A 72089-nucleotide genomic window follows, 5' to 3' on the forward strand; every position below is an offset into this window, starting at 1 on the left:
TTTTGCCTTGGAATCAATACACAGTATTGGTTCTAAGATGGAAGGCAAGGATTTAAGAAAAGAAAAGACTCTTTATGAATTTTTAAGGCATTTTACCACCCGACTCCTTTCTACCCTTATGGCTATCTTACACATTATTTTCTTTTTTATATCATTAAAGAGATCTACTGTTCTTTTTTGCTGTTCTTTTAACAAGATACTACATATCCTAATTCTGTGACTTTACATTGACTGCCACCTATATCTGGAATATCCTGCCTTCTCAATTTGGTCTCATGGATTTTCTGTTTTCAGCTCAAATCCAGCCTTCCAAAGGAAGCCTTTCCTGATCCCTCCTCTGAATCCCAATGGCTAGATAGTGCTTTGCTTCTGAGATCATTATACTTCAGTCATGTCTGACTGAAGATTTTCTTCTCCATCTCATTTTATAGAAGAGGAAACTGAGGCAAATAGGGTTAAGTGACTTGCTCAGGGTCACATAGCTAGTACATGTCTGAGGCCAGATTTGAACTCACAAAGTTGAATCATCCTGACTTCGGGTTCAGCACTTATTTCCTGTCCCATCTAATTACCCCTTCCTTTAAAATTACCTTCCTTTACTATATTTATACTACACATTCACATGTGTATGCTATAAGGATGATATTAGAAATTAAATCTTGATATAGTAGTTTAGAGATAAGAAGTAGAGAAGCTGGCTTGAGAAAGAATTGGAGTTTGAAACAGATCTAAGACAAGAGTGTCAATTTCAAATGTTGACAGTGTGTGTGGGAGGTTTTAATGGTTTTACTGTGGCAGTTAGTTTCTGGGAGTGGCAGTTACTCTGAGGTAGTAGTAGTTACACTCTCTTGCAGTGCTGGGAAGAGATGACATCTTTTCTCTCTCTCCTCACTGTTTGAGTTAAAGGGAAAGGAGGGAAAAACCTGAAGGAGCTAAGTGATTTTCCTTTTCCAACTTGGGAAACACTAGTGACTGTCTATTGCTGTCTCATAAATTGTTTTTATATCTGAGAAGACCAAAGAAAGACTTGGTCTTTGGGTTGGATTCTGAGTCTGCTAAGGCTCAGAGTCCTAACTTGATTCTTGCTGAGGCTCAGCTAGCTAGCCTTTATTATTTTTAAAACTTGGATACAAAGTTAAGAATTGTAAGGATAAAAGTGTTTAGTTTATTGTAGAACAGTGAAAATTTGGGTTAATCAGATCAGGAAGGATCAGTGTAGCCTGTGGAAATAGGAGAAGCAATTCCTTGCGGAACCAGGGAGTTTTATTTGAGTGGTTAGAATCCCTTAGAGTTAGACATTTTTTTTATCCTTATAGTTTCATTTCTTTTCTTTTCTTCCCCTTTAAACCCTTACTTTCCATCTTGGAGTCAATAGACTCCAAGGCAGAAGAGTGGTAAGGGCTAGGCAATGGGGGTTAAGTGACTTGCCCAGGGTCACACAGCTGGGAAGTGTCTGAAGCCAAATTTGAACCTAGGACCTCCCATCTCTAGGCCTGACTCTTAATCCATTGAGTCACCCAGCTGCCCCCTTATATTTTCAATAAATAGTTGTGTGTGTGTGTGTGTGTGTGTGTGTGTGTGTGTGTGTGTGTGTGTGTGTGTTTATATAACCAGAATTACTTGCACCTGGACCTGAAGAGAAGTTCACTTATGAGCTTCACTTCTGATAAAAACTGAAGATACTTTATAAGCACAGTAAGCAGAGTATCTAATCAGTTTATAAATCATTAATCAATTCATTCATTCTACATTATTTTTATAGTTTTCTGGTTATTATTTTTACAACGCACACACACACACACACTTACATTCCTAGTGTCAGAGCAGTTTTAAGCTATTAAAGCTTATACAGTATATGTGCTTATATATGCCTAAAATGTTATAAATAATCTGTATAATTTTTTATAGCTTGTTTTCCCCATTGTAATGTGAGTACTTTCAGGGAAAAATCCATTTTTTTTGCCTTTTTTTGGGGGGGAGGATTTTCATTGCTTCCCACAGTGCCTGGTATATATTAAGTACTTAATAGAGACTTCTTGATTGACTCCTATTTCTCTCATTTTCTACACTTTATATTCAGTAACTTCAATAATGTAGTTCATAGAAGCGAAGAAACCTATCCAAATTCACATAGCAACTCAGTGGCCAGAAGTTCAATACAATGGACTTCCAATCTAGTGGTCTTTTCCTGGAGTTGCTCTTGCCTGCTACAATGCTTTTCAGGAATGGAAAATATATTGGGACAAGTCTTTTAGTGATTTAGCCTATATCAATCATTGGCATTAAGATATGATTATTATTCATTCATTTAGGAAATATACATTCAGGATAGCTATGAGTCTTATCATGAGAAGGAAGCAATATCTTTAAATATTATTCCATCTTCAGACTCTATGCTTTTTGCATGTGTTTTAATTATATTTATATGTATATATTATTTATGTATATATACATATATATGAAATTCTCAAATATACAAAATTCTGAAACATATAAAAATCAGAAAAAATACTTTCAAATCATGGGCATTCTGTACTTGAGAATGTAATTATATTTTAAAATTATATAAATACAATTTATATGTTGCATATAATTTATATAAATATAATTTATATATTATATAATTTGTTATGAATTAAATATGTAACATGATATAATTTAAAATATTACACACACATGCATACATACATACATACATACACACATACATACATACTCAAATTTGCAAATACAGGATGGAGGAGTCATAGTTAGAAAGTAATTTTTCGGATGGTTCTTTTTCAGACAAAAAATTTTTTTGATGGTCTAATAGGCTGAAAGTTCACTATGAGTTTTCAGTGATGAGACAGCCCACAAAACTAATGTGATCTAAGAGAGGCATAGTTTCTAGGAATAATAAAGTGATAATTCCTCTGTGGTCTACTTTGGTCAGACCACATTTGGAATAGCTTGTTTATCTCTGGTCTCTAAAGTTGAAGAAGCACATTAATTAGTTGGAGCAACTCTAGAGGAGGGCTATCAGAATGGTGAAGGGCCCTGAATCCATGTCAAAGAAGAATCAGTTGAAGGAAATGGAGATGTTTAGTTTGGAGAAGAAAAAGGACTGTAATAGCTATATTGAAGTTGGATTATGTTGAAGACAGATTAGATTTGTTCTATTTGGCCCAGAGAGAAGAATTAGGACCAATGGTCTAAGTTTTAAAGAGGCCAATTAGGATTTGATGTCAGGAAAAAACTTGATAACATTTCTAGCTATTCAAAAATGAAAAAGAATTCTCACACCCTACTTCATAAGATTTGGTTAAGACCATTCCCCTCTTTAAACAATGAAGGAACTTAGATCAGGAATGTGAGACTTCTACTTAGATCAGGAATGTGAAGACCTCTACTCCACCCCTACTTAAGCCTGCTTTAGGGGAAGAAACTCCTTGATGAACAATGAAAAATACTTAAACCTATACTTACTGAACAATGAAAAATACTTAAACCCATACTTATAGTAAGGCAAAAGTTCTTAAGCTGTGCCTATTTTTAGATCTAATACAAAAGGGTGATAAGTACCTATAAAGGTCAGGCAACTTGTGAATTTACAAGGAGCAAAGAGGTTTTTCAGGTGTGAACTTAATCAAAAGTTCAAGCCTTCTTAGGTGTGAATTAAGAATGGTATGTCCTTTGGAAAATGTCTACTGTGATTGGTAGATGTTATAACTTAAAGGAGGTGACATAGGAGAAAATTCCCTTTAAAAGGAGAGGAGAAACTGAGTCTCTCGGGACTCTCTCGCTGGAGCTCCCTCTGAGGAGACTTTCTCCCTCTGGACTCTCTCTCTCTCTCTCTCTCTCTCTCTCTCTCTCTCTCTCTCTCTCTCTCTCTCAGGAACTGTCTCAGAGATCTTGTGGTGAGTTGATAAAAGACTGATTGATCCCTCTCTTAGGGTTTTCAGCTTAGGCTGGCTCATGCTGGCCTAGGCTGGTATAGCTCTTTTCTCATTATTTCCTTATTCTCTCTCTCTCTTCCTTTCTTTAATTCCTCATTTGTATTAATTAAATCTCCATAAAACCCAGATGACTTGGGTATACTTAATAATTGGGAATTTTTCCCTGGTGACCACCTTATATTTGATTTAAAACCAGACACTGTCTTGAAACCATATTTTCTGTGGTCACAATTTAACAAACCACTCTTTTATCTGCCACAGTTTATGTCTTCCACTATTTTAATTATCACAGAAGGATGTACCCTCATTAAAAAACAGAGGCCTGATGACTCTTGGTAGAGTAAATGTCAATGGGATTTTTTTTTAGCTATAGATACTCATTGAGTTCCCTTCCAACTCTAAAAATTCTGGGATTTAAAAAATTAAATTAAATGCAATTATGTAGATCTCCATGAAGCCATGGCATACTATAGTATGCTTATGGTTCAAAATGTTTCTTTGACGTGAGAGGATGAAAATATATTCTGTGTTAGAATCTCCTGCTGGAAAGAGATGGTTTGCTAAAAGAAATTTTATTTATTTTGCAAGTTTCTTCATGCTTGCTTCTTCAAGAGTCAGAATAAATCACATTAGCTTTGATTAAACTAATGATAGTATGTAGTTTTCAGAAAACAAAAACATAAACAAAAAACTTCCCATGGGATCAGAAAACTGATCTGCAAATTCTAGCATAACATCATTGAGGAGCACCTGGAATCTAAGATTTTGAATGCTGAATTATAAATTATTTTGGATAATGTTGTTTAATCACTTCCAAATCTTTGTCATCTCATTTTGGGTTAGGTTACTGGAGTGATTTATCATTTCCTTCTCTAGCTCACTTTACAAATAAGAAATTTCAAATGAGAAAACAAATGAGGGTTAAGTTACTGAGGGCCACAAAGCTAGTATTGCAACCAGATTTGAATAAAGGAAGATGAGTCTTCCTCATTCCAAGCCTTGTTCTATCTATTGCACCACCATTTTATTTTTTATTTTGATTTTTAAAAAACCCTTACCTACCAAATTTAAGGCCAAGCAAGAGAACACTACAAAATATAAAATGAATTACTTTGATTATATCAAATTTAGAACAATTTTGTACAAATAAATCCAATGTAACCAAAATTAGAAGGAAAGTAACAAACAAAAAATATAACAAAAATCTCTGACAAAGGTTTAAATTCCCAAATATATTAGAAACTAAGTAAAATTTACAAAAAAATGAAGCATTCCCCAATTGACAAATGGTCAAGGGACATGGATAGGCAGTGTTCACATGAACAGTTCATAACTATCAATAAATACATGAAAAAAGTGTTTTAAATCCCTCTTGATTAGATAAATGCAAATTAAAACAACACTGAGGTACCACCTCAAACCTAACAGATTGGCCAATATGGCAGCAAAAGAAAGCAATCAATGTTGGAGGGGATGTGACAAAATTGGGATACTAATACACTCCTGGTGGAATTGTGAATTAATCCAACCATTCTGGAGGGCAATTTGGAATTAGGCCCAAAGGACTTTAAAAGAATGTTTGCCCTTTGTCCCAGCCATACCACTGCTAAGTTTGTACCCCAAAGAGATAATAAGGAAAAACACTTGTACAAAAATATTTATAGCTGAGCTCTTTGTGGTGGCAAAATATTAGAAAATGAGGGGGTGTCCATCGATTGGGGAATAGCTAAACAAATTGTGGTATATGTTGGTGATGGAATACTATTGTTCTCAAAGGAATAATGAACTAGAGGAATTCCATGTGAACTGGAACAACCTCAAGCAATTGATGCAGAGTAAAAGGAGCAGAACCAGGAGAACATTGTACATAGAGACTGATACACTGTGGCACAATCTAATGTAATAGACTTTTCAATTAGCAGCAATGCAATGATCCAGGACAATCCAGAAGAATTTAGGATAAAGAACACTATCCACATCCAGAAGAAGAACTGTGGGAGCAGAAACTCAGAAGAAAAACATATGATTGATCACATGGTTCAATGGGGATGTGATTGGGGCTTTGATGTTAAAAGATCACTCTACTACAAATATGAATAACATGGAAATAGATTTTGAACAAAGATACATGTATAACCCAGTGGAACTGCTTATCAGCTCTGGGAAGGGGGAGGAAAAGGCAGGGGGTGGGGGGAAGAACATGAATCCTGTAACCATGGGAAAATATTTAAAAAAAAGAAAAAAAAACCCACCTTCTGTCTTAGAATCAATGTTGAGTATTGGTTCCAAGGCAGAAGAGTGGAAAAGGCTAAGCAACAGAGGTTAAGTGACTTGCCCAAGGTCACACAGCTAGGAAGTGTCTGAGGTCAGATTTGAACCCAGGATATCCCATCTCTAGGCCTGGCTCTCAATCCACTGAGCCACCCAGCTACCCCCTGCACCACCATTTTAGGTAACTGTTAAAACTAATTTCCAATGAAACATTTATGGAATCAAAGGAGTGGAAACAACCTATAGTTTTAACTTCCTACTCTTTCCTCCCTGCCAGCACTAGGCTAACACAATTCAAGATGCTTACATATCTTTAGGGAAAACAATTCCCAAACTCCTAATATTGATGTGTTGAGACCTATGCTATCAGGAAGTTCTTTATAATATCTAGTAGTTACTTTCAATTTTAGCTCAAACTCACGTCCCCTTGTTTTGGTTATCAGTGACTTGCAGAGAACATTTTCAGTATGGCCTGGAACCTAGGCTTGGCCCTTTAGATTCCTGTGATAAATAATTTTTGTTGTGGTAAGTAATTCCTTTCCACCAATCATTCCCTATCTGTCTAATTTCTAAAGTTTAATCTTCCCTCATTATGTTTGGCAGTTTTGTCAGAAGACTCAAAGATAGAAGCATTTATTGAATATCGAGAATGCATTCTAGTCATGGGAGACAATGTGTGCAAAGACATAAAAATATATTGCTGAATTCTGGGATGAATATAAATAGGACCAAAGTGAAGCAGGCCTGGAAAGGGGAGTTAGAGTCAGATTGTGGATAGCTTTAAATGTCAGGCTGATGTGTTTGCTCTTTACCCTTCCTTGAGGGCATAGGAATCCACAGAAAATTTTTGATCAGGAAAGTGACATAGAGAGATACTTTAGGAAGATGATTTTGGCAGTTTTGTGAAGATTAGATTGGAGATGGAAGAGGCAGAATTCAAGGAGACCATTTAAAGGGCTTTTATAGTAATCTAGGTGAGAGGTGATGAGGACCAGAAATTGGATAAGTGTAGAAAAAGTAATAGCTAAGACTTGGAAACCAGATTGGCTAAAGGGTGGTAGTTAGGAAGAGGGAAGAGTTAAGGATGATTTATTTGTGTGCCTACCATTTCCTCCAAGTACTTGTTAACTCCTTACGAACGGGGACTGCATATGTCTTTGTATCCCAGTGCCCAGTATAATGCCTTGCTCAAGGGGCTCTTAGTAAATTTTATTTCTTGAATTGAATTGATGTGGCTGGGAACTGGATTTAACTAGATAACCTGTCATCTATAATAACTGTACTCAGCTGTAGTTCATATAGATGTTTAAGTAATCAAAGGCAATTGAGCAAGCTAGCTTCCTTTCCCAGGAAAAGGCAGAAAAGCTGAAAGAAAGAACATGAAAGGAAGAAAGAATGAAACAGAAATAGTATCCCTCATTAATTTCCATCTCTGAGCCCAGCAGACAGTTTGGCACTGCAATTTGTCATCAGAGTTGGCCACAAAAACTAAGAAGGACAAGCAGTAAATGTGATTCTTACTTCCAAGAAGTTGAGCAAAGGTAAGGCATTCTACTTACTCTTGGCCTCTTCTCCCAATTTGAGGGACAGGAGGACAGGACATATATAGAAAGAAACAGCCACAATGATCAGTGAATCCATAGGTGTTTCTGCCAAATACCCAAGTATTCAGGGAGGGATTATGCCATAGTTGGACACCCAACATTGTATGGTGGAAGGTTGAACTGGTTTGAAATGAAAAGCCCTGAATTTATGTTCCCACCATTCCCCACATTACCTCTGAAATTTTGGGTAAATTCCTTAAACTCTCTGAGACTTACTTGCTTCACTTATAAAAATGAGGGGATTGGACTAGATAACTTCTAAAATCCCTTTCATTCTAAAGTTATGATTTGTACCTACTGTACGAATAATACTAATTCATTTATGGAGCATAGGGGTTCTTATTTTCTATATAAAGGAAGCTAGGTAGTGCAGGAAAGTGAGTACAAATATAATAATCTAACCTCAAACACTAACTGTGTGATCCTGGACAAGTCATTTAACCTCAGTATCCCTCAGTTTCCTTATCTGTTGAGTGAGGATAATAAGAGCACCTAATTCCCATGTTCGTTATGAAGATAAGGGATAATATAGCACATTTCAAAATCTCAAAGTATTATACAAATTTCCTCCTCCTCCTTTCCATTATCTTTTTTCCTTTTTTTATTATATGATTTTCCTGATTACATGTCGATACAATTTTTAATAATTGTTTTCTGATATTTTACACTCCATGTACTCTCCTTCCCTCCCTCTTATTCATGGTCTCTAAGACGGCAGGTAATATAATATAGGTTAAACATGTGCTTTCATGCAATACACATTTGCATGTTTGTCATGTGAGAGAAGACACATATCATTTATACTAGAAAAAAACACACCAAGGAAATGATGTAAAAAGTGGTTTGCTTCAGTTTGCATTCAGACTTCAACTATTCCTTCTGTGGCAGTCAATAGCCTTTTGCATCATGAATTCCTTGGAGTTATCTTGAATCCTTGCATTGCTGATCGTTGTTAAACCATTCATAGTTGATCATCTTACTTTGCTGCTGTTATTGTGTACAACATTCCCCTGGTTCTGCTCACTTTGAAGCTTTTTTTTTTTTATGATCATCTTATTCATCATTCCTTATGGCAGAATAGTATTCCATTACAGTCATACAAAAACAGCTTCTTCAGCCATTCCCTATTTGTGCCTTCAGCTGCCTCCTTATATCTATTATTTATTTCCAAATAATCTGTAGTTCTTTTTCCTTTTCTTTTAAAAATGCATTTATTTGTTACATTAAAATAGCCAATTAACTTTCTCCCTCCCCTTCCCCTTTTGCCAAAGGCATCATTTGACAAAAATATATGTAGATCTATCTATCCACCAAATTATCTATCTATCTATCTATCTATCTATCTATCTATCTATCTATCTATCTATCTATCTATCTATGTATGTCCCCCTTTGGTTTCCAAATCTTTGCCATCACATAAAGAGCTGCTACAAATTTGTTTTATACAAGTACATCCTTTTATCCTATCTTCTTTTATTATCTTTATAAAGGGTTCTGGCTCATTGTATTTATGCTTAAGGACAGAACACTATAAGTGCCATGATTCAGGAGTCATTCTTGGCCAGTCTTGAGTTTGCCAGATCTAGTTACCTACCTTCTGCTGGGACTTCTTATGACATATCTTAAAATCAGGACTATATAGGCCCAGGTGGATCAGTCATAAGTCAGCCATGTTTTCATTAACAACACAGTATATTCACTTAAGCGAGTGTGAGCTTGACTTTAAACTCCAGGTAGAATAAAGGGGTTTTCAGTAACTAGGAAAGAAAGCATTGTGTTTATTTTCTGCCATGACCAAGTGTCTTATATCTATGGTCAAGGTGCAGGCCGGTGTCCTTTCTGATAGAGAAGGTAAAGGGACTCAGAGAAATGCCCTTCTACTTTCCAGCTTTTCCGGAGAATGAAGTATTCTTTTAAAAAATGAAAGACAGATTTCAAAGTAAAAATAAAGAAGAAAAGGTTCTGTAGGGAAGCAGAAGGAAATTTTGATATGCCAGCAGATTGCAATGTGCAAAAATGTGACACAAAAGAGAAAGGGAATGAGAGTTTATTTTGTCAAAAGCTTTTTCTACATCTGTTGACATAATCATATGATTTGTATTACTTTTTGTTGATGTAATCAGTTATGTTAATAGTTTTTTCCTATATCAAATCATTCCAGTATACCTATTATGAATTTTGTTTGTATATAATGGACAATCTTTGTGATATATTGTTATAATCTCCTGAAAGAACTGAAAAATAGAAATAAGTAAGACAGTTTCATATGTACATATATCTTTTTTGTCAAATGATGTCACCTTTAATGGGAAGGGGAGGAAGGGAGTTAAGTAGATATTTTAATGTAACAAACAAGTTAGTTTTTTTTAAAGAAAGGGAAAAAGGAATTCAGCATATTTGAAAATAAGTAATAGTTATGAGGCAGATAGTAGCACAATGGATAGGGTACTGGGCCTAGAGTCAAGATGACCTAAATTTAAATCCAGCCTCAGAAACACTTTTAACCTTCTTGGTCTCCATTTACTCATATGGTTATCATATCATATTATTGTAGTCATATCATACCACTCTACCATCCTACCAATAGTGGTTTTAATCTATTGAAACTCTAAGAACCAACTTCTTAAGTCTATATAATTTTGCATTGAAGCAAAGTCAAGCTCACTGGTCTCTAATGTGAATACTCTAGCCTCTTCCCTCCATTGCTTTTTGGGAAAATTTGGACTTTTGTGTCTACTCTAATTTTATAGTGTTTCCAGTTTTTCATAGTCTTTCAAGATTACTGACAAGAGTTCATCAATCACAATTAATTTTTTTAATAACCAAGAAGGTAGTTCATTTGACTAGGGGACTCTAACACATCAAGGAGTCATTAGGGATTATCTATAAGTGCTTGGGTTTTATTGCCCTGTGAATTGAATACTGTTAAGAGTTAATCACTGGAACTAACCTCTATAGATCAGTGAATTTAATGGTGCAGCCCATACTAGAAGAGATTGTAAGAGCTCATGTTCCCCAAAGGTTCTGTTTTTTGAGGGAGATGCTTTGGTCAGGAGATGCTTTGCCCAGGTCCGGGTCTCTCTGGTGTTAGGCGGTAGCTGCCACTCTTGTGTTTTCCCTGTTGCTATGGACTCTGAAGACTCTTTTAGCCAGTTTGTTGTTTTTCAGGAGTTTCAGGCATGTCTGACTCTTCATGACTCCATTTTGGGGTCTTCCTGTCAAAAAGACTAGAGTGGTTTGCCATTTCCTTCTGCAGCTAATTTTACAGTGTGAATCTTAAAAACTACTCAGACTATACTTTAGAAGATTTGATTTAGCTATTTCCTTATTGTAACAATGGAGATACTTGGTCTAACAGAATCAGGAATGTATTGGGAACCTTTAAAATTACTCCACCCTAACTAGACATACTTTAGGGGAAGATAAAGTTGTAAACTCCTAATTGAACAATGAAGGTACTTAACTCATACCTTATAGTGAAGCTAGAACTTTAAGCTGTCTATTTTTAGATCTAATACAAAAGGGTGTTAAGTCCCTATAAAGATTAAATTAATCACAAAAAGGTCAAGTAACTCACAAAAGGCAAGCTTAACAAAGAAATGTGAAGTACTCAAAAGATATAATCTAACCAGAGAAGGTGAGAACTAAAGAGTGGAGCGAACTAAAGAATGGGAGGTCCTGGGAAAAGCATCTACTGTGATTGGTAGACATAAAAATTTAGGGGAGGTGACATAAGAGAAAATTCTCTTTAAAAGGAGGCTAAAAGTCAATTCAGAATGGCCTGAACTCAGTTCAGGAGATTAAGTTCAGTGGAGGGCTGGAGTTTCCTTGGAGGAGGTCTCGTGGTGAGTGATAAGACTGACTCCCTTTCCTTTAGACTCAGGAAGGCCACTTTGGCCAAGGCCTTTAACTACTGCCTGGCTCAGCCTGAGCCAGAGCAGTTTAAATTAATTCTCTCTCTCTGTCTCTGTCTGTCTGTCTGTCTGTCTGTCTGTCTGTCTCTCTCTCTCTCTCTCTCTCTCTCTCTCTCTCTCTCTCTCTCTCTCTCTCTCTCTCTCTCTCTCTCTTTCCTTAATTCCTTCTCTCTATATTATTTAAAATCTCCATAATTCCCATCTGACTTGGGTATTTTATTATTTGGGAATCATCCGTGATGACCAATTATTTAGATTTTAAGTCAGAAAGCTAAAATTATCTAAACAACAGCTGAGTAAACAGACACAATCAGGATTAAATGCACCTCAGGTCATACAGCTAGTAAGTGTTGGAGGACAGATTTGCCAGGAATATGAGTCCCCCTGATTGTAAGCTCAGTGTCCTATCTATCCATTATTACCTTTAGCTACCTGCTTGCCTGTTAGTGTGATTAGCTCCCAATTAGCCCATTTTCTGATAGACCAATCATAGTCATTTTTGAGTCACTGAAACTTATGTAACCATTAACCTGTATAAAAAATTATTGGGATTGTAAGTGCACCTCTGGTCATTGAGGGGCCATTGACCTTTATTACTGGCAGCAACTAGTGTAACCATGAAAATGTGGGTTTCCAAGACTGTGAATTGCCAAAACTGTAAAGGTTTTGGCCAAAGTGTAAAAGATAATTTTTAGTGTCTTGTTTTAAATAAAAAAATAAGTGGTCGCCATGGGAAAATTCCCAAATATGAAAATACCCAAGTCAGCTGGGTTTTATGGGGATTTTAATTAATATAAATGAAGGAATTAAGGGAAGAGAGAGAGAGAGAGAGAGAGAGAGAGAGAGAGAGAGAGAGAGAGAGAGAGAGAGAGAGAGAGAGAGAAGAGAAAATAGTAGCAAGGCCTGAGCCTTAAGGGAGACTAATCAGTCTTTATCACTCACCACAAGATCGTCCCAAGCACACTCTAGTCCTTCACTGAAATCTTCAACTCCTGAACTGAGTTCAGAGACCCTCCTCTGAACTCCTGACCTCTTCCAATTCAGCTTCCAAACTGAACTTAAAAACTAACTGAACTGAATTCTCCTTTTAAAGAAATTTTCTCTTGTGTCACCTCCCCTAAATTTTCACATCTACCAATCACAATAGACACTTTTTTCCCAGGACTGCCCATTCTTAGTTCTCACCACTCTTTAGTTCTCACCTTCTCTGGGTAGACTAAAACTTCATACCTCTTTTGTTAAGCTTGCCTTTTGTAAGTTGCTTGACCTTTTAGTGATTAATTTAACCTTTATAGGTACTTAGCACCCTTTTGTATTAGATCTAAAAATAGACCACCTAGCTTAAGGTTTTTGCTTCACTATAAGTATAAGTTAGGGACTTTTCATTGTTCAATCAGGAATTTGCAACTTTATCTTCCCCTAAGGCACTGTCTGAGCAGGGTGGAGTAATTTTAAAAGTTCTCAATACAAAACTGATCAATTACCTCCATTGTTTAAAATGGGGAATAGCTTAACCAAATCTTCTGAAGTAGAGTCTGAGCACTTTTAAGATTCACACCAGCTTTGTTTATAAATAGATTAGACATGGAAATTTTGTGCCTCAGTTTCTCTTCATCAAAGACTTTTGTCAGGGCAGTCCCTCTTCTTGGATTTCATTTGCTGTCACAGTCTATATATGTATAGTGTTATTCCCTTCCCCCTCCATGATAGTTGTGGTTTCAGGCTTATTGAATATACATAACCAGAATATACATGGGACAGTTGTTGCTACACTTGATAGAGCACTACTGAGCCTGGAGTCAGGAAGGAGTGATCTTAAATCCAGTCTCAGACACTTAATAGCTATATGAAACTGAGTAAGGCACTTCACCTCTGCCTACCTCAGTTTCTTTAGCTGTAAAATAAGTGTAATAATAATAATAGTGTCTATTTTGTTGGGTTGTTATGAGTATCAAAGGAGATACTATTTGAAAAGCAGTGCTTAGCAAAGTGCCTGGCACATAGTAGGTCTTTTATTAATGTTTATTCTCCATTTCCCCTTTCCTGTTATACAAAAGTGATAGAAAATATCATAGGTAGGTCAGTCACATTATAGATTAAGAATGTCTTTCTGAGAATAGAGATAAAGAAGTATACTCAGTCAGGGAGTAACCTTTGAATCCACATTGGCCTTTTCAGAGTGCCTCCCCATTTTCTGCCTCCTTAGAAGCAATTTAAGTTGGAGTTTTGAGAGTTCTTCATCCTTTTATGGAACCACTTCCATGACAGCATTTGAGGCCATGGAATCCTACCCAATATTCTTTTATTCTACTGAAATCCAGTCACACATCCAGGCCTGGAAGGAACCTTAGTGAACAACTAGCCCAACATCCTCATTTTACAGATATGACTGTGATGGGCAACCTTTTGAGCTTGGTGTGTCAAAATTCACCATAAAACCAAGAATAACTTGGGTGACGTGTCACTTTGAGAAAAACTCCATAATTGTGCAATATTTATAGTTTAAATAACAAAAATGTATAATTATAATACATAACTGTATTTAATAAATCACAAACTAATTATTTAACTTACCTGCTTAGTGACTTTTTTATTCATTTGTCAGTCTGTTTCTTTTGTTGTTTTTGATATTATTTAACTCTGAGAATAAAATTTCACAAAAGTACAAAGAGGGAAAAATTATGAGTAAAGTCATTGCTATATTTTTCAGGGTGCTAAAAGTGTTTAGTAATCAGTTCTAGGCACTCCTCCTTTGCACAGGGCTGGGGCCAGAGCCCTGCCCAGTCTTCCACAGAGCCCTGCTCTGCCCTGCCCCTCCCCCTGGGCCTGGTCAGAGAATGGCCACAGTCATGGGTGCAGGTGAGTGGCTCTCCAGGCCAAACGGCTCCTGGGTCCCAAGGGTCACTGAGCCTGCATGTGGCCACATGTCATCAAAAATGGCTACGTGTGTCAGTGCTGACACATGTGTCATAGGTTCACCATAATGGGGATATGAAGTCCAAGGAGTTGTTATTCCTTGCTCAAGACAGTAAGAGTAAATAAGATCACTAGGGAAGATAATGTGGAGGGAGAAGAGGTCTAAAAACAGAATCTTCTGAGACAAATGTGTTTAGAGTTGGGAGAAAGATAAGGAGTGAGTAAAAGAGACAAAGAAGGAACAATTTTATTATGTGGCATAGTTCCTCTATTTTTATGAACATCAATAATTTTCCTTTATTATCTTATTTTAGAAAATTACCAGGAGAAGCAATTTTCAGTTTGCCTGGTGAATTATCAGTAATGTTTACACTGGCTCTATATATGTAGTAGGATTACAAATTATGTACTGTGCAAAAGGATGGAAATTTGAAGACCAATTATTGAAATGAGATGACAAAGCCTAAATCTTTAAGTCAAAATATCTGCTGTAGAGCCAGCACTATTCCACAAATTTTGACGCAGAAAAGAAAAAAAAAAACCTGGGGAATTAATTTCATATTAGCTTGTAAGAATAGCTAATTCAATGTATGAAGGTACTGGCAGACAAAAATACAGGGGCTGGTCCAAGTTCCTTCCAGTATGAAATCTTTGAACCTTTGACCATCTTGGTCTCCCATCTGTGGATACTACAAGCATATTAGTACCCTTCATTTAAAAAAAATGGTGCCTAGAATGGAAAGGAATAAATATTTATATAGAGCTTCCTGTATGCTAAGTGCTTTATAAATATTATCTCACTTAATCTTTATGACCATCCTGGAGGTAGGTACTTTTATCATCCCAATTTTATACCTGAGGAAACTAAGGCAGATATTGGTGAGTGACTTGTCCAGGGGTCACACAGTTAGCAAATATCTGAGGCTGGATTTAAATTCATATTTTCTTGACTTCAGATCCAAGACCCTGTCCACTGAGACACCTAAGGGCCTCTGGAATGGAACACAGCACTCCTGAGGAGATATTGAGAAGTTGAGAATTATCATCACTTGAGATGAATATCAAGACAAGCAGTGCTATTCAAGAGGGATAAGTACTGATTCTGGAGAAACAGGTCTTGGATCTGTCTCTGATGATTGCTACCTAGTTTATTTATGTGTCTGCATTAAGTCAGAAGACTAAGGTTAGCATTCTGGCTACTTTCTCCCTGAGTGACCTTAGGTAGGTCACTTTACTTTTCTGGGTCTCTATCTATAAAATAAGGGGATTAAACTTGATGACCTCTAAGGTCATTTCTAGCTCTAAATCTATTATACTTTCCATATTAGTAAATGTTTATTTCATAACAAATGCAGAGATATGTCATGCTATAGTGGGTCAGTTTGTTCATGAAGTTCAGGTCTGGTCTCTCATGGAATAGCCATATAACCATTTTTTGACCTGAAGAGATAGGCTCAAAGTCCTGGGGAAAACTCATTCCCAGAAGTTACTGTGTAACCTTGGACAAGTCACTTATAGCCTATTTGCCTTAGTTTCCTCTTTGGTAAAATGGGGATAATACCTGCCTCCCAGGTAAGAATCAAATGAGTAATAACTGCAAAATTTGCTTAGCACATTATAAAGGCTTTATAAGTGTTAGTTTTGATGATGGTGGTGGTGATGATATTACTGTGTAGCCCCTGTAACTCTACAGTGCCATAAACAATCTCTGAAATGATAAAATGCAGGTGAGTTGTTTTGCACCAGAGGAGGGGGTTTCCACAATGGAATTTCCCCCCCTCTGGTGAAATCACAGAACCCCAAACCAAAAATATTGAGTATCATTGATTAATAACAAGAGGGAAAGGCATATATCAAAGGTTCTCAAATTCCACCTAGATCAAACAATAAGCCACAGAAGTAAGAGGCTGGCAAAGTATATACCTGGTTTCCTCAGGCTGGGATGGAACCTCTGATGTGAGGGTTTGATTAATCAAAAACATCTTCAAAGCTCAAAGGGCCAGTCTTCTGAGGTTGGCATTTTATACAACATAGAGTAAGATTGTTTCTTTCCTTCAAGGGAGGCAGAATTTTCATTTATAAGGATAAGAAAAAATTAAATAAAAGTCAATGGATTTCATGATAGAGGAGCTGGGCATTAGGGGAGATGTATGGCAGGTCTGAAAAAAAGCTGGTCCCTGTTTGCTTTGTTTTAAAAGGGGAGCTCTTAAAAATGAATGTCTACTCATGAGGATGGTCATATTATCTTTACCTTTATCCAAATTATTGATAAAGACTGAGCAGAATAGGGCTGTGGGAGCAGAAATGCAGAAGAAAAACATCTGATGTTAGTGCACTGTCTTAGAGATTTACTCAAGGATGCCATTGCTCATTAATCACCACTCCTGATGCCAGCCTGTCCAATCAGTTCTTAATTCACTGAACTGTTATCTTCATGTTCACATCTCTTTATCTCTTCTCTAAGAATATGAATTCATTAAATACCTTGATGAAAATCCAAGTGTATTGTGTTTGTGGCATTCACTTTTAATATTTTGAGTCTAGTAATGTTATCAATAAAGTAATGAGATTCTTCTAGCATGATTTGATTTTGATGACCTTGTGCTAGCTCTTAAAAGTTTCTGCTGCTTGAGGAAGATCTGTAGGAGTAGAAACACAGAAGAAAAACAATCGCTTGAATACATGGGTCGAGGGGGATATGATTGGGGATGTAGACTCTAAAGGATCATCCTAGTGCAAACATCAACAACATGGAAATAGGTTCTGATCAAGGACACATGTAAAACCCAGTGAAATTGTGTGTCAGCTATGGAAAGGGGTGGGGGAGGGGAGGGAAAGAATATGATTCTTGTAACCAAGGAATAATGTTCTAAATTGACTAATTAAATAAAATTTTCAAAAAAAAAAGTTTCTGCTGCTTCCCCCCCACCTTTTTTTCTTTATTTATTTAGAATATTTTTCCATGGTTACATGATTCATGATTTTCCCCACCCATCTTCCTTTCCCACTCCCAGAGTTGACATGCAATTCCATTGGGTTATACATACATCATTGTTCGAAACCTATTTCCATGTTGTTCATATTTGCAATAGAGTGATCATTTAGCATCTACATCCCCATTCATATTCCTATCGAACCACGTGATTGAACAGATGCTTTTCTTTTGCATTTCTGCTCTGACATTTCTTTCTTTGTATGAGGATAGCATTCTTTCTCACAAGTTCCTCTGGATTGTCCTAGATCATTGCATTGCTGCTAGTAGAAAAGTCTATTACATTTGATTGTGCCATAATGTATCAGTCTCTGTGTACAATGTTCTGGTTCTGATTCTTTCACTCTGTGTCAATTCCTGGAGGTCATTCTAGTTCCCATGGAATTCCTTCAGTTTGTCATTCCTTTCATCACAATAGTATTCCATCACCATCAGATACCACAATTTGTTGATGGACACCCCCTCATTTTCCAACTTTTTTTCACTATAAAAAGTGTGGCTATAAATATTTTTGCACAAGTATTTTTCCTTATTCTCTCTTTGTGCGTCAAACCCAGCAGTGGTATGGCTGGATCAAAGGACAGGCAGTCTTTTAGTGCCCTTTGGGCATATTTCTAAATTGCCCTCCAGAATGATTGGATTTATTGACAACTCTACCAGCAGTTTATTAGTGTCCCAATTTTGCCACATCTCCTCCAACATTTATCACTTTCCTTTGCTGCCATATTGGCCAATCTGCTAGATGTGAGGTGGTACTTCAGTGTTGTTTTTAATTTGTATTTCTCTAATCAGGAGAGATTTAGAACATTTTTTTCATATGCTTATTTATAGTTTTGATTTCTTCATGTGAACATTGCCTATTCATGTCCGTTGACCATTTGTCAATTGGGAAATGGCTTAATTTTTAGTAAATTTGACTTATTTCCTTATATATTTGGGAATTTAAACCTTTGTCAGAGTTTTTGTTATAATTTTTTCCCCAGTTTGTTGCTTTCCTTCTAATTTTGGTTGCATTGGTTTTGTTTGTACAAAATTTTTTAAAATGTGATATAATCAAAGTAATTTATTTTTCATTTTGCAATGTTCTTTATCTGTTGCTTGATCTTAAATTTCTTCCTTTCCCACATATCAGACAGGTATACTAGTTTATGTTCACCTAATTTATTTATGATTTCATTCCCTATATTTAAGTCAATGGGTATTTTATATTTATCTTGGTAAAGGGTGTAAGATTTTATCTAAACTTAGTTTTTCCCATACTGTTTTCCAATTTTCCTAGCAGTTTTTGTCAGATAGTGAGTTTTTGTTCTAAAATCTGGGATCTTTGGGTTTATTGAACATTATCTTACTGAGTTAATTTACCCCAAGTCTATTCCACTGATCTGCCTTTCTGTCTCTTAGCCAGTACCATATTGTTTTGATGACTGCTACTTTGTAATACAGTTTAAAATCTGGTACTGCTAGGCCCCAATCCTTTTTCCTTATTTTCCTTGATATTCTTGATCTTTTGTTCTTCCAGATGAACTTTGTTATAATTTTTCTAATTCTATAAAAAAGGTTATTGGTAGTTCAATGGGTATGGCACTATATAAGTAAATTAATTTGGGTAGAATTGTCATTTTTATTCTATTAGCTCATCCTACCCATGAACAATTAATGTTTTTCCTATCTAGTTTTAATTGTGTGGAAAATGTTTTGTAGTTGTGTTCTATAATTCCTGTGTTTGTCATGGGCAAATAGATTCCCAAATATTTTATATTGTCTAGAGTGATTTTTAAATGGAGTTTCTCTTTCTAACTCCTACTGCTGAATTTTGTTGGAGATATACAGAAATGCTGATGATTTATGAGTGTTTATTTTGTACCCTACAACTTTGTTAAAATTGCTAATTATTTCCACTAGCCTTTTAGTTAATTTTCTAAGATTCTTTAAATATACCATCATATCATTTGCAAAGCGTGATAGTTTAGTTTTCTCATTGCCTACTTTTAATCTCTTAAATTTCTTTTCTTCTCAATTGCTACTGCTAGCATTTCTAGAACAATATTAAATATTAGAGGTGATAATGGGGATCCTTACTTTACTCCTCATCTTACTGAGAAGGCTTCTAATTTGTACCCATTGCAGATGATACTTCCTGATGATTTTGAATACATACTGTTTATTATTTCAAGGCATGGCCCTTCTATTACTTTTTAGTGCTTTCAATATGAATGGGTGTTGTATTTTGTCAAAGGCTTTTTCTGCATCTATTGAGATAATTATATGCTTTCTGTTGGTTTGATTACTGACATGGTCTATTATGTAAATGTTCCTAATATTAAACCATTCTTGCATTCCTTGTATAAATGTCACCTATTTATAGTAAATAATCCTTGTGATAACTTGCTGGAGTCTTTTTGCTAATGTTTTATTTACAATTTTTGCATCTATGTTCATTAAGGAGATTGGTCTGTGGTTTTCTTTCTTTGTTTTTGTCTGCCTGACTTTGGAATCAACACCATATTTGTGTCATAAAAGGAATTTGCTAGAACTCCTTCTTTGCAAACTATGTCAACAGTTTGTATAGTATTGGAATTAGTTGTTCTTTAAATGTTTGATAGAATTCACTTGTGAATTCATCTGGCCCTGGGGATTTTTTCTTAGGAAGTTCTGTGATGGCTTGTTCTATTTCTTTGTCTGAGATGGGATTATTTAAATATTCTATTTCCTCTTTTGTTAATCTAGGCAATTTATATTTTTGTAAATATTGACCCATTTCACGTAGATTGTCATATTTATTGCCATATAACTGGGTAAAGTAGTTCTTAATAATTACTTTAATTTCTTCTTCATTAAAGGTGAGATCACCCCCTTTCATCTTTAATACTGTTAATTTGATTCTCTTCTTTCTTTTGTTTATTAGATTAACCAGCACTTTATCTATTTTATTTATTTTTTCAAAGTACCAGCTTCTTGTGTTATTTATTAGTTTAATAGTTCTTTTATTTCAATATTATGAAGAGCTTTAATTTTTAGGATTTCCAATTTAGTTTTTATCTGGGGATTTTTAATTTGTTCTTTTTCTAATTTTTTTAAGTGGCACACTCAATTCACTGATTTCCTCCTTCCCTATTTTGTTGTTATAGACACTCAGAGGTATAAATTTTCCCTTGAGTACTACATTGACTATATCCCATAGGTGTTGATATGTTGTCTTCTCATTGTCATTCTCTTTAATGAAGTCTGTAATTGTTTCTATGATTTTGTTTTTGGCCCACCACTTTTGAAGTATTAGATTATTTATTTTCCAATTAATTTTAAATTTACCTTTCCATGGGCCCTTGTTAATTATGTTTTTTATCACATTATGATCTGAAAAAGTTGCATTTATTATTTTTGCTTTTCTCCATTTGTTAGCAATATTTCCATGCCCTAGAACATGGTTGATCTTTGTATATGTACCATTTACTGCTGAAAAGAAGGTATATTCCTTTTTATCTATGTTCAGTTTTCTCCAGATATCTATTAACTCTAATCTTTCTAGCATTTCATTCACTTCCCTTATTTCTTTCTTATTTATTTTTTTGGTTTGATTTATCTGGTTTTGAAAGAGGAAGGTTGGGAACCCCTACTGATATGGTCTTACCATATATTCCCTGCTTTGTAAGGACCAGAATGTAAGTGGTAAAAATAAAAGGTTGGACCAAATTTATAAGAGTATGGTCACCAGGAATTATTACTCAATTCCAAATGATTTTTTTTTTGATAATTTATTTACAAAAGGAGAAAGAATGGAAGTAAGAAAATCAGAGAGAGAGTAGATATTTATTCCAGTCTAGTCCTAACCAGGCAGGGCTTAAGAGGCCTAGCAAAGAGGCCCAGAGGTAAATTAAACAATGGTTTCAGCCACAAAGCCTCCTCCAAGACTAGGGGCCTCTCTGGAAGCTAGCACCTCCAGAACACGCCAGGGAAAGGAGTCAGCTTTTTTCACTTATCCATGTGGTCATTCTAAGAAAATATAGAAAAAGCAGTCTGAAGTACCCAGTTGGCACTCCTCCAGTCTCAAATTGAAGGCACAAGCCCTTCACAGGAAGTTCTTGTCATTTTTAAAGACCATTCCTTTCATCACTTCTTGTGCCTTCCACTTTTACATGGATTAATTATAGTCTATACATTTTTTAGGACTGCCCAGAGAGCAGTCAGTGGGTTTTGATTCATCACTCACTTTTGCACGCATGGGTCATAGACCTCCCCATACTTAAAGATAAGAGGGGTGTATATGCTTCTGGTGATTAAATCTAAAAATGGGCAGGGGAGAGTTAATTCCATTTTCACACCTTGAGCTCTTTTAATTTTTCCTTTAGAAATCTAGATGCTATTCCATTTGGTTCATAAATGTTTAGTAATGATATTACTTCATTGTTTATAGTATTCATTAGCAAAATGTAATTTCCTTCCTTATCTCTTTTAATCAGATCAATTTCTATTTTAGCTTTGTCTGGTATCATGATTGCAATTCCTGCTTTTTTACTTTAGAGACCCATAATTAATTCCACTCCAGCCTTTTAACTTGAATCTGTGTCTATCACTGAGCCTCAAATGTGTATCTTGTAAATAACATATAGTTATATTCTGGTTTTTAATCCACTTTGCTATCTACTTCTGTTTAATGGGTGAGTTTATCCCATTCAAGTGTTATGATTATTAACTATGTATTGCCCTCTATCATATTATCCCCTTTACATCCTGCTCTCTTCTCTTTCACTCTGTTCCTCCTTACCAGTATTTTGATCTTTGTCACCCCCAAATTCCCTCTCCTTTTATTTTCTTCCCCCTTCCCTTGTCTTATTTCGCTTCTCCTTCTCTGTAGGGTAAATACAATTCTATACCTCACAGAGCATATTTGTTTTTCTCTCCCTGAGCCAGTTACAAAGAAAATAAAGTTTAAGTATTGTCTCTGTCACCACCCTTATCCTCCCCTCTCTGTAAAGATTTTTCATGCCTCTTCATGTTATATAATTTACCCCATTCTATTCTCTCATTGAAACCCTCTTTTTTACCCCTTGATTTTTTTACATATCATTCATATGCATACATATCATACATACATATCATTTCATGTCATCACATTTACATACATCTATCATCTTATATTATCATATACATCATATCATCATAATCAGCTTACTTCCCCAAGCTCTTTCTGGGTAAATTCCTCTATATTCTCTACTACTAAGAGTAATTTTTGAGAATTACAGGTATCTTCTTTCCATATAGACATATAAACATTTTGACCTTGATGAGTCCCTTAAATTTTGTCTTTCTTATTTACCTTTTGGGGCTTCTCGTGTATTTTGTGTTTGGACTTCAATTTTTTTGGTTTATATTTGACTTATTCCTGTAAAAAATAGACTCGAATACAGGACTACAATCCCCATGAGCCTTTGCTCCACTTCCCCAGAATGCCTTGTAATCTCACCTGGGCCGAGATCGAGAAGGTATTTAAGTGGATTCAAAGGCTGTTGAAGAGGTCTTGGTTTTTTTTTGGACTTCCGTTTTGGAGCAGAGGCGTCTCTTCCATGATGTGAGGTTATTTTGTCTAGGCCTCTGGCCTAGGCACATGTTTCTTACTTGTATATTCTTAATCTTTAACCTTTAATAAACCTCTAAAAAATATAATACTCCTTGCAGAGAGAAACTAATTTCTACCTGCCTCAGTCTCCCCATATTCCATAAATTTTAATCTTTACATTCCTCAAGAATGCTTGGCAATCTTCTTTCTTATTAAATGTTCATTTTTTCTGAAAGAATATACTCAGTTTTTCTTGATAGGTGACTCTGGGTTGGAAACCCAAATCTTTTGCCTTTCTGAATATCATATCCCATGCCTTTTGATCCTTTGATATAGAAGCTGGTAGGTGCTATGTGATCTTGTTTTTTTTTTTTTTGCTCCATGGTATTTGAATGACTTCTTTCTGGCTGCCTGGAGAATTTTCTCCGTGGCTTGGTTTTTCCAGCTATTGTCATTTGAGGGTTTTTTTTTTTTTCTGGAGGTGATCTGTGAATTCTTTCAATTTCCAATTTCAATTTTATTTTCTTTTTTGAGCATCTCTGGGAAGTTTTCTTTGACAATTTCTGATAGTTTTTTTTTTCTTGGTCATGGCTTTCAGGTAGTCCAATAATTCTCAAATTGTCTCTCCCAGATCTATTTTCTAGGTCTGTTTTTTTAAATAAGATATTTCATCTTTTTCCATTCCCCCCCCCCCCATTTCTTTGATTCTGCTTTATTGTTTCTTGGTTTCTCATGAAATCATTAGTTTCTAGATGGTCAAGTCTGATTTTAAGTTATGATTTTCCTCTGTCAGTTTTTGGTTCTCCTTTTTCAATTGGCCCATTTCTTCTTGCATATTTTCATTTCTCCTTGCATCACTTTCATTTCTCTCTCCCACTTTTCCTCTGCCTCCCTTAATTATTTTTTAGTCTTTTTTGAGTTCTTCCAGAATATGTGTCAAATTCATATTTTTCTTTTGGACCTTGAGTGTGTTTCCTTTGCTTTCACTGTCCCCTTCTGTGTCTGTACCTTAGTCTTTGCCTCCACTCCATAAAAATTCTTTAGAATTAGGTGCTTTTTTTTTGTTGTTTGCTCATTTGTCCTATCTAATTAAAAGTAGACTTGGGGGATGATGTGATGGTCTGAGGGCTGAGAGTTCTGAGAGTCCCCTTGGCCTGCCAACTCAATTGACCCTTGAGATCCTGATGGTTTAAAGACTTGACTCAGACTTAGGTGTGTCTTAAAAAAATAAAAAAGAAAGAAGAAGGAAAGGATGTACTCCAAGGGAGGCTTGGGCTTTTCGGTAAGGAGAGAGGGAAAAGAGAAGAGGAGAACCCCCCCTTTAAAAAGTGGGGTTCAGGGGAGACAGCAGCTGTAACAGGTTGGCTTAGAGAGAGGAGAGGGCGTTTGAAGATTTTTCCCCTTATGCCTTCCCTCCTTAGCTAATGCTGCTCTCCCCAATTCACTCTTATCCCTCTTGTGTCCCCTCCACTACTCGAGACCAAAAGGTCTCCCCTTGATTCCATTCACTAACACTCACCTTGGGGAACACATAACTTTTAATATTAACTCAATCAGGTAATACAAAAGGGATAACAGGCAGGGAAGAATGGGAAAAGGAAAGTGGGGAAAGGGGGTCCCTGTCTCTATCTAAACCCTTTCCCCTCCCTCCTTGAGTTTAGGGGGAACTCAGGCTTTGGCAGCCTGAACCCCATGAGAGAAAGTCAGGTTGACTCACCCCTGGGCAACAGGAGCTGAAGTAAAGTCTGCTCAGGTTTCTCTTCAGAAAGTCCCTTCAATTGGGAAGCATTGGGGGGAAAGATTTCCAGTCACCAGCAGGAAAAGTGGGTAACCCTCAGGAGAAAGTCTTTATCCATCTTCTCTCTTTGGTCTCAAGACTGAGAGACCCTCACTGCTCTCCTCACCAGAGTCTTCTCTCCTCCGGAAATTCACTCCTGGGGCCCCTTCCCTGTCGAGGTGATCAATTTCATATACTTTTCAGTCTGGCACTTTTTCTTTAGTGCCAGCCTCTATCACAGGTGTAAGCTTTTGAGCTCCCTCTGATATTGATCAGGTCAGGGCCTGCTCAAATTCTAGCCCCAGGCTTAGGTTCAAGTTTTTGGTCTTACTGTAACTTGATCCAATCAGATACATTCTGGATAGTCCAGTTTTGGAGCTCTGCTCTGAGCTTTAGGCAAAAAGATCAGTATTTAGTACTTAGTACTATCAGCCACCCAAAAGTGTGAACTATATTCTCCCAAATCCAGATTAGAATTCCCTGGCCTGGGGTTCTGGACTTCTCCACAGGTTTGAAATTTCAAGGGGCATGGATGTAAGGGTAAAATTCCCAAGACTGTTAAGGGTAAATTTAGGGTTGAGACCGAATATAAATTTTTATTGGTCGCCAGGGATTTAAATTCTAAATCCTAATGAAATACTCAAGTCAGAATAGAATTTTATGGTGGTTTATTTACAATAGAAGGAAGAAATTAAGAACGAGAGAGAGAGGAATGGGAATAAAAATTGCTCTGGCCAGGCAGAGCCAGGCAGTTCAGAGGCCTTGGCCAAGGGGCTCTCCAGAAAGCCCAGAAAGGGGAGTCAGTCTTATCACTCACCACAGGACTATCTAAAAGGAAGCAGTCTGAGGAACTCCTCCAGGCTTGAGTTCCAGGGCCAACTTTGCCAAAGTTCTTCCCTTTTCAGGAAGTGACGCAAAATATAAAGGCACTTCTTTGCATCACTTCCTGTGTCTCACATGTGCCAATGGTGGCTTAAGCTTGGCTTAGGATAGCCCAGGGGGTCAGTCAGTTGTTTATGATTTGTCACTTGCTCGCACATGCTGTTCATAGGCCTTTCTACCCAACACTTAATCCTTAAGTGGGGATGAATACATTTTTGGTTGGTAGAATTCTAAAGACTAAGTAGGGTGGAGTAAAACTAAAATTCACATGGGTTAACTTATACCACTGTTTGCCTAGGCAGGATCTCAGGATCTGGATGTTGCCTTCAACTTAGGTTCTGAACCTCAGACAGCAAATGAGGGTTGGGGGCTTGTGGCTTGCTCTTCCCTCCTTGCTACAGCTCTTTGCTGGCTTTGCTCTCCTATCACCCCAGTGTCCCAGATATTCTTTGCCTATGTGCATTTGGAATGGCTCTAAACCCTGGGAGACTACAACTCCCAGGCCTCTCTACTTCAAGGTCCTCAGACACCTCCCACTACATTTTTGGGAGGTGTCTGAGAAAGTATAAAAGAAGAGAGAAGTGCAGGTTTTCATGCCCCTTCTGGAGATTGAGCCTTTTCCTGAGAAGCACCTTTTCCCCCAGAGAGCCCTTTCCCCAGAACAAGAGGAGAGCCTTTTGACCTCAAGAACTTTGGTCCCTGTGTAGCTGCCAGAGATTAACATTTCTCTAGTTTTTCCAAGTCTTTCTTTTCTAACCTTCAGTAAACCCAGTTATATATCCCTAGAGTCTGATTTGATTTAATTTAATTCCCTAGTCTAGTTATAGTTAAGAAGAAAAAAACCTGGTCAGTTTCCCTACAGAAGCTGGGGTAATCCGGCTACTTTCCTTCCCTTCCTTTCCCTACCTATTGTGAAGATTTGATTGAGCTATCTCTTGATTGTAACAATGAAGATACTTAGTTCTTCCTTTATTGGGAAGATTGAATTGTAATCCACAATCTATTTTTAATCCCCAAAAGGTGATAACTCAGTATTTTAAGTAGATTTACTCATTTTAACTACAAAAAGGTGTTAAGTAACTACAAAAGGTGAACTAAGCAAAAAAGGTGTTAAGTAACCCAAAATAAACTAACCAAAGAAGGTGTGAATGAAAGAGTGAGCAGTCCTGGAGAAAAGCATCTGCTGTGATTGGTCGATGTGAAATTTAGGGGAGGTGACACAAGAGAAAAAGATCTTTAAAAAGAGGATCAGAGGCCAGAAGAAGATATTTGATTTGAGATTCAAGTTGGATGGAGGATTCTCTGACTCGGAGTTGGACTGGAGGAACTGGAGACCTCAAACTGCTTTTCCTTTTAGACAGTCATCATTGGTGAGTGAAAGGTTGACTTAGTGACCCCACATGAAGCCTCCAGGAAAGGCCCATCATCTTGAGATGGGCATCTCTTCCCCTGGTTTGGGCTTAGAATTTCTAACTGGTATCAGAGGAAGCCAGAGCTCTATCTCTCTCTCTCTTTCCCCCCTTTTCTCTCTTCCTTAATATCTTCCCTCTATTATAAATAAACGACCATATATTCCATTTACTTTAGTAATTCATTTTGGGATTTAGAATTAATTCCTGGTGACTACCTAATTAATATATTTAATTCTCAACCACAATTAATTTTAACACTTTCCCTTCAGTTTTCCCATTCACACCTACCTTTTGGGCTTTTTCTTTTCTTGAAAGTTGTTCCACTCTGTCTCCTTGTTTGTTCTTTCACTTCTGTATTTGTTTTGTGGTGATATTTTAATCTTGGTCAGAAAGGATTCACATGGTGGCACATAACTGCTCTGGTTTACTCTGACATCTTGGCTCCACTCCCTGGAAGTCTCTGCTGCTTTCTCTAAATGTCCCTTGGAAGAAGGTCTCACTTCTAGGGAGACCAGGGAGTATCAGCCAAATTGTCTGCCTTTCTTTATCAGGGTATGCCATTTATTATGGTGGGGTTGGGATGGGAAAGCTAATCTGGGCTTTGGGATTAGTCTATAGGTACTTATGTATCTCTCATTCCTCCTTCCTTTCCTTGACATTTGTCACTGAAATAACCCTATGACTTCATTAATTTATTTGGTAGGTAAATTGTAGAACTATGTTCCCAAATATTCTCTCAGTGATGTCTTCCTCATCATTTTTATCATCAAGATTGAGTTAGAATAGTCATTCTTTTAATACCAGCCAAATATTCTCTTTTCTCTAGAAAGAATTGTTAAGCAAATAAAGCAATCAAATTTCCCTTCTCAAAAAAAGGCTAAAATAGCTTTCAAAAGAATGTCATTCAGGAAAGGAATGATGCCATTTGGACAAAGATAAGAGCCTGAGACTATTTTTTGGTGATAGATTTGGTAAAGTGGAATATACTACTAATGATCTAAATTCTTAGTTCCAGCTATTCACTATATACTATCACTATAAAAGAGTGAGACTCCAAGTCAAGGGACTTGATAAGAAAGTGATATAATTTTAGCCAAGAGTTCTTTTGGGAAATTTACTTCTATATTACAGAATATTTTAAGTGATTCAAGACAAAAAGAGGCTATCTGAGGGACATAGTATTATTTTTATCCCTCTCTGATCAAAACCTGTTATATTTGAAGTTCCTCATAACTAATTTTGAAGCCGCATTATACCATAATTACTATACAGGAAGCATGAAATCTTGTTGACAGGATTAGTTACAGCTCAGCAAGGGAGGTATACTTCTTAGTGTCCTGTAGAGAAAAGTAGCACAGGTAATTTTTTTTTCATATTTGCATGTTCATGATGTTGTAAATGAAGGCACATACTGATTATTCTAGAGAAACAGTTATGGAGGAAATAAAGTAAAGAATTGTATGTTTCAATTTGTATTTTGACTCCATCTATTCCTTCTATGACAATAGATAATCTTTTATTGCCATGAGTCTCTTGGAGTTGTCCTGAATCCCTGCCTTATTGATGCTAATTAAGTCATTCACAGCTGATCATCATACATTATTGTCATTACTGTGTACAACATTCTCTCATTTCTGCTCACTTTGTTTCACTTCATATAGGTCTTTCCAGGTTTTTTGGGTAATCATCTTTTCTTTTTGCCATTTCTTGGCCCAATATATTCCATTACAAACATATATCACAACTTGTTCAACCATTCCTCAATTGATGAACATCCCTTCAGTTTCTATTTATTTGCCACCACAAAAACAGCTGCTATGAAAATTTTTGTACATGTAGGCTCTTTTTCTCCAACTTTAATCTTTTTTGGGATACAGAACTAGTAGTGGTATTGCTGAGTTAAAGAACATGCATAGTTTTATGGACCTTTGGTCATGGCTCCAGATTGTTCTGCAGAATGATTATATCAATTATCAACTCCAGAAGCAGTCTGTAAGTATTCTGATTTTTCTACATCCCTTCCAGCATTTGTCATTTTTGTTTTGGCATGATAGCCAGTCTGATGGGTATGTGATAGTACCTCAGAATTGTTTGAAACATTGTATGAAACATTTTTTAATATGATTAAAGATAGTTTTAATTTCTTCATGTAAAACTGCCCAATTATATCATTTGACCATTTTTCAATTGGGAAATGCTTTGTATTGTAATACATTTGATTTAGCACTCTCTCTATATATGAGAAATAAAGCCTTTATCAGAGGATTTTCCCATTTGGTTGTTTGCCTTTTAATCTTGCTTGCATTGCTTTTGTTTGTACAGAAATCTTTTAATTTAATGTAGTCAAAGTTACCTGTTTTATATCTCATCATGTTCTCCATGTCTTGTTTTGACTTAAATTCTTCTATTATCCATAGACCTGAGAGGTAAACTATTTTGTGTTCCTCTAATTTGTTTATGGTATCACCCTTTATTTCTAAATCATGTATCCATTTTGATTTTACCTTGGTATATGACATGGGGTGCCTGATTTCTGCCATATTGTTTTCCATTTTTTGCCATCAGTTTTTGTCAAATAGTGAGTTCTTCCAAAAGCTTGAATCTTTGGATTTGCCAAACACTAGGTTATTATGGCCAATTACCATTGTTTGTTGAGTTCCTAGTCTATTTCATTGGTTCTCCACTTTATTTCTTTGCCAGTATAGATTGCTTTATGTTTGCCATTTTATAATATAGTTTGAGATCTAGTTCAGCTAAGCCACCTTTCTTTATGTTTTTTTTTAATTAATTCCCTTGATATTATAGGTCTATGAGATAACTTTTGGGTAGTTTGATTGATATGGCACTGATTAAGTAAATTAATTTAGGTAGATTGGTCATTTTTATTATATTGGCTCAACCTGTTCATCAATATCTAATGCTTTTCCAATTGTTTAGATCCTACTTTATTTGTGCGAAAAGTATTTTGTAGTTGTGATCATATAGTTCCTTGGTTCATTTTGGCATTAGATTCTCAATTATTTTATATTGTCTACAGTTTTTTAAATGGAATTTCTCATTCTATCTCTTGCTATTGGGCTTTTTTTTTGTAGTACAGAGAAATGCTGATGTTTTTTGTGGGCTTATTTTATGTCCTGCAACTTTGCTAAAGTTGTCTTAATTGTTTCTATTAGTTTTTTTGATTGATTCTCTAGGTTTTCTATGTATACCATTGTATCATCTGCAAAAGTAATAGCTTTATTTCCTCATTACTTACTCTAATTCCTTTAATTTCTTCTTCTCTTATTGATATAACTAGCATTTGTAGTCTAATATTGAAGAGTAGTGATGACAATGGGCCCTCCTTGTTTCACTCTTGGTCTTATGGGGAAGAATTATTGTTTAATCCCATTACATATACATAGGCAATCTTTTAAGAAATAACAAAGCTGACACAATTCATTTTCCATTACAAATTTCCTTGCTGTCTGCCTTTTTCATGATAATCATAATAGCTGATATTTGTATGGCTCTTTATGCTTTACATTCATTAATTTATTTGAAGCTAACTACAAGTCTGTGAGGTGGATATTATAGGTATCATTACCTCCATTTTTATCAACATGGAAACTGAGGATTAGAAATGTTAAGTGACTCCTCATAGTCATAGAGCTAGAGTGTCAGGATTCAAATTTACATCTCTTCATCGTCAGATCCAGGAGGTTTTTACTATAACACATTGCCTCCCTTATACATACAATTATTTTTGAGTGCAAATATCTTAATTACTTTTACTATATGGTATGTCCTATGTCCTCAGCCTTGCTTCCTATATTGGCAAAGGGACTTATCAGCTTATTTATGTTGAGGTATAAATAAGGTAAAGTTTTTAGAGGCTTCTAGAATGATGAGAGGTGATACTGAATAAGAGAAATCAGTATTATTTGTTAAATGCTTACTATGTGTTAGGCACTGTGTTAAATTCAGAAAAGCAAAAATGTGGTCTCTGCCCTCAAGGAACATAGAATTTAAACCTTTTGGAGATAAAGGACATAGTAGGACATAAGAAGAATTAAATCAAAAAGGTTTTCATTGTGGAATTTTAAGCATCAAAAAAAAAAAAATAAGAGAAAAGTCTCCTTCCCTCTCTTAGTATATGGAAACCACATAAATTTAGGTAGCTCTAGCTAGTCTACCAAGGAGTAATGGCAGGCTCTTAGGGCATTCCTCCTTTACACCAGCATTATCTACAGCAAATTGTTTAGGGCAAAGCCTTGCCAGTCTTGCCCATTATTTATGACACCCCTTAGAGATGTGTCAGTGTGGAAATATCAGAGTTCATTGTAGCAGCTAAGAATTTTATAAGAAGCAAAATAAATGAAGAGATATTTTGAGTATTCTCACATCACTTAAAACAGATTTGACTTTTGTTTGAAATATACACTAAGAAAAGTATACTCAGAGTTGAGGGGGCAGAATAGACATAGACAGAGTGGGATGATTGTTTTTTCTTTCATACAAGAGTAATGGACTATACTCCTGATCTCTTGATAGAAGGATAATGGACTAAAAACAGAATGAAATATACATTCCTACATGTGGGGAGTCTCTTTTGCTTGATTTTGCATATTTGTTATAGGGGAGGGCTTCTATTAGGAGAAAGGTATGGCAGTAACAAAGTGAGACACTACACAGTGGCATATGGAAGTTGGCATAGCCAGTAGGTGGCTCCAATGAGATGAAGCCCAAAAGTTAGTATCAGAAAGAAACTCAGAAAATAAGAAGCAAAGCCGTACCTCACAAAGAATATGTTCTCAGCAGCAACCATGGCTACTGGAACAATACCCAACAGACATGGCATGCTTTGAAAAGGACAGGCTGATGCCTGAGCATGAGAGGACATCCACAAGGTGCTGGATATGGGTATGTTGGTCTTCTGGGCAACTGGTATGTGCATTTTTATCCTCCTTCCTAGCTAAATGAGTTTCCTTGTCTGTGTATTCATGTACATTCTCAGCATATGTGCCTTTCGCATTTGTAATCTGAGTTGTTATAGAAGAATATTCTACATGTATCTGTTGGTGATGCTTAATGAAATAACTTCTGAATTCATGTCTTTTATATTTCCAGGAAAAGTAATATATCATCTCTATTATTTTTGAGTGGGTGCTAATGAGGGGTGCATTGGAGCCAGTTTATACTGGCTTGAACTGAGCATTTACACTTTGGAAATCAGCAAATTCTACAGATTAGGGCTTAAAATATTATTTAGTTGATTGTCTGGGCTTTAAAAGATAATGAAGAAAATGTTGATAAAACAAATTAACTTAAAAGTTGATGCAGATAAAATTTAAAAACACGTTTTGTGTACTTCTCCTTTTCCCACCCCCAGAAAGGTGGTTGTTAAACATTTATTATCACATCCTTGGCACTAACCCACTTGACTTGAATGTGAAGTAGTTTTTCCAGAGTAACCACATGAGAAAATCGGTGCTTGGGAGATACATATTTAATGCCTTTAAATTATTTATCTATTGATATATACTTTGTGGTTGGTGTTGGTTCTCCAATTTCCTAGGATATTAAGAATTTGTTTGCCTTGAATGAATAGCTTTTTGGGGGTGCCCGCACATGAAAAATGATGCCTTGGAAGCTATATATTTAGCATCTTTATTTATCTGACCTATTTCCATTCTATTGTTGGCTTGAAATATTTCATTTTCTATTATATATATATATGTATGTATTTACTACCCCTCTTCCTCCTCAAAAAAAAAAACAAACAACCAAGTAAATTAAAAGTTATGTTCTGTTATGTTCTGCATTTCAGGCAAGATTGACAAAACATCCTCTAGGAAATTTTTCCTAAAATAAAATATTTGGGGAAATTTTCTTTAAAAAATGACCTATTGAGAGGGTGGTACCAATGTTGGGAATATGGTAGAGGAATTTACTATTTTGGGGAGGATCCACTCTTAAATAAGGTGACTTGGAGAAGCATCCTTGCATAGTTAGTTGGTAGAAAGAACTCTGAAATTGGATTCAAAATACCTGAGTTAGACTCTAGGTTCTATAACTTATTTTTTTAACCCTTACTTTCTATATTAGAATCAATACTTTGTATTGATTGGCTAGGAAATGGGGGTTAAGTGACCTGACCAGATTCGTTGGCTTTATTACTTATTACCTATATCATCATACTTGTCTCACTTAATATCTATATGCCTCAGTTTCCTCATCAAGAAATGTGAGTATTGGATGATCTTCAATATCTCTTGCAAACTCAAACATATTTAAGAATAAAACTTCCCAGCATGATGCAGGGAGACAGGCCCTACATTTCATACTTCATTAGGACTGATGAGGTCTTGAAATCTAGCAATAGCTTTGCCCCAAAGGAAGAAATTTGACATGTGCCAGCATTTTCCCCATGGAATTATACGAGATAGAAAGGACAGCATTTGAGTGTTGAAATGGACTTTAGGGATCATCTGGTATGACCCTTACCTTAAAGGAATACCTGTGATCCCATCACTGCCAAGTTGTCACCTAGCCTCACCTAGTCACCTAGACTTTTGCTTATAGTCATTTCAGGCAGGGCCAAACAGAACAAGTCTGAGCCCTCTTCCTCAATACAGGAATGTCAAATTCTTGAAGACAGTTATCAGAATCTCCTCATTCTGTACCCTCCCCTTCCCAAGTCTTTTCTTTCACTTGCTAAATATCCTCAGTCTTCTCAACAGATTCCCATATGACTTGGACTTGGGACCCTTCATCAACCTGTTTGTTGCTCTACTCTGGATACTCTTTGTGGTTGTTATTCAGTCATTTTAGTTATTCTGACTCTTTGTGACTCCATTTGGGATTTTTTTGGCAAAGATACTGGAGTGGTTTGCCATTTCCTTCTCCAGATCATTTTACAGATTAGGAAACTGAGGCAAACAGGACTAAGTGATTTGCCCAGGATCACATAGCTAGTTAGTGTCTGAGGCCAGATTTGAACTCAGGGAGGTGATTCTTCCTGACTCCAGGCCTGGCATGCTATTTCATGGACCGGTTATTCCTGAATATTCTACGTCTTTTCAATGCGCTTCTGAAACTCCCTAGAATTGACATTCCACATGTGGGTTGGCTAGGGTAGATAACAAAGGGACTATCACTTCTTTATTCCTCAATTTGGGTAATACCTCTCAACTCTTACATGACCTGCTTTGGGATAGTGAAGGATTTCCTGGAAAAGAGACCTTTAAATATTATTCCCAGAGGTAAAGAAAAAATCATAAAAGCAAGTTTGGGATTGAGAGAAAATACAATAAAATAAGGAAAACTACTTGTGTTAATGACACCTAGCAACAAGTTAAATATTTAGGTAACTTAATTTTTTAAAGTAAATAATTATTTCCCTGGGAGAGGCACAAAAACTAATCTCATATTTCTTTTATTTTTTTTAACATGGACTTTCTCAATTATTAAAGTAAACATCTGGTCCACAATCACCAGAAAGAGAGAAAAGGGATCCAAATGGCAAGGACAAATTCTGCATAATGACTTTTCTTTTTTTTTTTCCTTGAAATTGTTACCATTGCTTAGAGAACTGGCAACCACCAGCCATGAATAAGAGGGCCATACAATATGTCACCACCCCTACTTGGAAAATATCAGTTCATCTTTGTTAGGCCATATGGTACTGATATGGCAGGTATTATTGAAGGGCCAACTATGAAACTTGGGTAGATGGGTCCAATGGCCATGAAGGTGACTGAAGTATACTGCGGAGTGTCTAGAGCTTGGTCAGATGCTGAAGATGCAAGATCCACCGTTGCACCCTGGGGTCACTGCTGGTCGTCCTGACTTTTGCCTTGCTGTTAGACTTCAATGATTGTGAAGCTGTTGATTTTGTGCAATTATACCTCACTTAAATCCAATTCATGAGCAAGTTAAGGCATCATCCAAGATCTTATTGGTCCTCCTTGAAAGTAAGGGATGAACAACAATATTCACTAGACTTGGTTTTCAAAGTAACTGATAGTAGTCATATCCCAGTTTTCCTTTTATTTCTGGGTTTAATCATATTCACTACAAATCATCCTCAGCTATTACCACTTATCTGAGGAGGGAAAAATTATAAGGCTTAATCAAAGGCACCTTATGTGGACAAATGAGGGACTTCTAAAGTGGGCATGTTGGGTCATTTTGAGCAAGCAAACAGTTTTTCTGTTCTCTCCAGGCACAATTGAGCAATCCGTCATATGAATGTATGTCTATAGTCCTCATTAGGATTCTTAACCACTTTTTTGTATCATAGAACTCTTTATCAGCCTATGAAAACTTATGGACCTCATTTTAAAATATCATTTTGAAAATATAAGATAAAGTATGTAGGATTGCAAAGGAAACTAATTATATTGAAATTGTTCTCAAAATGTTAAAAAAAGTTCAAAGATCCCAGCTCAACAACTCTTATAATGTGGAATATCTTAGAGATATAATCAATACCAAGATTGTGAGGCCCCTCTTTGCAGCAGACTGGTAATTCATACTGTAAGATCATCACCCAGGCAGCAGTGCTTATATATAATTATGGAACAATAGCTAATATTATATAGTGCTGTAAGGTTTATAAAGCCCTTTACATTTCCTGTCTGCTCCTCACTACAACTCTTGGAGGTAGGTACTATTAGAATTTCTATTTTACAGTTGTAGGAAATAATAATACAGACTGAATGACCTTCTCTGAATCACACAGTTTGAAATTATCTGAGGAAGATTCAATCTGATGGTTTTCTTACTCTATATTCAGTGGGGTGTGTGTGTGTATGTGTGTGTATTCATTTGTATGTGGCATGCAGATCTTTGTATACTTTCCTGGAGAAAAGAGAAGCAATATCAACACACTTAACTTATTTCTGGATAATGTTGAAACTCATTACACTTCAATGTTTGCCCACCGCACCATCATTCCTGCTCTTTCTAGAGTGTTCAGTTACATATTAATTTTATTTTAAAATATATTTTAATTTATTTAAATGTTAACCAATTATACTTAAAAAGATTTAACAACCATTGTTTAGAACTTTAAATTGAAAATTTTCTCTTTTTCTCCTAGCCTTCTCTCCTCTTAGAGAAAGCAAGCAGTTTGGTATCAATTATACATGTGAAGTCATGCAAAATATATTTCCATAATAGCCATAATGCAAAAGAGAATACAGACTAAAAAGGAGAAAAATGACGTTATAAAAAAGTAAGTTACAATTTGCACTCAGAGTTCATCAGTTCTGTCTCTGGAGTTAAATAGCATTTTTTTTAAATCACAGATTCCTTTGGAATTGTCTTGGATCATTGTCTTGATTAGAGAAGCTATGACTTTCACAGGTGATCATCCTTACAATATTAGTATTGCTATGTGCAGTGTTCTGGTTCTCTTCACTTTGCATCAGTTGGTTCTTCTGCAAACCATCCAATTCACCATTTCTTATGACACAATAACATATCATTACATTTATATACTACAATATGTTTAGCCTTTCCCCAATAGGATAATTCCCTATTTTATAATCTTTGGCTACCACAAGATGAGTGGTATAATTTTTTAATTAAGATCTTTTTCTTCTTTTTGTCTAGGCCTAACATCTCTGAGGAATAGGAAATGAGCAAGTGTTAACACTTTTTCATTTTCCATTGAGGGAAAGTGAGGGGAGGGGGAAGAAACTCTCTTAACTCTAGCTCAGATTCCAAGGCCAGTTTGAAAAGAGCTAAGAGAGTTTTAGACAAAAGAGGGATGATGAACATCTTTAACTTGGAATAAAAGTCAGAAATAGTAAACTAAACAGAATAGGTTTCAGACTTTCCCCTGAGACACTCACAAGCCCTTCCCAAAGTAAATTGTTATAAACAGAGCCACATTTCTCCCTCTGATTTGTAGATACATTATATTTCTAAACCTTTTTTTGTGTGTATACAGCTTTCAGGACACATAATTGCAAGTTTATTTTCAAGAAAAATTCTAAAAAGTTGACAAATCATGAAAAGTACTTGAAACTCTGGTTAGGAGAAATGTTTAATATATTGTCCAAGAACAAAAGTTCCCAAAGGGTATTATCAATGTACTTGCATTCTTACTAAAAATAGTCAACATTTATATAGCACTTAAAGGTTTACAAAGCACTTTGTCAATATTATCTCATTTGATCCTCACAATAATCCTGAGAATTGAGTGTTATTATTATCCTTATTTTATAGATAAAGAAATTAGAGCAGACAGATTAAAATACTTGTCCAGTGTCCCACAGGTTTTAAGTTCTAAGGCCAGATTTAAAGTTAGGTCTTTTTGACTCCAGGTCCAGTGCTCGTCACTAAACCATCTTGCTGCCTCAACTTTGCCAGAAACTTTCCCACCAGCATGTGGGAAGAAGGATGTAATTTCAAGAAAATAAGGAATCTCTTAGTTTCTTATGTTCACAAAAAAGCTTAGAATCTCAGACTCCTAGAGGTGGAAGGGATCTCAGATAACATCTAGTCTAATCTCCTGACTTTAGAGATAAGGTAACAGAGGCCTATACTTCAGTGATACATACGGTATTAGGACACATTAAATACCTTTTCCAGGTTTCCATAGATGGTGAGAAACCAGGTCTGTCTCTACTACTCTGCTGCATTTCATACCCAGCCTTCTTTTAACACTTACTCATTCTGATTTTTGTCCAATTTGTTTGCCCACTTCTGACTCAGAATTTAATTACCAATTTCTTGAGACTTATTTTTGTTTCAGTGTTTGGTTTTATTTTTTTTCCCATGGCGGTTTACAGTTTTAATTAAAAAAACATCTTATATTATAAACATCTCCTTGTTCAAACTGTGTCTTGGTGGTAGAAAATAAATGCTTAAAATTGTTCAGGGAACTTTGGAAAATATCTTGCTCCTTAAAATATGGGATGCACTGCAAAAGTCTCTATATTATTCGCAATAGTTATTCTTCATTTTGGGATTCCTATAAAAGGACCATAATGTAAAGAATCTCTCGTCTTTCTTTTTCTTTACCTTGTAAAGACAAACTTTTCTTTTCCCAGTAATGAGAATCTTTAGTCTAACACTTTGGGATGTTCACAGAATATCAGAATTGGAAGGAAATTTAGAGACTGCTTATAATAACAATTCTTTCTGAAGGTTCACTGATAAGTGGTCATCTAGCTTTTATCCTTAAAGACTTCTAAAGAAGAACAGAATCCAGAGACAACATATGCTACTTTAAGATAGCTCTAATTGTGAGAAAATTTTACCTTACATTAACTATAAATCTTCCACTTTGTAACTGTACCAATTGCTTCTTTGTACCTTTTACAGCCAAGACAGAAGAGATCTCATTCTTGCATATGAGTCATTCATATACCTAAGGACAGTTATCAGATCCATGCTAAGTCTCTCTTTCCAAGGTTAAAATTCCCCATTTTACCAGTTGATTTCCATTTAACACTAACTGCCCTGGTTGCCTCTTCTGGAGATTCTCCAGTTTATTAGTGTCCTTCCTAAATTCTGGTGTCCCAAACTAAATATGATATAATCAGATGTAGTCAGACAAGGGCATAAAACAGCAAGACTCTTGCCTCCTTATTCCTGGAAGTTATTCCTTTCTTGATGGAGTGTGAGATCTAATTTTGGCTGCCATATCACTCCATTAACTCATTGAGCTTTTGGTTCATGAAGCCTTTTTCAGACAACCTCAGACTTTCCCATTTTATATTTGTGAAGTTGATTTTTTGAAACCAAGTATAAAACTCAATTGTTAAATTAAAATGTATTCTAATACCCCAAATTAATAGTCTACCTAATAAAATTCATAGCTCACCCTTGGAGAACCATTGTTCTAGACTAGTGATGGTGAACCTTTTAGAGATGGAATGCCAGACCCTGCCTACACCCCAACACCCAGACTAAGTGCCATGCCTGCCCCCCAGAGACCTCATACCATGCTCTTCCCCCCATCACATGCTGGGTACACTCTCCCCCACCCCTTACCCTACTTGTAGGATGAATTAATAATTCAGTGATTTTTTAAAATTTTTTGTTCAGCATTTATATTATATGACAGTCCATTTAATATATACTGTTTAAAAACAAGCTCCACAGAATCAACATTGTTTCATGCATAAGGTTGTATTTCTGTTCTTTGTATATAGAAATGCTCATATTTGTTGTTTATAATAAAAATAAAAGGCAATTAAAAAAAGAGGATGATATAGTGGTAAGCACTGCTAGTTTTGGAGTTTGGGTATGATTTCAAAGCCCAGCTTTGCTGCTTAGAAATCCATCTCAAATGGCATCTGCTCCATTGTCTTTACATTCTATAATGTCCCTAACAGCCTTCGTTCCTCTTAATAATAACTAGCATTTATGTAGTGCTTTAGCTTTTTTCTTAATGGGTAGGAGGGGACTGAACTGTGATTTCATAGGTAGGGAGAATACCTGGTGAGGAAATGCCCTCTATCTGTGGAGATCAGTACCAATTCAGCATGCAATCATGGATAAGTCACTTTACCTAGCTTGGCCTCAGTTTCCTCATCTGAAAATGAGGGACTGGGACTAGATCACCTCTGAAGTGATAATATTAAATAAAAAGGCTTGGAGCAGTACCTGGTAGATAGTAGGTGTTTAATAGATGCCTGTTGATGGACTGATATAATTTCTTTTCTGTTTCTTATCTTATTAATTCTGATGAATTTTACTGGTCCTGGAAACTGGTAGGTAGTATCTTGTGCCCACCTCAGTAAAACTTTAAATCATTTTAGAGTCATTCCTTCAAGTTCATGTTTCTATTCAAATAGACTGTTTAGTGAAGATGTGCATATTTGTGGGCTGAATTTAGAACTGTTAGCTAAATATTTACCTTTTTGAATTACAGATTTTTTATGGTGTAGCAAACGTGAAGTTTATAAAATACTTTATAATTAACCAATGTCATACAGTATTAATTTACAGTTTCCTTTCCCTTCTCTTCCCTTTCCTTCCCCTTTCCCTTTTTCCTTTCTGTTTTCCCTTCCCCTTTTCCCTTCTACTTCTTCCTTCTCCTTCCCCTTCCCTTTCCTCTTCCCTTTCCCATTTCCTTACCCCTTCTCTCCCCTTCCCCTTTCCCTTCCTCCTCTCTCTCCTCTCTTCTATTGTAGGATCATTTCTAAGACAGTAAGTAGCTCAGCAAAGGCTAGGCAGTCAGGATTAAGCCACTTATGCAGGATCAACATGGCTAGTTCCTTTTGCTTTTAAGAAAGGCATTTATTACCTTTATTTCATTTTTTTAAACCTTTACCTTCTGTCTTCATTTACATTTTGCATTTATTTATGTGCAGATTAACTCCTGTCAGAAGAATGTAAATTTCTTAAAAAAAAACAAAACTTTTACCTTATGTCCAGTGCTCTATTCTCTGTGCTACCTTACAGCCCACATCATTACATGGGGTAGCCTATTTCTGTTTTAACACAATATATTTTTTGCTTAAAATATGAACAAATATTAAGGATAAATATAGAAAGAGAAGGACATGAACAGGGAAAGATACTATTTGGAAGCATCAAAGGGTTCACAGATCTAGAACTATTAAAGGACTTTGTATGAACAACCCATTATGTTTGCAGTTGAAGAAACTGAAGCCCAGAGAGGTTAAATAATTTGCTCTTAACCTGCCTGAGATCACACAGGTCAAACAGAACCAGGAGTCAAACCTGGCTCCTGTGACTCAGAATTGAGTGTTCTTACTATATACCACCTGGCTGTTGGTATTCAACTTGGTCCTTTGGCTTTATAGATCCTGGGTGCCTTTTGAAATATTTCCTGAAACTTTCAAAGTGCTCAAGGTATTATGACCTTGAATCAAATTGGTCCACCCTGTATTCTTTTGGAGAACTGAGCCTAACCACACGAATGGGATTGCCATGATTATTTGGTACCAACCCTTCCTGACTTTGATCTCTTAACTATAATTGAAAAGTCCTCTGAAAGAGCCTGGCTTTATTCTTTGGATGGACTCACTAGCTGAGCTATGTAACTCATATGAGGCAACCAAGATTTTTAACGAGAGTACCTTTATGAAGGGGTGTAGGGAAATGCTTCCTTCTTATGACCTTTTTGTCCTTTCCTTTAAAATTGTTTCCTTTAACTTGTTTGTCACATTAAAATTCCCAGGTAACTCCCCCTCTCCCTCTCCTCCTTGTACTAGAGAAAGGTATCATTTGAAAAAAAGATCCACGTATATCTAAAACTGTCTTTTTACAATTTCTATCTATCAGTTCTTTCTCTGGAGGTGGATATACACAAATTATTCTCTAAATAATATTTCTATTGCTATATATAATGCTTTCTTGGTTTTGCTAATTTTATTCTTAATAATTTAATGTAAATATTTCCATGTTTTTTAAAAAAAATTAACTTATCATTTCTTATGGTGTAGTAGTATTCCAGCACAATCAACATAGCTATTCCCCAGTTGTTGGGCATCTCATCAATTTCTAGTTCTTTAGTACTATAAAGAGCACTGTTATATATATTATAAAATATATTGGCACTTTTCCTTTTTCCCTGATCAGCTTAGGAAATAAACCTAGTATTGGTGTTGCTAGATTGAAAGGAATACCCACAGTATACAAAATAACTCTGTGGATATAACTTCAGATTGTTCTCCAAAATGACTGAATCAGTTCACAGTTCTACTGACAGTATATGGGTCCCAATTTTTCTTTATCTCCTCCAACAATTGTAATTTTGCCCTTTTGGCATTTTAGCCAATCTAATAGGTATGAGATGATAATCTCAGAGTTGTTTTGTTTGCCTTTCTCTAATTTGTAATGATTTAGAGCATTTTTATTTGTCATCTTTAGCTTTGATTTCTTTATCCCAAAACTGTTCATATTTTTTGACCATTGATCAGTTGGTAAATGGCTCACATTCTTATCAATGTGACAATATTCTCTGTATTTTTTAGATATGAGACTTCTATCCAATTTACTGCTTTCCTTCTAATATTGGCAACATCAGTTTCATTTGTACAAAACCTTAGTTTTATGTATCTAAAACTATCTATTTTACATTTCACAATGCTTTCTATCTCTTATTTATTAATAAATTCTTCTCCTATCCATAAATCAGCTGTTTCCTGTTCTAATTTTCTATGATATGTGCTTTTATGCCTTGGTCGTATATCCTTTTGATATTATCTTGGTAAATAGTGCAAGATATTGGTCTATATCTAGTTTCTGCCAGACTACTTGCTAGTTTTCCTAACATCTCTTATAAAATAGTGAATTTGTATCTCAAAAACTTATATCTTTACTTCTGTCAAAAGTTTTTCTTAGTTTCAGTCGTACTTTTATAGATCTCTCTGCTTTTCTTTCTTTCCTTCTTTCCTTCTTTCTTTCCTTCTTTCCTTCTTTCCTTCTTTCCTTCTTTCCTTCTTTCCTTCTTTCCTTCTTTCCTTCTTTCCTTCCTTCCTTCTTTCTTTCTTTCTTTCTTTCTTTCTTTCTTTCTTTCTTTCTTTCTTTCTTTCTTTCTTTCTTTCTTTCTTTCTTTCTTTCCTTCTTTCCTTCTTTCCTTCTTTCCTTCTTTCCTTCTTTCCTTCTTTCCTTCTTTCCTTCTTTCCTTCTTTCCTTCTTTCTTTCTCTTTCATTCATTCTCTCCATCCTTTCTTTCTTCCCTTTCTTTACCCTTTTTTTCTCTCTCCTTTTGAAGTTTTCTTCTATCTCCAAATAACAGTATTGCCAAGCTTCTTCAATTCAGAAAGCAGGGAGAAAGGATACTTGACTATCACATATGCTGTTTATTATATGTAATATCAAATATGGAAATGGTTAAAGAACAGCAGATATTAATAGAGAGTTTGTTGCAAAACAGGGTATATTTATCTTGCAGAGGGGACTGTCTTTTACAGCTTCCTTCAAGATTCTATGCCAATAGAATGACTCAAAGTAGAACCAATTGTTTTAGAGACCTGCCTAGAACATTTTAATGAGGTTTGCAGGGGACAGTGAAATTCCTCTTTTGGATGATGTCTATGGTAGAAACAGGTTTGCACTGTCCTTTGGTCTTTATTCTATGTTAAACTGCCTGCTGGAGCCAATCTTTGCCAGTCTGTCTCGTAAACTTTTACACCAAAAGTCCATCAGTAGAGACTGGGTTTGGGGTGAGAAGGCACTAGGAGGGAAAATAAAAGTTGTAACTTGAGACAGACTTTCAATTCACCCATATCCAAGTTTTATCAGAGAATCATGGGGCCAGGAAGAGTATCTAGTCAACCCAGACAAGTGGGAAAAACTCCTCCACTGGAGAAAAGAGAGAGGTGACCTTCCTTCCTAAGCTCAAAACCTTTCTTCATAGCTCATGCCATTACTTTTGACAGTCTTGTTATTAAGAAGGTATAGATTTCTAACTTATGCTTCTTTTGCCTCTGATTCAGTTGTTTTCCTCTTGTGCTATCCTCAGTGGCCATGGGAAACAGCTGGGCACCTTCCTTTGAATCAGGGTACTCCATACAGTTGAAGTCTGTTGTTAAACCAGTCTTCTCTCTGCTCAAGAATCCTAGGTCTGTAAACCTTTTTTCCTATGTTTGAGTTTCTAGTTCTTTAATCATCTTCATGACTTCCCTTGGATCTCCCATCTATTCATAGTGCTCTAGCGAAAGGCTAGAATGCTAATATGAACTCATAGTTTCACTGTATTGCTCTTAAAGATGTGCACCTTCATTAAATGTGCTTCTTAAATAAGTAAACTGAATATCTGTCATTTATTCAGAGCCTTGTAGTCTATTATGACCTCTGGTTCAATTTCTGAATTGAACTTACATAAGCCAATCATTACCAACTAATATGTTTTTAGCATGTATATATAGAGATTGAGGCAGAGACAAAGTGACAGAGGAAGAGAAAAGGACAAAGAGAGGATAGAGGGAGAGAGAGAGAAGACAGAGGGAGATGGAGAAATAGAGAGGAAGAGAGAGAGAGAGACGGAGTGAGAGAGACAGTGATGGAAAGAGGCAGAGAGTTAGTTTATATGTGTGTTTATGGGTTCAGTATATTGAAAATCTAAAATCATGGTCTCCCTCTTCTTTCTGTGTTCTCCCACCCCCTCTCTCTTTCTCCCACTTTCTATCTCTCCCTCTCTGTTTCTCTCATCTTTCTTAGGTCTCTTAAACATCATAATAAATATTTTGAAACATCATTTAATACTTTGTTAAGAAGCAGGAGCAGAATATAAAATAAGGGGAAATATTTAAGCATCTATTAATACCCTGTACCATGTTAAGTGCTTTCCAAATATAATCTCAATTGTGCCTCACTACGAATCTGGAGAATTGGGGCTATTATTATCCCTACTTGACATCTGAGGAAACTGAGGCAGATAAAAGTTAAATGATTTACCAAAGATCACAAAACTAGTCAGTGATGAAGCTTGATTTGAATTTGAGTCTTCCTTACTCCTTGGATTTGCAATCCTTTTTCTTTCTCATGTGAAGAGGATGACCTAGGCAAAGTTGAACTCATTGGTCTACAGACAAAAACACTGTACTTGGAGTTTAATTTAAAAACCTTTTGAGAATTCTGATGTTCCTTAAGAGAAACCTATCTTTGCCCTGTTAAGCATGCTATGTCAACTTTAAGTTGCAGCAACATGTCTTTTCAAATCTGGATTTTCAATATTTGTAGCAATCAAAACAGGAAAAAATTAAAATAATTGAGTGTCCAAAATGGCATGCTTGTTGCCTTGTCAGAGAATATCACTCTGTAATTCGTTAATGAACTTATTCAAGCTCAACAATAATATCTTTCACATTATTTCTTTAAAAATACAATTTAACTTGTTTATATTTTAAATGACTTGTTTTATTTAATGTTTTATTGAAGTACTTATGTGATTATACATATCAAAACATTTTGATAATTATCGAACATAATTGGCTTCTTCAGTTATCTTTAGTATTTTATTGCATGCATTTACGAAATTATTCTGAGAGGTCCAAAGGCTTCATCAAGCTGTCAAAAGAGTTCACAGACTCAAAAAAATTTAAGAACCCCTGCATAGCAAGCGTTTTCGGTTCCCCTGGCTCAGTCTTCTTTAATTGAGGACTGTTTCTCCTAGAAGACTATTTCAAGAAAGGCCTAACCACCATTTTTTATCTCTCTGGCCAGTTGCTTATACATAGCTTCACCAGTGACCTGGCTGCTTTCTATTTTCTCTCTACCCATCCTCTCTGTCTCTCTGTCTCTCTCCAGTTCTAGAATAATGAAAAATGTTCAGTTCTGTCATTTGTCCTGAAGAATGGAATTACATCAGTCTTTCTTCTCTTTCTTTCCCCTGTGACCCCATTCACCTCTTATTTCCTGGCTATCACTCCCCTGTTTATGCTGCTCTGCCCTCCCCCTGCCCCAGTCTGTGTGCTCCCTGAGGTAGTGATTGTCTTTGCTTTTGAATTTGTATCCCCAGCATTCGATGGTACTTGGCCGTAGGTGTCCCTGCTGCTGGGCTTAGAGTCAAGAAGACCCATTTTTTCTTATCTCAAATCTAACCTTAGACACTTACTAACTTTGTGACCCTGGACAAGTCACTTCACCCTATTTGCCTCTGTTTCTTTATCTGTAAAATGAGGTGAAGGAGGAAATGAAAAGCCACTTCTGTATCTTTGCTGACCCCAAATAGAGTCATGAAGATCGGACACAACCAAACAACAATAAAAACCTAATCATTGCATTTTGTTCATCTACATTGTCTGACATGGAATGAATACTTTATAAATGTGTATGCATATAAACATCATTTATTTTGGATGAGTGGGAAAGGAATAAATATGAACAGATTACTACTTGCACTTCCTTCCTGTCTCTCTCAGTCCTATTTTATCCCTGGCTTACCTTGGCATTCTACTGGAATCTTCTCATGTAAAAGTATGGTTTGCATAGAATCAGTCAATGCTCACTAAATGCTTTGTGATTGGAAATCAGAAATTATTACTTTGGGGAAACTATATTAATCTCTTTCAGAAAATACTATAGAGTTCAAAATAGGAATTCATTTTACAGGCTTAAAACACATTAACTGTATGCTATATATATTGACATACATATATACACATATACAAACACATAAATATGTATGTATATACAGTCATCACTAATTTATTAGACATCATTATATTGCCAATTGGGAAATTCTTGACAGCTGACAGAGCAGTGTATGTGGCAATATAAATGAGAAAGGACACTTGAACATTATATTCATAGAATATCTAAGTTGAAAGGGACCTCAGAAATCATGTAGTCCTTCCTATATCTGAGAAAAAGTCCTCTAGGCAACATTCCCAAAAAATGGTCATGCTCTCCAGTGATGGAGCTTACTTTCTACACGGACATCCTGTTCCTCACGGGGCTCTACACATTAATAAAATAGCAATTGGTAAGGATGTCTCACTGGACCATTTTAGGGAAAATAGCTTGTAAATTGTTGTTGTCAAGTGTTAATTTCTTGCAATAGTCTTCTTTGTAGTTTCCAACTAACTGGGCATTCCACCTCCACACTATTAATGTCATCAATGACTTCATGAGAATGTCTGCCATCAGTGTTACAGACAGCCCACAGGCTGGGCTTTTCCAAGAATCTCTTTACTGGTTCCAGAGAGGCCAGGGTTTGGTGCCTCATCTATTGAGTAGTGTTGATAATCTCATCAAGACTGATGTTTCCATTGTGTTTAATATTAATAATAAAATGTCCTGAGGAAGTTCCTTTAGGACTATGGTGATCAAGACTAAGACAGAAGGCAAAACCTGAGTTTGGGTGGGTTTGTTCTTAATAGTGTGTTTCCTTGCAATCTTTAGCTCTTTCCACTCATCACCAACTTTTTTTTTTTTGGAAGGCAAATCCAAAGGACCAATTTTGGGGGCCAGAGAAGATATGGCACCAACTTCACCACCAGTATACCTGAAAAACACAATTTTAGTAGTGCCAGATCTTAAAGAGTGATCATCAAAACAATCTGGTACTGGCTAAGGGATAGAAGGATGGATCAAAGGAATGACATGGGGTAAGTGACCCAAGCAGTCTAGTATTTGATAACCCCAAAGATCCCAGCATTTGGGATAAGAACTCACTATTTGACAAAAACTGCTAGGAAAACTAGAAAACAGTATGGCAAAAATTAGGTTTAGATCAACATCTCACAGCCTATACCAAGATAAGTTCAAAATGTATATATGACTTAAACATAAAGAGTGATATGAGTAAATTAGGTGAATATAGAATTGTCTACCTGTCAGATTTATGGAGAAGGAAAGAATTCAAGACCAAAGAGGAGACAGAGAACATTACAAGATGTAAAATAAATACTTTTGATTATATTAAATTAAAAAGATTTTGTAGAAATAAAACCAATGCAACCAAAATTAGGGTTCTGTGTCTTATACAAGCAACACTAGTAGGAAGAAACAAAGGAAAGCATTTATTCGGCATTGTAAACCTCAAAATTCCTTAGACTTATAAATGTTGGAAATTTCACCATTGGGATATTTCATACTTGGAAAATTTCTTACTGATAGTCTATTGGAATGGGAACTCCATTGGCATGGGAGGTTCCTTCTCTTCCCTTCTCAAGATTACTTTAGGACAGAAACCCTTTGCTGAACAATGGAAAGGACTTTGACCTATGCTTAAGCATAGAACAGGAATTTCTTTGAGTCTTGATTGATTTAGAATTGATACAATGGAGATACTTGGAATAAATCTCCACCCTATTCAGTCCTAATAGGATTGAGTAAGGGCTGCAGCCTAGATCAAAATTTAATTATTCCAATCTCTACCATACTCAAGTTAACAGGATTTAGAAAGGGCTGTAGCAAAGGAGTATAGATTTAATCATTGGAAAATATGACCTTCAACAGACATGTGCAAAAAGCCAGAAACCTCTGGGCGGTCCTGGGTTAAGCGAGAGCCTCCATTGACAGGGAAATTGATGAAGAGTGATTGGTAGATGTGAGGACTGAGGGGAGGCAACTTGGATGGTGTCCTTAAAGATAGGAGGGTCTGGAGACTCAAGGAGAGGGGTGGAGTTTTTTGGTCCGTGTGGTTCCTGGGCTCTGAGGAAGGTTGCTCTGAAGGAAGCTGAAAGTGGGGGCCTCTGAGACTGTTTCTCCATTTTGGACACGTGAGTGATAGGGACTGATCTCTTTTCTTTGCCCCAGCTATCTAAGGGCTTGGGCCTTTTGGCCCAGCCTAAACAGAGGGGGTATTTAAGCCCTATTCCCTTCTCTCCCCTTTCTCTCTCTCTATATATCTCTAATTCCTTTCTTGCTCCTATTGTAATTAAACTCCAAAAAGGCTGACGGCTGACTTGAGTTTTTCATTTAGGAATTACATAGCTGATTCCTTGGCGACCTTAAATTAATATATATCAGTCTTTTAAAGTGATTCCCTTGTAACAGCATTTACTATGTGCCTGGAATTGGGTTAAATTTGGGTAATATGAATACAGCATTGACAGAAAGAATAAAAACAGACACAAAACAATTTTAAAATGTTGAAAAATTACAAAGAAAAAATCCTCCCCCCTTCAAAGATGTGGAACATTTCATATATCATCAGATTTTTTCCAATATATTATTTGGTTTTGTTGATTTTTTCCCCTCTTCTTTCTCTTTTTATTAAAAAAAAACTGCTATAAGAGAGAGTTTTTTTCTGGGTTAGAAGAAAGGGAAATTTAGGTGATGTAAGATGAAAATATGTCAATAATTTTTTAAGACAGCTAGAGTGCCAAAACTTTTCTGATACTTCCTTGCCCCTTCAGCTACTTTTCCCACCCATATCAACTTGTACCTTTTTTTCATATATTTTGTGAATACCTACCTATAGGTGTACACATTGTCTTCCTCAATGTAATGTAAGCACTTTGAGGTCTGTCCCTGTTTTACTTCTATCTTTTTATCTCCAGTGCCTTGTATAGAATCTGATACATGATAGTGTGATAGAGATATAAAGAGAGAGAGGTTTTGCAGGACTTGTGGACCAAGATGCAAGAACCAGGGTTCCAACGGAATGTTCCCAGGAGTGGCAGTTGGGGGCTTTTGCTGGCCACACTGAGAGGAGAAACTTGGCTTTTGGACTTTGTCTCTGACTGGAAGTCACTCTCTCTCCCTGGAGGTTTGAAGCTGGGTGGAAGACCTTTGTAAGGCTGACTTGGTTTTGGGGGTTTCTCTGGCTCTGAGCAATTGAAGTTGACACTGAGAAGAGAAACTTGGCTTTTGGGACTTGGTCTCTGTCTCTCTGGCTCTGAGCAGTGGAAGCTGACCAGGGGAGAGGCTTTTGAGTAGGTGGTCTATTTGAGAGTTGAGCTGGCCAGGAGAAAACTTAGAGACTTTGAACTTTGTTTTTCTCTGGGGTTGAAGTTGAGAAAGGAGACAAGCCAGGCTGATTTTGTGAAGAAGAAAGAAGATTTTGAACTGCTGTCCTCTATCTCCCTAACTGTCTAAGAGTCACACTTGTGACTCCCCAAACCCTCAATTTTACCTCATTTAGATTAGGTAAATCCTCATCCCTCTTACCTCAGTTTCCCATCCTGTTATCCCAATAAACCCCTTGACTTGAAAAAGGAAAGGAAAAGAATATCTTTATAGTTTACTCAAGTGGGGAGGGAAGGAGCCAAAGGTTTCAAGAACTGGGTGGAGATGGTTGGAAAAGGGAGGGAGTGAAGGGGGGAGGAGGTTAGGAAATAGATTGATCCATCAGCCATCAGTAGGGATCAGCAGGCAAACCCCAGAGTAAACCCCAGGGCATTCCTTTATAAGCAGTCCTCTGTGTACCAGTATCCCTGTGTGCCAGTATCCCTGTGTGGCATCCCTCTGCATTTCTGTTTTACCTCCATTACAGATAAGCAGCCTCAGGTTCTTATAGCAGTTACCTAGTCACATGCCAGAGAATTAACAAGTAATAGTTTCCTCTCAGTTCAGTTTACTTCTTCTATTACAATAGACACTTAATAAATGTTTACTGATTGATTGAAGAATTTTTTAGTTGGTCTGCCCAAAGTTATAGTTCTACAGTGGAAGAATAGAGGCTATGACTGGCCCTTAGAATATGGTGTAAGGCTCATATTTGAAAATGAACATGTCTAAACTGTAAATTAATTTAGAAATTACAAAGCTAGGAAAAGATGAGCTGACTTCCAAAGGTCTGGGAAATTAGGCTTCTGGAATCTTCTCAGAGGATCATAAATATAGAAGAAATTTCAGACCCAACCTCATTCAACCTTTCTGTTTTACAGATGATAAAAGTGAAGCCCAGGGAAGTTAGATGACTTGTCCAAAGTCAGACAAGAAGCAAACATCTGATTTACAACTTAAACCTAACTCCTGTGACTTCCAGAGCAATCAACCTTTTACTGTTGCCTGATTCTAGCTTCCCTTTCTGCTCTTCTTCACCATGCTATCAATCAGTGCCACACTGGGAAGTGGGGAGGGAAACTAATGCCTACTATGTGCTAGGCAGTGTTCTAAATTCTTTTACAAATCTTATTTAATCCTTACAATGACCCTGGGAGGTAGGTACTGTTATTATTCCCATTTTATAGTTGAGGAAACTGGAGCAGACAGGGGTTAAGTGATTTTCCCAGGGTCACCCAAGGAGTAGATGTCTGAGGACAGATTTGAACTCTGATCTTCCTGTCTCCAGGCCTGGTACTTGATCCACTGTACCATCTTCTGTTGGGAATAGATTATTCTTTGAGATTTATTTAGAGGAACCTGTTTAACAGATGAACCATTTTTGAAGCCTTATTTCAAGTTTGAATTGGGTCCAAGGACAAAGATTGTTAAATAGATCCACTTCATCTGTTTAATGTTCAGATTATTACCTGATGATAGTAGTATTGGCAGCATTGTCATTGTCTAGTCATGTCAGGGATTTTCTTGGCAAAGTTACTAGAGTGGTTTGCCTTTTCCTTCTCAAGCTTATTTTTCTAATGGGGAAACTGAGACAAACAGGTCAAGTGACATGCCTAGGGTCAAACCGCTACTAAGTGTCTGAGGCCAGGTTTGAACATGAAGAGATGAGTCTTCCCAACCCAGTGTGAACTTTAGATTACTCCACCCTACTTAGTCTAACAAAATCAGGAATGTCTACACCCATTCCTAAGGATTAAGTATCTAGGAGGATGGCCTATGATAGACCTGTGACAAATGACAAATCAGAAACAGCTGACAGACCCCTGGGCTGTCCTAAGTCAAGCTTAAGCTACCATTGGTACAGGTGAGATGTAGGAAAATGATGTAAAACCCTCTATATATTTCATGTCACTTCCTCTCTCCGGCCTCTTTTGTGGTGGAGAGGTGACTGGCAGCAGCATGCTGAGCCTTTCAGCATCTTGGCGTGGCGGCAGCTATTGTCCGGTTTAGCTGTGAGTTTTCCTTGATACCATACTGGAGGAAGCCTAGTAACCTATTTCAGGTGAGGCGTCTTCTCTGAGCTCTCTTGGAGTTTAGGCTGATTTTTCCTCCTTTACCTTCCAAACCCTATCCACTTAGAAGCCTCTAATCTTCTTCAGAAACCTTGTGGTGGAGGACTTTGAACTCCCCCTGGCACAGGCCAGGTGGGTGAAATCCTATGCCCTTTCCCTCTCTCTTCTCCTTGAGTTCTTCCCTCTATATTGATTAAACACCCATAGATTTCCAAACTGACTTGGGTATTTTATTTGGGATATCCCCTGGTGGCCAAAAATCAAACTTAGATTAGGTCACGACCCTAAATTATCCTTATACCAGCCACCCTGTTGGTAGGATAGTGCTGTAATGCTTGTGTAGCAGCACCAGGAAACGGTGTTTCAGACTTCATTAATCAATGATTTTTCTCCTGGATATATGGGCCTGGAGAATATGAATAAGATGATATAATTAAACATGTTTCTGCAATAATAATTCATGGTTAGCATGTGCAAGTCCATCGAAATAAATTGGCCAAGAGATATACAAAACTCCAGAAAACAAGGGAAGCAGCCACTTAAATAATGCTGAGGGAAGATTAGCCTGCGCTAAAGGACCTCAATGTTTTTGTTTAATAATCTGGGAAAAACTTGTTTTCTGCTATGACAAAAATTTGAATCTATTATGAAAAGTAGGAAAGTTTGCATTTATTGGTACATTGTTTATAATGATTTGCCTTTTAATAATAAAAATAGATCCTCAAAAGACATTGCAAACTGATTTTTGGTCTTGCTACTTGGATTTCTAGGGATGCATGAAGTTGAGATATAAACTATGAAAAATAAGAGTAATGGGCAGTTAGGTGGTATAGTGGATAAAATACCAGATCTGTATTTAGCAGGACTTCGGTTTAAATATGGTCTCAGACATGTCCTAGCTATGTGACCCAGGGCAAGTCACTTAACCCCAAAATTACCTAGCTTTTAGTATCAATTTTAAAATAAGGCAAATGTTTTTTTTTTTAAGAAAAATGTGTGAATTTAGAGAGCAAAATAGTAACAAAATAAGTTAATTGTTATGGACAGTTGTGTTTGGTAACAAACAAATTGGGTGGGTGAGTGATGAATGTGAAATGCTAATACATTGCACTTTAGGTTTCACAAAATTGGTTAAAAGGTAGCTCTGGGTGGGATTTCAGATACCAGATACTATTTACTTCAATTCTCTTGACTTGATGTAAGGTGACTTGAGTAAGACAAATGGTGACACAGTAGTAGAGCTGAGATAGAACCCAAGTCCCTTAATACAATGGGGCAGTCAGTGCTCCTTCCATCCTACTAGATGGTGAGAAGATTTACAACAGAAGATTGCTTATAATAATTGGCCATTCAACTGAAGATAACTGATAAGGTTGTGAAAATATAGGATCTCGAGCTGGAAGGGATCTCAAGGGTCATCTAATACAACCCTTTCATCTTATAAATAAACTTAAGTTCAGAGAAAGGAAATTTGATCAAGATCCCACAGCTATTGTTGGTAGAGTTGGCAGTTCCCCATTCCTAGAATGCTCTCTCTAAGGACTTCCATTTTTCATTACATTCCCAGCATTTCACCTGGTGCCTTGCAGAGAGCAAACACTTCTTAGATGCTTGTTGAATGACTGATTAATTTGGGGCATTATTCCTCTTATTGCAAGCCTAAAATTGCATTGCTTTACCTGCCCAACTTTAATGCCAGTGAAATTCGGCTTTTATAATTGAGCCCAAATTATAATAAAATAAAATTTACACTTATTCCTATTAAATGTCATCTACTTATATTCAGGTCAGTGTTATGGTATGTCAAGACATTGTTGAGCTCTGCTTTGTGTCAGCTTTCTCTCCCAATTTTGTATCCTCTGATTTATCACCAATCTCTCATAGTAAAAAGAACAGATGAAAGGGAGGACACTTACAGCAGATTTCCCATTCCCACAGAGTTCTTCTCCAACCTTCATTAAGCATTTAAACATGCAGTATGCATCTATCATATTCTTGCTGAGCTGGTAGACTTTTGTGGCATAAACTGCTGTTTATACACAGGCTGCATCTTCAAAGGGAATATCGTTTAATCCAATAACATCCTGAATTAGAGAGGCTGCCCAACACCTGCCGAATTGGCTGATGGAACAGCAGGGAGGCCTAGCAGTGACATACTTAATGATGTCCTTTTCAGCTGACAAGTACTGCTGAGTCTGCTATCAAACCAGTCACAGCTGACAGGCTCTTCTTGATGCAAGTGACTGGCATCCACTGGGTAGAGCAGGTGGTTATCTTTAAAGAGAAATGCTCCATTCTGTGTGCTATCTGGGGGAGGATAGAGGTACTCAGCTATGTTTGTTGATTGACCAATTTGATGCTTATTTTTCAGTGATTTCTTAGCATGAGTCAAAAATTTGCTGATTTCTATAAATATTTTGAGATCAGAAAGAGTAAAAGTCTGTCTATGCCAAAATGGTCCAATAGCCCAGGAGCTCTAAGTGAAATCTACCAGGAAGCAGTGTGATGCTTATATTTTCAAAAGAATGTGACTTCCTTTTCTGCCTTTTGCAGGTATGTGTATGTGTATGTTCTTGCCAAGTAGTCCTTCATAAAATAGCTGCTTTTTGAGTTTAGTTCTTACTTGCACCAGGCTCAACAAGTCTCTCCTTTTATTCACATTGATTTCCTGATTCCTGCCACAGTAACATTTTGACTAGAAACTATAAAACCTCTTTGTCTTGCCTGTCAGCTGAAAAGCAATTGTCAAAAGGGAAACTTGTGGCAGATCAAAAGGTGTGGATCCAGTCAGGGACGGATTTGGATTTTGGGGTTCGGCTTAAATTCTTCCCAGCTCTCAAGTGACTTCTCCCAGCTATCATTCAAGCAAAAAGGTTTTTTATTGTATATACTTGTAGACCGTGTTTCCCAGCAACATTTTGAAGACATTAATGGATTTCTATATAGAGAAAAAAGAGAAAACAAGTTCAGTGATGGGAAATTAGGCACTCTCTTTCTTTTGCTTAAAGGAAGAGCTCTTACCAATAATTCTAGCAGGACTCAATGAACTAGGGACAAATTGGAGAGTGAATCCAAAGGTTTTAAATAAGTTATAGGACAAGTTGTCTTAAATAAAAGTAAAAACAGTGAAGATGTTTTCATTACAGAGTAGATTTATAATCAGGGTACTTGAGTTTAGATCCTCTCTCAGACACACTAGTTATAGACAAATAACTTAACTTTTCTGAAATTCCATTTCCTTAAATATAAAATGGGGCTAATATATGTGCACATGAAGTGTTTCTTGAGGTTGTTGGTTTTTTTCCCCAGATTATACACTTAAAACTTTAAATAATAATTTTCTGAAATTTTTGTGATCTGTGCTCTCTCCTTTCCCCTTCCCCAAAGTGACTGGTAATATATAAGTTGTACATATGTTATACAATACATAATTCCATGTTTGTCATGTTGCGAAAGAAGACACATATCACTTATACTAGAGAAAAATTCATGGGGGAAATAAAGTGAAGAATGATATGGTTCGATCTGCATTCATACTCCAACAGTTCTTTCATGGTGGTGGATAGTCTTTTTGTCATGAGAACCTTGAAGCTGTCCTGGAACTTTGCATTGCTGATAATAGTTAAATCATTCTCAGCTGATCAATATAATATATTATTGTTACTGAGTACAATAGTCTCCTGGTTCTTCCCATTTCATTTTGAATCACTTCATATCATCCGTGAGGTTACTATCAAGAAAGTTCATTATAGGGGCATGTATGTGATTCAGTAGATGGCGAACCAGAACTAGAGATAGAGATCCTGGGTTCAAATCTGGTCTCAAATAATACCTAACTGTGTGATTCTAGGCAAGTCACTTAACCCCAATTGTCTAGCTCTTACTGTTCTTCTGTCTTGGAACCAATACATAGTGTTGATTTTTAGATGGAAAGTAAGGGTTTAAAAAAAGTTCATTGGAAAACCTCAAAGTGCCACATTATTCTATATACAAAACTTTTATTAAATATTTACTATATTCAAGGCACTGTAGGGAGACAAAATAATAATGATTAGCATTTATAAAACACTTTAAAGTAGGCAAAATGTGCAAAAGGAAATTCCCCCTCCCCTTTTTTCACTACATGTATCTGGCATGAGTTTCTGGGCATGAGCCTGGAATTGAGGACTGTGTGATGGAAATCATTGGATAAATTAGTCAGGAGAGTAGAACAACAGCTGGGAAAATGGAGCAATGGAGTCAAGAAAATCACGAGATGGGGGGCGGGGGCAGGATGATCTTCCCTGGACTATCCCCCTGGGCAGCACAGACAAAATGAAAAGCCATGATTGGGTCCTGAGATGTGACATGTGAGAGTTAGTGGCTGGAGAAAGGATTTTATAAGGAGGAGGCGAGGAGGAAGTGCACTCTTGGCTTGGATGTTGATGATGCTGGTTGGACTTGCTGGTGAATGTAGCTAGGAGGCCATCATGTTGGCCTCAGGATAATTTCTGCTTTGTGTCAGATATCTCTCCCAATTTTATATCTTCTGATTTATCACCAATCTCTCTCATAGAAAAGAGCAATAAGGGAGCAATAAGGAAAGTATTCTTTATATCTGTCTTCTATTTTCCCTCTTCTTCCTACTGCTATCTTTGATTTAATAAAATTATTAATTATTAATCTACAGTCTTTACAAAAGCCCTGTACAACTATTATTTCATTTTATCCTCACTGCAACCATGGGAAGTAGGTATTGTTATCATCTCCATTTTATACATAAAGTAATTGAGGCAAGCAAAGATTAAGTGACTTGTCCAGGACCATATATTCAGTGTCTGAGTCTGGATTTGGACTCAGATCTTTTTGACTCCAGATCTAATCCTCTACCAACTAGATAACTTCTGCTTTCAAGGAGCTTACATTCAAATAAAGTAAAGGGTTTATAGATCCCTAAGAGATCTGTAGATAGATTTCAAGGGTCTGTACATTTGAATGGGAGAAACTTTTATCTTTATTTTCCCTAACCTTTTCTTTCCTTTGAAATCTAACTTTATTTTGTGTATCACAGCAGCTCTCTTTGTGGTTGCAAAGAACTGGAAATTGAGGGGATGCCTCTTAAATGGGGAATAACTAAATAAATTATGTCACATAGTTGTGATGGAATATTACATTTTGCTAAGGAGCAGTTTAATTAAAAAGAAACATGGAAAGACCTACATGAAATTATGAAGAGTGAAATAAGCAGAACCAAGAGAACATAATATATAGTAATAAAAATATTGTTTCAAGAACAACTGTTCATGTCCACCTCTAGAGGAAGAAGTGATAAGTAAAAATATGCATGACATAGTTTATATATACACACATACATCTTTATCAAATTATGCCTTCTCTAGTGTGGAGAAAGGAGGTAGCAAGGAAGGGAGAAAGAGTCATGGGTACTTTAATTTAACAGACAAATAAATTTAAAATGAAAAAAAATCTTCTGAGAAAGAGTCCCATAGACTTCACCAGATAATCAAAGAGGGTCATGGCACAAAAGAGCTAATGAGTCTATAACCTACTTATGAACATAAAGAAGTGTTACAAAGAAGAGTGAGGAGGAAGTGAGCACCAAGAATGCAGCAGATCAATAAGTGAAGACTTCCCTATTAATGTTACATTTGAACTAAAGGAAGACAAGAATTCTGGGAAGGAGGAACAGTTAGGTGATTTGGGGGATTGAGATCCAGGTTTGGAGATAGGAGGTTCTGGGTTCAAATGTGACCTCAGAGACTTCCTAGCTGTGTGATCTTGGACAAGTCACTTCATCCCCATTGCCTGGCCCTTACTGCTCTTCTGCCTTGGAATAAATAAATGCTTATTGATTTTAAGATGAAAGATAAAGATTAAAAAAAAAGAAAAACTTCAGTGATATACAAGAGGAGGAGGATTAAGAAAAACATTTTGATTTAGCAGGTGATGGACTCTAGATAGCCTTACAGAAAGTAGTTTCAGTTAAGGGGTGGTGTTGGCATCCACAATTCAAGAGACTGAGAAATTAATGAGTAGTGAGAAAATAGATTGCTCTAGGAGTTGGTCAGATATAGGATGATACTTTAAGGAAATTTCAGTCAGTCTAAAAAATTTTTTTTGAGAATGGGGTAAAGCTGAACATGTTTGTAGACAACAGGAAAAGAATTAATAGATAAGAAAATACTAAAGATGAGAGAGGGAGAGTGACAAGGAAGGAAGGAAGGAAGGAAGGGGGAGAGAGAGATGAGAGAGAGAGAGAGAGACAGAGAGAGAGACACACACACACACACAGACAGAGAGACAAAAACAGAAAGAGTGAGCTTGAAGATTAGGGACCAAAGATGCCAGTGATATAGTACAGTGAATTGGGCTCAAGATTCTAATGAAAGGAAAGTAAGAATGATACATTGGGAGAAGGAGAAGTTATGGGAGAGGTGGAAGTTGCAGTAAAGTTGAAGAATAAATTTAAATCAAATGAGAAAGAAGAGAAAATAAAAGAATAAGAGATTATGGTAAGAAAGGGGAATTTCAGAATTCAGATTCTTGATGATGATGAACCCTAAGGTATGACCATTCTGTGCAAGTGGCTGGGATTAAGTAAAGATAAAAGTTATGGGACAGGAAGAGGTTGATAAACCAAGAGGCTCAAGACTCCACCAACCCCATTTACACATTTCAGAATCTCCCTTTGATTTATACTGTTTAGTTGTTGTAGAGTTGTTTGGTCATCTGATTTTTGTGGCCCCATTTGGGGTTTTCTTGTCAGGGATACTGTAGAATCTACAGAAAAACAGATTACAACTAAAATGCGCAATAAATTTCAGAGAAGAGTAATTCTTCATTTGCCTTTGAACATGAGCCAAATGGAAATCTCCTTTACCATTGTTCCAAACAAAACTTTAAAAGTAAATTTTCCTCTAGTGTAAGCAATATGTGCCTTGTTTCACATGAACCTAATGAACAGGGAAATATGTATTATATGTTAATATGTTTACAAGCTATGTCATATTACCTATCTTCTTGGGGAGGAGTGAGAAATGAGAGGCAGGGAGAGAAAATGTCAGAGAGTGAATATTAAAAATTGTATTGACATAATCTGGAGGGTGGGGAAGAGTGAGGTAAAAAAAATACCATATTGGAGTCAGGAGCCTTGGGTTCAAATTCTATCTTGAATAATTACTACCTGAGGGAATGTGGGCAAATTACTGGACCTCTTTTGTGATAGAACCAAGATCATCTAGGGTTCTACCTATATCCTAAACATGGGGTAGATAAAGGAACAAAAACCAGGACTTGATTGGCCCCATATTGGGCCAAATAGGCTCCTGGTTGCCTGTGACTATATTAATGTGGCTTTTTGGTCACAAAGAAGCAGAAAATATTCCACTCCACCTGGGGTCAAGCCTCTTCTGATTTGTTGTTGAAGACCATGGGAATCACCCTACCCTACCCTGCTGCTCAGACTCATTTCCATTCAGAGAATAAGTGGGGCACCTCTAGTTTATACAAGGGGAGCCATCTACTGTCAAAAATGCAATACTGACAAATAGTAGAAGAAGAATGAAGTGACTAAATTGTGGCTCAGGCTGCCATGTCTTTTTCCTCTTCATTCCTTCAACTAGTACACCCAGATCCTGCATTTTGCAGCACATTGAATCAAACCAGTCTGGATGATATTGACATCAAAACCAACTAAAAAATGTCCCATTGCTGGCAATATCTATAGAAATACTTTTCCTATGGTACTGTGACTGTGCCCTCAATAGATGAATTTATCATATATGTAGAAATAACCAACTACTCACCCATTAATGTAAAAAGCACGTGAATTTCTTTAGCCTTTTAAACAATATGTTCCTTAAAGAATAAACAAGTAATTGGGAGCTATTTAATTCTATAATTTTGAGAGTTAAGTACAGAGTAAAAGTTAAGTGTCTGAGCAAATCAATTTTTGTCCTTTTTTCATCTATCAACGTGATGATAATGTGCCTAACTTTAGAACAAAATATCCCATCTACAAAAAAGATAAAGAGTCTGTTTCTGTGAGTGTATCTCAATACTATAAAGGAAACCAAGGATGAATTTATATATCTTAATTCACGTGACAGGTATAGGTCCCAGAAGATGCAAATTCCATATAAATTTAGTGTCTGTTCAAGTTTTTCACATTAGTTCCTCTATTTTTCTAGAGAACTACATTTTGTTTTCCTTACATAATCAACTTTTATTTTCATCTGCCATGTAAAAGATGAATTGTTCTGAAACAGTTTCTGAAGTGTAACCCTAATCTATTAAGAGGTTATGAAACCAGCCAGCAAATTTTTTTTTCTTTTATTCTTCCTAAGTACTTTCAGCAACCGAACAAATTACAGGTTCTGCTTCTTTTTTTCTTTTTGAAAAAAATATTACAAATACAAAGAGCAAAAGTGTTTTGGCAATCATGTGATGCTTAGTGGAATTGTCAGAATTTGATCAATAAGAGAGTAGAGCCTCACTGACATACTCTACAACATATTATTTTTTAGAATTATTTTGTGGTCTTGAAGAGAGATGACATGCCCAGCATGCCCCATGTGGATTGAAGGGAACATTTAGAGTAATGTGGGAGGGTTATTTATTATTAATCCATGTAAAATCTAAAATTATATCTAAAATAATAAAATATTATATTTTATGAGGTTTATTAAAGATCATTAGAAATCAAGGAATAAAGAGGATACAAAATAAAAACCACATGCCCATGGCTGGTTAGCCATTTTCAAATTTTCCCCACCTTACCACCATCTCTGCTGATGCTACGTCATACAACCAAAGAGAGAGCCTAGGAGGTGTTACCGCCAGTTAAATTCCAATAACATGATCTCGCCAATGTGGAGATGCAGGAGAAATTATAGGGAATTTTAGGAAATACTAAGGAACTTCAAAGGTTCAAATTCTCCACTTATACAACCAGAATCTTTTTTATTAAAAAAAAAACCTTATCTTCCATCTTAGAATCAATACTATGTATTTGTTTCAAGGCAGATGAGTAGAAAGGACTAGGGAATAGGGGTTAAGTGACTTAGCCAGGGTCACACAGCTAAGAAGTGTGTGAATCAAGATTTGAACCCAGGACCTTCCATCTCTAGGCCTGGTTCTCAACCTACTGAGCCACCTAATTGTCCTCTTAACACAGAATCTTGATACCATCATGACCAGTCCAACCCACCTCTTCTACCTTTATATTATCTGCACATTCTATCCCATTTGGCAGTTGTATATTGCAAGACTTCTTTCCAAACACATACTATTTTGAGTCTAATGTGATCCTAACAACTCATCATTTGAAGATGGAATGGATTGTAGGCATGCAGGAGATCCTGATATGAAGTCAAGGCTCAGATATGAGGTTAAGAAAGGGGAAAAAAAACTATTAATGGCTAAAATGTGAAATTATTGAAGGGAATTTAGTATAAAATGGGGCTGGAAAGAGGGAGCCAAGTTTATGGAGGACTGTATTTCAGGCTTAGGAGCTTGAATTTCATTTTATAGATGAGGATCCAGAAAAAATTTAAATAGGAGAGTGATATGACTATTCTTATACCTGTGTGATGCCGGGCAAGTTATTTAACCCTATTGGTCTCAGTTTCTTTATCTGTAAAATGAGCTGGAGAAAGAAATGCAAACTACTCCAGTATCTCTGTCAAGAAAATCCTAAATAGGTTCATATAGAGTTAGACTTGACTGAAAAATTAATCAACAACCACAAAATCATTACACCTGTGTTTCAGGAAGCTTTTGACAACTATGAAGATGATGGGTTTGAAAAGATATGGCAGGGAGACCATTAGGAGATTTACAATAATCCAGTAGAATTACGAGTTGTTGAATTAGATTTGTGTTCGCATAAGTAGAAAGACAGAGAAAGATGTGAGATGTCTGGAGGTAGAGTGGTCAAAGTCTGACAGCTGATTAGATTTGGTGAATGAAGGGAAGGGATAAGTCCAAGATGACTACAATGATACAAATCTAAGTAACTGGGAGGTTGGTGATGCTCCCAACAGAAATAGGGCAGTTTTGAGTTTGGGGAGGGAAGAGAATGACCTTTATCTAAGTCATATTGACATTGAGCTGTCAATAGGACAACCATGTGGAGTTTTCTAATGGATATTTAGTGAGGAAGGGTTGGATAGAGTTCAGGGGAGAAAGTAAAATTCCACTATACAATGAAATTTGAAGTCAGACGATCTAGGTTGAAATCCTAGCAGTCACTTGGGCAAATTATTTAATTTTTCTGAGTCTCAGTTTACTTACCTGAAAAATATGAGTTTGTACACTAGGTGACTTCAAAGACTCCTAACTAAAAATCAAGTTCTCCTCTTGATTCAATGTATTAGGAAGTATTAGAGCAAGAATAACTAGTTATGTTAAGCATTGCCAGAGGTATAATACAGAGGTGAGACAGGACATATAAAGGTTGAGTTGACCTAGAAAGGAAAAAGAGTAAAGATGATGACCCTAGGATGGAGGTGTTGGAAGTCAGGGACAAGCTCTCTGAGACTAAAGAGGCAATCAGTTTCCATTGTTTGTTCTCTCCCTGAGTCAGGTGGGTATGTGGTAAGCATTGCCACTTCACCCCTAAAAGTAGAAGCAAAAACCAGTTCAAATTATGGGATACAGGTGGAGTTTATTGAACGATAGATCACAGATGGCTGAGGCAGGAGCTAGGAGGAAATTACCTTGGGCTTTCTTCCCAGAACCAGAAATCTCTGATATCTATACTAATAGTGAGTTCCCATGTCTATGAAGAAAAGGTAGGGAGGGCAACTCATAACATTTTATACATAGGGAAAGCCATACTTCTGAGCTGTCTTAAGGACCTGCTTTTGACTGTTTCTCAGAGTGCTGGAGTGCAGTGGATTGGCCAAGAAGCTAGTGGACCAATTCCTGCTTTGTCTTTAAGATTCTTGGTCCTTAGCAGGCATTCATCAAATTAGATTTTTTTCCTCAGAGCTAGTAACTGACCCAATGTAGCTTTTCATGACAGTCTCAGTTATGGCCTTAAGGATGGCTGTTCTTTTCTTTTTTTCTTTTTTTTTTCCTTTTTTAAAACCCTAACCTTCCATCTTGGAATCAATACTGGGTATTAGTTCCAAGGCAGAAGAGTGGTAAGGGCTAGTCAATGGGGGGGGGGTCAGGTGACTTGCCCAGGGTCACACAGCTGGGAAGTGTCTGAGGCCAGATTTGAACCCAGGATTTCTGCCTCCAGGCCTGGCTCTCCATCCACTGAACACTCCATCCACTGAAGCTACCCTCTCTAGGCAACTTTTTAAGTTGCAGAGAAGATGCATGAGTCTGGTAGAGTTTTCTCATCTGGGAGGTTCCATTGATCAATGGTATCCACCTCTAATCTGTATCCTTCTTCAGCAGACAGAGGAATAGAGTTTTACCTCAGCAGATATCTCTGAATTACAGAGATTGGGGAAACAAGAAGTCTGAATTTGCTAGTCTAAAACTTGGGGAAATACCAGTTAATTGGAATCTTTTTCCTTGATGATACTGTGATGTTCGAGGGTGATATTAGTGTAGATTTCTGTTTTAAAGAGATCAGGAAGCTATGAGTGGATATGATCATTTGGAAAAAAAAAGTATAGGTTATTCAGTCAGTTAATGAACATTTTGCAAGTAGCTATTGGGCACCAGGCACTAAGTTGAGCCCCTAGGCATAATACTGAACTTACACATGATATTAGTTTTTTTTTTGTTTTTTTTTTAAACCCTTACCTTCCATCTTGGAGTCAATACTGTGTATTGGCTCCAAGGCAGAAGAGTGGTAAGGGCTAGGCAATGGGGGTCAAGTGACTTGCCCAGGGTCACACAGCTGGGAAGTGGCTGAGGCCAGATTCATGATATTAGTTATAGAGCCTCCCTACATGGGATATGAGTCAGCTATCTCAGGCCTTTGCTTCATTTGCTGTTTGCCCTGATGCCTGAGACTCCATCTGAAGCCTCACTAGAGTTCGGTTTGATGCCTGGTCCTTTTAGTGCCAAGGGCGATATCTGAGGCCTGGCCAGAACTGTATGAGTTCTGAGGAATCACTGTATTTATGAAACCAAGATTAATAGTAAGATTCCCCTTTCTTTTTGGAAGGAATTCAGCTTTCCACTAGTAAAGTAAATTTAGGATATGGTGTTTGGTATTCTAAGGGACTATGGACCTAACAGATGGAGACAGAAAGATTTGCTACTGGAGCACAAGATGGGGAGTTTTAGTTTCTAGGCAACAGTCATGCCAGGTTAGCTTTAAAAAGAACACAGAGAGCAAGAAAGTCTCCATTGTAGCATTAAGATGAGAGATATCTGTCTGGGCACAATGTATTTGTAGGGAATTAGGTGAGATCACCACATAGGGGTAATCCAAAGGGTTACTAGTCTGGAAGAGGTAAAAATGACTGCTTTAACTTCATCCTTCCTGTCTATATATAGACAGCTAGGTGGTGTAGTGGATACAGTGCCAATTCTGGAGTCATCTTTCTGACTTTTGATTCAGTCTCAGATGCTTACTAGTTCTGCATCTCTGGGTAAATCGCTTAACCCTATTTGTCTCTATTTCCTCATTTGTAAAATGAACTGATGAAGGAAATGGTAAATCATCCAGGTATCTTTGCCAAGAAAATCCCAAATGGACTTACAAAGAGTTGGATACCATTGAAAACAATCGAATAGTAGCCCTTATCCCATACCAACAACTAGTGTTTTCTGTATTGGGAATGAACTTAAAGCTTTACAAATAAGATTGGGATGAAACAAGGATATTCATTATCACAACTATTATTCAGGATTATATTAGAAATGATAACTATAGCAATAAGACCTGAAAAAATAAGTTGAAGGAATAAAAATAGGAAATGAGGAAACAAAATTATTATTCTGTGCAGATGATGATGATGATGGTATATCTCTGAGTGATGGGGGCTGGCTCTTCTGTTATCTGTCTGGTGTTCAGTGGCTTTAGCCCCAGGCAAATTGTCTGTCTTCCCCAGGAAGCTCAGAATTGCTGGTGTTTCAGTGTTTCAGTGTTTCGGTGTTACTACCCTCCTCAGTTCCCTCCCAATGCTTCTCTGTTGCCTTACTTCTATGCTCTGCGCCTGGCTTGACACTCTCAGATGTATTTCAATGCCTTTGCTGGCCAGAGGAGCCTGAACTCTGAGGGGGAGGGGCCGAGGCTTCCTGGAGCTCCAAGGGCTGGTGATAGGATTAACCTCAAACTGAGTATGCCCTGAGGCAGGGACCTTTGGTGAGACTCAGATGGAAGGATCTGGTTGGGGGTTACAGCCTCCCCCCGTCTCTCTCTGTTTCCCTGCTGTCTGGGTGCCCCCGAGACTGGGTCAGGTTGTTTTCAGGATGTGGCCTTCAGAATAGCCAGCTCCCAAGGCCCTTTTGCCAGCCCTTAGGTTCCTGCTGCTGCCTCGGATTCAGCGCTCTGGGTTGGGGGGGATGGGTCCTGGGACCTTCCTTTTGCCTACCCCTTAGATCCGAGTGATCTTGGGTTCTGACTTTTGGGGGGCCTTACCTTTTGGTCCAGGTCCAGGAGGAGTGTTCCCGGGGTCTATTATGTTTGTTTTGAATTTCAGTGCCCTAGGAGCATTCAGTTTGAGATCGGTAAGGAAGGGTTTCTGGAGCTCTGAACTTTAGCTTTCTCTAAGCTGCCATCTTGACCTGAAGTCTCTGCTTCCTTTCTTAATGAAAGGTGAGGGTGTAAAGAAACTCAAAATTTAAAAAAATGAACATTAAAATGTTTGCATGTAATTGGAAAATATTTAATGAAATCAATAAAACATATTTTGGAAAAAAGAGAAGCATGGTATCCAGAGTAAGATGTGTCAGAGTGCCATATTTTGCCTAGGTTATGCCTCATCAGGGGTATTTTTTTTGGCTCTAAGTACCATATTATAGGAAGGCCTTACACAAGCTGAAATACATCTTGAAAAGGGAAACCAGGACTGGTGAGAGTACTGAAAAATGTTGGACAGGGATTGGTTTAGGAAAATAGGTATATTTAAATTGTAGAGAGGACTACTCAATTATCTCTCCTACTTGACACCTTCCCTTTAGTCATACAGTTACCATCTTAGTTTAGACCCTTATCAGCTCTTTCCTGCATTCCTGCAACAGCATCTTGATTGGTCTTCTTATCTCAAATCTTCTTGCACTCCCAGGCCATCCATATGCTACTGTAAAAGGAGTTTTCCTTAAGTTTCAATATTACCACATGGCACCTCCTACTCAATCAATGTCAGTGGCTTGCTATTGCTCCTGTGATAAAATATAAACTCCTTTGGTTTATGTTTTAAAGCCCTAAACAACCAAGCTTAACCGATATTTCAGCTTTCTTATACATTATTCCCCCTCCCCTCCTCTGTGATCCATTCACATTGGCCTTTTCTCTACTCTGCAGGACACACCACCTCTCACCTCTACCTTTCTACTGTCTTCCATGCCTTGCATGCTCTTCCTCCTTTCCTCTTCTTCATTGACTCTTTCTCTTCCTTTAAGATGAAGCTCAGATATCATATTTGGCATGAAGCCTTTTCTGATCCCCTCCCTCAAAATGCTACCTATCTCTCACTCATAGTGCCTAGTATTTAAGTATTTTCATTTGTATATATATTGAATTAGACAGCTAGGAGGTACAATGGATGGAGTAGCAGACCTGGAGTCAAAAAGGACTTAGGTTTAAATTGGGCCTCAGACACTAGCTATAGCCCCAGTTTCCTCATATATAAAATGAGCTTGAGAAGGAAATGGCAAATTGCGGTAGTATCTTTACCAAGAAAATCTCAAATGGGGTCATGAAGAGTTGGAAATGATTGAACATAAATTTCACTATTTTCATGTGCATATAATTGTATTGAATAATTTGATATTTACATTATGTATATATGTATATATACATACATGTATTATATGTCCTTGATATTTCATTAGAATGTAAGCTGTGGACAGGAAAACTGAGACGCAAATTTTTGTATTTCTGCCCACCGAGACTGAGGAACCATTGGTTGGAATGTGCTGGGAGAGAGAGTGGCAGTTGGAGTAGGAGAAGAGGCTTATGGGAGAAATTGCTGAAAAGAGAGGTCTTTATCCTGTGAAATCTGTAGAGTCAGGACCTAGGATCAGAGCTCTAGATCCCAACATGGGATGACAAAGCCTTGCCTCCATTTCCCTTGCAGAGAAGAATACTGACATCTTGAAATGATCAATAACAGAAAGCAAAAGAACAACAATTGCTGTTGAAAGGGGCTAACCCCTTGAACTTCATGGGGTCACCCTGAAGACCCTTCCCATCCCTTGACCTTCCCAAGAAGGACACTTGATATCTGTATAGTTTAGGATAGTAATAGTGATTAGAGAGGAAGGAGAAAGAGAAGCTGAAGCTGAGCCATTTTGGCTCAGCTAAAGTAGGACAAAAGAAAACCTGTAGGGTCTCCTATTCCCACAAACCTATCCTCCTTTTTTATTACTTGAATTATTAAACAACTTTATATTGAAGAAATACGCAGTCAGATTCAAATCATAGAAGAACTAAGAAAGAGAGGGTGGTGGGTTAGGCTAGCCATTTAGTCTTGGCTAAACAACAAAAGCCAATAGGGATAGTCAGCCTGCCAGACAAGTGGGACTTCTGGGGTTTCAATTACTAACCAAGCCTTAAAAGAAGTAAACTCCATTATTTCCCATAAATCTACTCATTGAGCCACTGACCCTGGCCATCCTTGCCTTAACGTCAGCTCTGGGGTACCTCTCTTGTGGGTTGAGGGTGAAGGAAAGGGAGAAAGACAAAGATCGTCTCTCAGCCACAGAGGTTATCTCTCCCTTTACCTTACCAGCCCTCCCTATTCCCTCTGTCCCTTCACCTCCCCCACTCCCTGTTATCACCCTTCCTTTTCCCCTTTCCTCAAATCTTTACAAAGCTCATTGCACGTAGAGATTATTTCATTTTTTGTGCTTGGGATAGCTAGGCAGTTCAGTGCATAATGTCATAGTCTTGGAGTCAGGAAGATGAGTTTGAATTCTGTGTTGGACATTGACTAACTTGGTGACTAGAGAAGTCATTGACCCTCTCTGTCTCATTTTCATCCTCTATAAAATGTGGATCATAATGTATACCTCAGGGTTGTTGTGAAGAGCAACTGAGAAAATAAATATAAAATTTAATATGTATATATATATTAGTTATCGTTGTTATATAATCTGATGAATATTTAATTGTTAGAGGATAATATGGTAATAATAAAATATTTGAAGCATTGCCAAGGGTAACATGAGGAAAGGTAGAAGTTCAGAGAGGCAAGGTTAGACCTGATGTAATGAAAAAACCAAACAAACTTCTTACCAGTGAAAACCCTGGAGAATTAGAAGGTCCTGTCTTTCCACTTAGATTCTCTTCAATAAGCATTTAGTAAAGAAACTAAAAGTCTCATTTGAGATCTGAGAAAAACCAGATACAGCTTTTGCTTTGCTTTGAGACCTATTTCACAAAAACACAACTGGAATTTCTGGTCTGATTCTATCAAAATGATGGAGTGCTCTGATTCTGGACTCATCTCCATCACTAGCATTTACAAATTTCTCATTTCCATGAATAGTGCTATAATTAATGCTATCGACTAATGTCTTCAATCAGCAAGTAAAGATTAATATCAAATATTTATGTAATTGAGAGTTAGGAGGTAAAAATAGATATTGAAGCCTTATAGGACAGGCTGCATTTCAAAGGTATATCCGTTATATACAAGTTTGAGGATAAAAATACAATATTTATGACATATGATAAAATTTATCAGGAAACAAAAAGTATTATATAGTGATTGGATTGACCTCAAAACATATATTTCTCTGACCAAAAAGTAACCTTCAAATATCCTCTTCTGAGCTTAGGTTTACTTTTTTCCCTAAAATAATGAAACTGGACTAAATGACTTTTTACAGTACCTTCAAGCTATAAATCAATGATTCTATGGTGATCAGTATGATCTCACACATGAATCTTTTCAATGAAACTTAGGAAACACTCTGGCACTTCCTTTTTGGTAATGGAAAGGTCCAACCAAATGTATCTCATCAGGAATTTGTAGAATAACTTTTTTTCAGATTATCTTTGTAAATTAGAGTCCTATTTAGCTTTTTTCATATCATAAAAATTTAGTCCTATGACCTAAAGACAAATGATTCTGAGAGAAAGGAGGAAATCCTATCTAAAGAGACCAATTTGGATGAACAGATAAAAGGAGATGTATCTAATACATAAACCTGAATATAGGCCTTCTTAGTCTAAATATAATTTTCAAAATGAAGGTTGGATGCAAACTGAAAATGAATACAAAGAGTGGTGTATGACATTATTAGAAAAATATTGGGGTGGGCAGCTGGGTAACTCAGTGGATTGAGATCTAGACTTAGAGATGGGAGGTCCTGGGTTCAAATGTGACCTCAGACCTCCTAGCTGTGTGACACTTGGCAAGTCATTATTCTTCTACCTTGGAATCAAGATTCTAAGATGGAAGGTAAGGGTTAAAAAATAATATTAGGAATTTTGAACTCTAGAATGAGCTGTAATTGGGGATAGATGCTAAAGATGACAAAAAGAAGTATATGTTCTTTTAAAGCTATAAGTTCCGCAATAAGATCTGCTTCCCAATGAAATTAAAGATAGGGGGAAATGACCTACTTGAACAAAAACATGGCAAAGAATTAGGAACTGAAGGAAAGACAATCATTTGGGGAATAGCTGATCAAGTTGTGGTATATTATTAATGCAAAACTACTCTGTTAAAAGAAATGACAAATATTATAAACACAAAAAAACCTGGAAAGTCTTATATGAAGTGATGGAAAGTGAAGTGAGCAGAACCAGAAGAACATTGTACATGGTAAAAGCAATAACGTATGATGCTCAATGAATTAACTATAATCGGCAATACAAGGATCTAGGACAAATCCAAGGGACTCATGATGAAAATGGATCTGAAGGACACTGAATACAGATTGAAGATACCATTCTTCATTTTATTTCCCTTGTGAGTCTTCTTTTTCTTTTACAAGTGACATGTCTTCTTTCGCAACATGATGAATATGGGAATATGTATTGTTTGTTAAATTATATTACTTGCTGTCATTGAGAGGGAGGAGGGATGGGGAGAGAGGGAAAGGACAAAGAACACAAAATGTCAGAAAATGATAATTAAAAATTGTATTGATTTGTAATATATAAAAATATAAAATTTTAATTTATTTTAAATACTATATGTGGAGTACAATGAAGATCAGGAAAAGGGGACAAGACAATTGCTTGAGATGAATGTGATATTAATAAGAAATGATAGGGAGAAAGAAAAATTGCTGCCACTCTTACTCTGTTTTTGCTTCATTTCCTCAGAAGAATGACCTTCAGTCTGAGAAGTAGGAACAAAAACGGTCAACAGGGAATTAAATAACAAGATGTGAGAAGATAGTGAAAAAACACTTAGCTTCCCTGGATGAGTTCTAGTCACAATGCTTAGATGAATGGTATTGCTTGTGAGTGTGATGGAGCCACTGTTGGTGATCTTTTAGAAAGGGAAATAGAGATCAATACAGACAAGCATGGGTTCATCAATAACAGGCTCAGGCTTGATTAAACACATTTCATTTTTTGGCAGGGTTACTAGAGTGGAAGAGGGGTTGATAAGGGACATGACACAGACAAAATACTTGGATTTTAGCAATTCGTTTGCCAAGTCTTCCTTGAGAGTAAGATGGAGAGATGTGAACTGTATTATATTAAATTTTGTGAAATCTGAACTGGTTGAATGACTAGATCCAAAGATAGAGATTAATTTTTCACAGAAACTTAGAGGGAAGTTATCTAGGAGAATACATTATGCATCCTTTCTTATCTTTTTTATTTCATATTTTAATCAATTACTTGGGTTAAGGTATAGATTCTATGTTTAAAAACTTGCAGAACAGGTAGCTAACATGGAATGACAGAATTGAGTTCTAAAATGATCTTTGCATTGGCTTCTATTTAGATAAAATTTTATAGGATTCAATGCAAAATTAAACATAGAATAAAAACATCAATTGCCTATGTTAAGGGAAGATATGGGAAGACAATTGCTCAAATGAATTAGTATAACTAGGATAGGACATAGAATGAGAGAGGATGAGTGGAAGCATTCTAGACCATGGGAAAACACAAGTCATCAGCCTGTCTAAAGAATAAGGTGATATGAAATTTACATTAGAAAATAATGGATACTAAAGCTAGAAAGATGTGGGTTAAAATTGCATCATGTGATTCAGAGTCAGACAATAACTTAGTGATCATCTAGTCAATTCCTAGAACCTTCATTTTATATATGAGGAAATTCATGCCCAAAGAAGTTAATTAATTTGTCCAAAGCAATACTGCTGGTGAATATCAGTTGGGACACAAACATATTGCCTTTGGTTCCTAATCTAGTGTACCATATGATGTAACTGGCTCACATTTTAGATTCTTGAATTCCAGACTAGGGGTTGAGGGCTTTATTTTATAACTACTAAGGAATTTTTGGAAGATTCCTAGAAAAAAAATAATATCATTAGCATAATTTTAGGAAAACTAACCTGGAGTTGGCTGAGGAGGATTAATTTCATAAGGGAGACAAGAAGTGTGATGAGAATATTGAAATAATGTGAATTCAAGGTAATTCAGGATCTAAACCATGGGGGAAGGTAGTGGTATTGGGAAGGAAGTGGCAGATTTAAGGACCTGAGGTTTAAATTCATTATAGTATTATTCAACATTGATAATTCTAATGAAGTCAGCAAAACTCAAACAAACATGGAATTAGTGTGGACATTAGTAATTTAATTAGAATCCAAGTTGGTGAATTTGTCCTGCTTTCGGGGGAATATCTGATTTAGTCAATTAAGTGCCACTCCTTCCTTTTCTCAGAGGGATTTGCATTTTAAAATTTATTTCTAATTATAGAAGAAGTGACTTTGTGCTTTGTTAAAGAAGCCTCAACCATCACCCAGCAAGTGCAGAAGATATCTTTTATCCAGGTGGTAATTGTTTTTAATTGCTTGGACATTAACTCCCTGTTTGGTCTATAAAAAGAACATGCATCTTTGCCCAGAGAAAAGCTTAAAATTTCAAGTCAATACACACTCATATTAGAGCACCCTGGTCAACCATTACCAGACTGCAAGAGTATTTGAAGTTAGTATCAACTCTATTTGGGAGCCTATATTGGAAGATGCAGTTAATAATTGGGGTAGAGAAAAGGATTACAACTATGATTTCTCTGGTATAGAGGATCTCTAGATGAGGAAAGCTCCTCTACCAAAGTGCAAATCAAATGAATAATAAGTAAAATGTTTT

Source organism: Monodelphis domestica, chromosome 4 (assembly GCF_027887165.1).
Source record: "Monodelphis domestica isolate mMonDom1 chromosome 4, mMonDom1.pri, whole genome shotgun sequence".
NCBI lineage: Eukaryota > Metazoa > Chordata > Mammalia > Didelphimorphia > Didelphidae > Monodelphis > Monodelphis domestica.